Genomic DNA, 72,089 nt, shown 5'->3' with positions numbered 1-72,089 from the left:
AGGATGAATTGGACATATGGTTGTGATCTATCCATCCATGCCCCTGTTTGCATTTATGGAGTGCCCTAGCATGACTTAATCTTGCTCTACTTTTGCTATAAAATGTTCCTGGCAGATTGTTTACGTGTTAATCAATTTTGACAAGGTTGTTGTAGTTGATCCATGCATGCTATGAGCTTGTTCTTGCTTTGGTTAGCTTCATGATCATGTCTTGTTGCTATTTCTATGCTTATCTTGTCATGCAATGCCTTGTGGTGAGTGAATCGAGCTCACAAAGAGGCCTTCATAATTCTTTTTTTGCCATGTCCGGTTTTCTGCTAAGTCTGAATCTGCTAATGAAACTTGCTATGTTTACATGGGTGCCATCATATCTTCTGATCCTTTTTGGCTTATGTTTAGTAGGGGACTCTTGTTCTATGCTTTTAGTAGATTCATGCCATGCCTTTGTTTTCTATTATCTGATCCTGTAGCATGTTGTTTGCTTGCTCTAAACATTGCTTCCTGATGTTAATTCCTGACATGTTAGTATTTTCACAAAGTCTGTGAAGCTGATATCTTTCGCACTTTTGCCATGCTTGTTTGAACCTGCTCTTGTGTGTTTTAGCCGTAGCTCAGTGTTCATATTTTGTCAAGCATCTTGAGTAGATCTCTACCATGTGCTTTGTTGTTATGTTGGAGTGCAGTAACTTAGTTTCTTGTTGCATTCTAAATGACATCATGCTGTTAATCGCAGAATTGTGCCATTCTTATTTTGCTTGCCATTTGCAAACCATGCATCCGATTCCGATGATCTTTATATCGATTTCGACCGAAATCAACTCATCTTTCCAGCGGCGCACTTGGTTTGCCAAGTTGATGCCTAGTTCATTCTTTCCCATTCGAAGCACGCATATGCATTGCATATCACATCCTGAATATCATGCCATGTTTTGCATCATGTTGCTTGTGCATTGCACCGTGATTGATTGTTGGTCTTTTGCTTGTGTGATTGTCTTGGGAAGAGCCGAGAGACGGGTACGTGATCGAGGAACCCGTTGAGTACACTTACGAGGATCAAGCTTTCGTCAACTCGGAGAACTTTGCATGCAAGATGACCATACCCTCGAAATCACTTCTATCTTTGCTTGCTAGTTTCTCGCTCTTTTGCTATGCCGCGATACCTATCACTTGCTATATCATGCCTCCCATATTGCCATGTCAAGCCTCTAACCCACCTTTTCTAGCAAACCGTTGTTTGGCTATGTTACCGCTTTGCTCAGCCCCTCTTATAGCATTGTTAGTTGTAGGTGAAGATGAAGTTTGTTCCTTGTTGGAACATGATTATTGTTGGGATATCATTATTATATCTTGTTTACTTTAATGCATCTATATACTTGGTAAAGGGTGGAATGCTCGGCCTTATGCCTGGTGTTTTGTTCCACTCTTGCCGCCCTAGTTTCCGTCATACTGGTGTTATGTTCCTTGTTTTTGCGTTCCTTACGCAGTTGGGTTATAATGGGAACCCCTTGATAGTTCGCCTTGAATAAAACTCCTCCAGCAAGGCCCAACCTTGATTTTACCATTTGCCACCTAAGCCTTTTTCCCTTGGGTTCCGCGGACTCAAGGGTCATCTTTATTTTAAACCCCCGGGCCAGTGCTCCTCTGAGTGTTGGTCCAACCTGTCAGCAGCCGGTGGCCACCAGGGGCAACTCTGGGTTGGCCTACCGGAATCTTGGACAATCCGGTGTGCCCTGAGAACGAGATATGTGCAGCTCCTATCGGGATTTGTCGGCACATTCGGGTGGCTTTGCTGGTCTTGTTTTACCATTGTCGAGATGTCTTGTAACCGGGATTTCGAGTCTGGTCGGGTCTTCCTGGGAGAAGGAATATCCTTCGTTGACCGTGAGAGCTTGTGATGGGCTAAGTTGGGACACCCCTGCAGGGATTTGAACTTTCGAAAGCCGTGCCCGCGGTTATGGGCAGATGGGAATTTGTTAATATCCGGTTGTAGAAAACTTGACACTTAACTTAATTAAAATGAATCAACCGCGTGTGTAGCCATGACGGTCTCTTTTCGGTGGAGTCTGGGAAGTGAACACGGTTTCGTGTTATGCTTGAACGTAAGTATTTTCAGGATCACTTCTTGATCTTTTTAGCTTCTCGACCGTGATTTGCTTCTCTTCTCGCTCTCATTTGCGTAACTTAGCCACATATATGCTAGTGCTTGCTGCAGCTCCACCTCACTACCCCCCTTTTCCTATCTTAAGCTTAAATAGTCTTGATCGCGAGGGTGTGAGATTGATGAGTCCCGTGACTCATAGATTACTTTCCAAACCAGATGCAGGTGCCGATGATGCCAGTGCAGGGGACGCTACCGAACTCAAGTGGGAGTTCGATGAGGATTCGGGATGTTACTATGTGTCTTTTCTGGACGATCAGTAGAGGATCCCAGTTGGGGCGATCGGGGATCTAGCATTTGGGGTTGTCTTTATTTATGTTGGTTCCGTAGTCGGACCTTGATTGTATTCTGGATGATGTAATGCTATATTTATGTATTGTGTGAAGTGGCGATTGTAAGCCAACTCTTTATCCCATTCTTATTCAGTACATGGGACGTGTAAAGATTACCCCTCTTGCGACATACCTACTATGCGGTTATGCCTCTAAGTCGTGCTCCGACACGTGGGAGATATAGCCCATCGTGGGTGTTACAAGAACTCCCACTTAGATAGACATCCCTCTAATCCTCTAAGTGATCACGTGATCCAAATCAACTAAACCATGTCCGATCATCACGTGAGATGGAGTAGTTTCAATGGTGAACATCACTATGTTGATCATATCTACTATATGATTCACGCTCGACCTTTCGGTCTCAGTGTTCCGAGGCCATATCTGTTCTATGCTAGGCTCGTCAAGTTTAACCTGAGTATTCCGCGTGTGCAACTGTTTTGCACCCGTTGTATTTGAACGTAGAACCTATCACACCCGATCATCACGTGGTGTCTCAGCACGAAGAACTTTCGCAATGGTGCATACTCAGGGAGAACACTTATACCTTAAAATTTAGTGAGATATCATCTTATAAAGCTACTGCCGAACTAAGCAAGATAAGATGTATAAAAGATAAACATCACATGCAATCATAATATGTGACATGATATGGCCATCATCATCTTGTGCCTTTGATCTCCATCTCCAAAGCATCGTCATGATCTCCATCGTCACCGGCCTGACACCATGATCTCCATCATCTTGATCTATATCAATGTGTCGTCACATGGTCGTCTCACCAACTATTGCTCTTGCAACTATTGCTATCGCATAGCGATAAAGTAAAGCAATTATTTGGCGCTTGCATCTTATGCAATAGAGAGACAACCATAAGGCTTTTGCCAGTTGCCGATAACTTCAACAAAACATGATCATCTCATACAACAACTTATATCTCATCACGTCTTGACCATATCACATCACAACATGCCCTGCAAAAACAAGTTAGACGTCCTCTACTTTGTTGTTGCAAGTTTTACGTGGCTGCTATGGGCTGAGCAAGAATCGTTCTTACCTACGCATCAAAACCACAATGATAGTTCATCAAGTTAGTGATGTTTTAACCTTCTTAAGGACCGGGTGTAGCCACACTCGGTTCAACTAAAGTTGGAGAAACTGACACCCGCCAGCCACCTGTGTGCAAAGCACGTCGGTAGAACCAGTCTCGCGTAAGCGTACGTGTAATGTCGGTCCGAGCCACTTCATCCAACAATACCGCCGAACCAAAGTATGACATGCTGGTAAGTAGTATGACTTGTATCGCTCACAACTCACTTGTGTTCTACTCGTGCATATAACATCTACGCATAAAACCTGGCTCGGATGCCACTGTTGGGGAACATAGTAATTTCAAAAAAAATCTTGCGCACACACAGGAACATGATGATGCATAGCAACGAGAGGGGAGAGTGTTATCCACGTACCCTCGTATACCGAAAGTGGAAGCGTTAGCACAACGCGGTTGATGTAGTCGTACGTCTTCACGATCCGACCAATCAAGTACCGAACGTACGGGACCTTCGAGTTCAGCACACATTCAGCTTGATGACGTCCCACGAACTCCGATCCAGCAGAGCTTCGAGGGAAAATTCCGTCAGCACGACTGCGTGATGACGGTGATGATGATACTACCGATGCAGGGCTTCTCCTAAGCACCGCTACGATATGATCGAGGTAGATTATGGTGGAGGGTGGCACCGCACACAGCTGGGAGAGATCAACAGATCAACTTGTGTGTCTAGAGGTGCCCCTTGCCCCCGTATATGAAGGAGGGAGGGAGAGGCCGACCCTAGAGGGGGCGCGCCAAGTGTGGGGAGTCCTACTAGGACTCCCAAGTCCTAGTAGGATTTCCCTTTCCTTTCCGGAGTAGGAGAGAAGGAAAGAGGGGGAGAGGGAAAAGGAAAAGGGGGCTGCACCCCTTGTCCAATTCGGACCAGAGGGGGGGTGCGCGCCTCCTTCCTTTTGGCCTCTCTCCTCTATTCCCATATGGCTCAATAAGGCCCAATACTTCTCCCGGTGAATTCCCGTAACTCCCCGGTACTATGAAAATACCCGACTCACTCGGAACCTTTCCGATGTCCGAATATAGTCGTCCAATATATCGATCTTTATGTCTCGACCATTTCGAGACTCCTTGTCATGTCCCCGATCTCATCCGGGACTCCGAACTACCTTCGGTACATCAAATCACATAAACTCATAATACAATCGTCATCGAAACTTTAAGCGTGCGGACCCTACGGGTTCGAGAACTATGTAGACATGACCGAGACACGTCTCCGGTTAATAACTAATAGCGGAACCTGGATGCTCATATTGGCTCCTACATATTCTACGAAGATCTTTATTGGTCAAACCGCATAACAACATACGTTGTTCCCTTTGTCATCGGTATGTTACTTGCCCGAGATTCGATCGTCGGTATCTCAATACCTAGTTCAATCTCGTTACCGGCAAGTCTCTTTACTCATTCCGTAATACATCATCCCGCAACTAACTCATTAATTGCAATGCTTGCAAGGCTTATAGTGATGTGCATTACCGAGTGGGCCCAGAGATACCTCTTCGACAATCGGAGTGACAAATCCTAATCTCGAAATACGCCAACCCAAAAAGTACCTTCGGAGACACCTGTAGAGCACCTTTATAATCACCCAGTTACGTTGTGACGTTTGGTGGCACACAAAGTGTTCCTCTGGTAAACGGGAGTTGGATAATCTCATAGTCATAGGAACATCTATAAGTCATGAAGAAAGCAATAGCAACAAACTAAACGATCAAGTGCTAACAGAATGGGTCAAGTCAATCACATCATTCTCCTAATGATCTGATCCCATTAATCAAATGACAACTCATGTCTATGGTTAGGAAACTTAACCATCTTTGATCAACGAGCTAGTTAAGTAAAGGCATACTAGTGACACTCTGTTTGTCTATGTATTCACACATGTATTATGTTTCCAGTTAATACAATTCTAGCATGAATAATAAACATTTATCATGAAATAAGGAAATAAATAATAACTTTAATTATTGCCCCTAGGGCATATTTCCTTCAGATTGACCCCCTCCCGATGAGAGGATCGTTGGTGATGATGATGGTGATGATTTCCCCCTCCCGAAGTGAAGTTTCCCCGGCAGAACAGCTCCGCCAGAGCCCTAGATTGGTTCTGCCAAGGTTCCGCCTCGTGGCGGCGGAGTCTCATCCCAAAAGCTTGCTTATGATTTCTTCCTCAACGAAAGACTCCATATAGCAGAAGATGGGCATCGGAGGGCCACTAGGGGGCCCATGAGGCAGGGGGCACGCCCAGGGGGTAGGGCGCGCCCCCACCCTCGTGGCCAGGGTGTGGCCCCCTCTGGAACTTCTTGCGCTTAGTATTTTTATATATTCTGGAAATAGCTTCCGTGAAGTTTCAGGACTTTTGGAGTTGTGCAGAATAGGTCTCTAATATTTGCTCCTTTTCCAACCCAGAATCCCAGCTGTCGGCATTCTCCCTCTTTATGTAAACCTTGTAAAATAAGAGAGAATAGGCATAAGTATTGTGACATAATGTGTAATAACAGCCCATAATGCAATAAATATCGATATAAAAGCATGATGCAAAATGGACGTATCAACTCCCCCAAGCTTAGACCTCGCTTGTCCTCAAGCGAAAGCCGGAATTGAAAAATATGTCCACATGTTTAGAGATAGAGGTGTCGATAAAAATAAAATACGGACATGAGGGCATCATGATCATTCTTAGAACATCAACATATATATATTGCCATATGATCTCTTATGCTAAAGTAACAATTCAATCACAATTTTAAGTATGAATCATAAACTTCATTGAGAACCAGCAAACTCCAATCTCAGTCATTGAGGCAATTGCAATTTATCATAACATAGGAAATAGCCAATATAAGAGCTTTTCAGCAAGTCCACATACTCAACCATCTTTTAGTCTTTCACAATTGCTGACACTCACGCAATATTTATGGGTATGAAGTTTAATCGGACATAGAGAAAGATAGGGGCTTATAGTTTTGCCTCCCAATGTTTTACCTCAAGGGTAATGTCAACAATAATAGTTCATGAAGACTCACATCCAATTAGCTATATATATCAGGATCTTTCCAACACATTGTGCTTGCCGAAGGATAAAATGTAAAAAGGAAAGGTGAACATCACCATGACTCTTATGTAAGGTAGAAAATAAAAGTAAAAGATAGGCCCTTCGCAGAGGGAAGCAGAGGTTGTCAATTTGGTTTTATGGGTGGAGGCACAAAATCTTAATGCAAAAGAACATCACTTTATATTGCCACTTGTGATATGGACCTTTATTATGCAGTCTGTCGCTTTTATTTCTTCCACATCACAAGATCGTATAAAGCTTATTTTCTCCGCACTAATAAGTCATACATATTTAGAGAGCAATTTTTATTGCTTGCACCGATGACAACTTACTTGAAGGATCTTACTCAATCCATAGGTAGATATGGTGGACTCTCAAGGCAAAATTGGGTTTAGGGATATTTGGAAGCACAAGTAGTATCTCTACTTGGTGCAAAGAAATTGGCTAGCAAGAGAGGGAAAGGCAAGCTCAACATGTTGGATGATCCATGGCAATATAATTTATCTCAGATGAAAGAAAACATAACCCATTATGTTGTCTTCCTTGTCCAACGTCAACTCTTTAGCATATCATACTTTAATGAGTGCTCACAATCATAAAAGATGTCCAAGACAGTATATTTATATGTGAGCCTCTCTTTCTTTATTACTTCTTATTAATTGCAACGATGACCAAAACTATGTTTGTCAACTCTCAACAACTTTTATTCATCACACTCTTATATGTGAAGTCATTACTCTCCATAAGATCCATATGATCTCTTTGTTTCTTTTTATTTCTTCTCTTTTATTTTATTTAATTCCCTCAAGATCGTAGCAAAACAATCAAGCCCTTGACTCAACACTAATTTTTATTATATAGCTCACGGACTCGATTACATAGAGGGATCATAAAGCAAAACTCACAACTAGATCATACTAAAACTTTATTCTACTAGATCAAGATATTACTAAAAGGATCGAACTAAGAAAAACGGTAAAGATAAAAGTGATGGTGATACGATACTGGGGCACTCCCCCAAGCTTGGCAGTTGCCAAGGGGAGTGCCCATACCCGTGTGATTATATTTCTTTCTTTGTTGGTGAAGGTGGATTTGTTGATGATGGGTAGTCGCACATCGAGCATAGGAGGTCCTCCAACTTGCGGATAATGCCCTTGAGTGCGATGGTATGCTCCTTCAACAAAATATTTTCACGTGTGAGATACTTGTTTTGTATACGAGCTAACTCAATCATCTTGAAAGCTTCGATCTCAGTTGGGGTAAGAAGATTGTGATCAAGTTGACGGATGTCTTCTGCTGCCGGAACTCGGTCCTCCGTGGCCTTCTTGATCCCTTCATCCTTGTTGATCTCCATGGGTTCTTCCCTCTTCAGTTCAATCTTCATTACCCAAGCATCATTGTCACCTTTGTTGGAGGAGGGGGTCGACATGATGCCTAGCCTTGACAACCCTGACAGAAGACAGCTCAAAACAAAGACAAGAGATATTTGCATGGTACGGTGGTCAAAACCTTTGGGAGATTATATAATGAATTTTTACCGACCAAAAGAAGTATCGTGCAAGAAAACGGAGTCCGGAAGGTGCACGAGGTGCCCATGGGGCAGGGGGCGCGCCTCCCACCCTCGTGGAATCCTCGTGTCCTTTCCGGCCTGCTTCTTATTTTCCTATTTTCTTAAATATTCCAAAACGAAGAAATATTGCCATTAGAACTGTTTTGGAGTCAGTTTACTTATCGTACCACGTACCTATTCCTTTTCGGAGTCTGAAACATTCCGGAAAGTGTCCCTTATGTATTCCTCCGGGGTTACGGTTTCAATAACATTAGTTTCAACATTTATGGGATTACCTGAAATGTAATGTTTAATTCTTTGACCATTCACCACCTTCGGATTTGTGCCTTCGAAGTTGTTGATTTTTATGGCACTTGAACGATAGACCTCCTCGATAATGTAAGGACCTTCCCAATTAGAGAGAAGTTTGCCTGCAAAAAATCTTAAACGGGAGTTGTATATCAATACATAATCACCTACATTGAACTCACGCTTTTGTATCCTTTTATCATGCCATCTTTTAACTTTTTCTTTAAACAGCTTGGCATTTTCATAAGCCTGGATTCTCCATTCATCAAGTGAGCTAATGTCAAATAACCTCTTCTCACCGGCAAGTTTGAAATCATAGTTGAGCTCTTTAATATCCCAATATGCCTTATGTTCTAATTCAAGAGGTAAGTGACATGCTTTGCCATAAACCATTTTATACGGAGACATACCCATAGGATTTTTATATGCAGTTCTATAAGCCCATAATGCATCATCAAGTTTCTTGGACCAATTCTTTCTAGATCTGTTAATAGTCTTTTGCAAAATTAATTTGAGCTCTATGTTACTCAATTCTACTTGACCACTAGATTGTGGGTGATAAGGAGATGCAATTCTATTATTAACGTCATACTTAGCAAGCATTTTACGAAAGGCACCATGAATAAAATGTGAACCACCATCGGTCATTAAATATCTAGGGAGTCCAAACCTCGGGAAAATAACTTCTTTAAGCATCTTAATAGAGGTTTTATGATCAGCACTACTAGTTGGAATAGCTTCTACCCACTTAGTAATGTAATCAACAGCGACTAAAATATGTGTATGCCCATTAGAGGAAGGAAAAGGTCCCATATAATCAAAGCCCCAAACATCAAATGGTTCAATGACAAGTGAATAATTCATAGGCATTTCTTGACGTCTACTAATATTACCAATTCTTTGACATTCATCACAAGACAAGACAAACTTACGGGCATCCCTAAAGAGAGTAGGCCAATAAAAACCGGATTGCAATACCGTATGTGCAGTTCTATCTCCAGCATGGTGTCCTCCATAAGCCTCGGAATGACACTTGCGTAGGATTTGTTCCTGTTCATGCTCAGGTACACAACATCTAATAATACCATCTACTCCTTCTTTATAAAGATGTGGGTCATCCCAAAAGTAATGTCTCAAATCATAGAAGAACTTTTCTTTTGCTGGTATGTGAAACTAGGTGGTATAAATTTAGCAACAATATAATTAGCATAATCAGCATACCATGGAGCAGTACGAGAAGCATTTATGACATTTAATTGTTCATCAGGAAAGCTATCATCAATAGGTAGTGGGTCATCAAGAACATTTTCTAACCTAGACAGGTTGTCTGCAATGGGGTTCTCAGCTCCCTTTCTATTAATAATATGCAAATCAAATTCTTGTAGCAAGAGAACCCATCTAATAAGTCTAGGTTTAGCATCTTTATTTTCCATAAGGTATTTAATAGCAGCATGATCAGTGTGAAAAGTTACTTTAGAATCAACAATATAAGGTCTGAACTTATCACAAGCAAATACAACTGCTAAGAATTCTTTTTCAGTAGTAGCATAATTTCTCTGGGCATTGTCTAGAGTTTTACTAGCATATTGAATAACATTTAATTTCTTATCAACTCTTTGCCCTAGAATAGCACCTACAACATAATCACTAGCATCACACATAATTTCAAAGGGTAAATTCTAATAGCTGGCTGAACAATAGGTGTAGAAATCAATGATTTCTTAAGTATTTCAAATGCTTCTACACAATCATCATCAAAGACAAAAGGAATATCTTTTTGTAATAGATTAGTCAGAGGCCGACAAATTTTTGAGAAGTCCTTAATGAACCTCCTATAAGAACTGGCATGACCGAGGAAACTTCTTATACCTTTAATGTCCTTGGGACATGGCATCTTTTCAATAGCATCAACTTTAGCTTTGTCAACTTCAATACCTCTTTTAGAAATTTTATGCCCCAAGACAATACCTTCATTAACCATAAAGTGGCACTTCTCCCAATTCAAGACAAGATTAGTTTCTTCACATCTCTGCAAAACTCGATCAAGGTTGCTTAAGCAATCATCAAAAGAGGATCCATAAATGGAGAAATCGTCCATGAAAACCTCACATATCTTTTCACAAAAGTCAAAGAATATAGCCATCATGCATCTTTGAAAGGTAGCAGGTGCATTATATAAACCAAAAGTCATACGTTTATAAGCAAAAGTATAGAAAGGGCAAGTAAAAGTGGTATTTGATTGATCATCAACTAACACAGGTATTTGAGAGAAGCCAGAGTAACCATCTAGAAAGCAAAAATGTGTGTGTTTGGATAATCTTTCTAGCATTTGATCAATAAAAGGCAAGGGTAATGATCTTTTTAGTAGCCTTATTTAATTTGCGGAAATCAATTACCATCCTATAACTTGTAATAATTCTTTGCGGAATCAATTCATCTTTATCATTAGGAACAACAGTAATACCTCCCTTCTTAGGGACACAATGAACATGACTTACCCACTGACTATCAGCAACGGGATAAATTATACCTGCCTCAAGGAGCTTTAATATTTCTTTTCTTACCACTTCTTTCATCTTAGATTCAGTCGTCGTTGATGATCAATAACTGGTTTGGCGTCTTCCTCCAAATTTATTTTGTGTTGACATAGAGTGGGACTAATGTCCTTAAGATCATCAAGAGTATATCCAATAGCAGCATGGTGCTTCTTCAGAGTTTTCAATAATTTCTCTTCCTCCTTCTCTGAAAGGTTAGCACTAATAATAATAGGATATATTTTCTTTTCATCAAGATAAGCATATTTAAGAGTATTAGGTAATGGTTTAAGCTCAAACACGGGATCACCCTTGGGTGGAGGAGGATCCCCTAGGATTTCAACAGGCAAATTGTGTTTCAGAATATGTCCCTGTTTAAAGAATACTTCATCTCTTTCCCTTCTTTCATTCATGAACATATCATTTTCATGGTCTAGCAAATATTGTTCTAATGGATCAGTAGGAGGCACAACAATAGAAGCAAGACCAATAATTTCATGTTTATTAGGCAATTCTTTATCGTGGGGTTGTCTACGAAATGTAGAAAAATTAAACTCATGAGACATATCCCCTAAACCAATAGAAACAATATCCTTACTGCAGTCTATTTAACAGTATTCAAGAAGGGTCTACCAAATATAATGGGACAAAAGCTATCGTGAAGGGAACCAAGAACAAGAAAATCAGCAGGATATTTAGCCTTCCCACACAAGACTTCAACGTCTCTAACAATCCCAATTGGTGAAATAGTATCTCTATTAGCAAGCTTAATGGTAACATCAATACCTTCTATCTCAGCTGGTGCAATATCATGCATAATTTCTTTGTATAAGGAAATAGGTATTGCACTGGCACTATCACCCATATCACACAAGCCATAATCACAATGATATCCTATTTTAACAGAAATAACAGGCATGCCTACCACATGTCTATGTTTATCTTTAGCACCAGGTTTAGTAATTCTAGCAGTCTCATCATAGAAATAAATAACATGCCCATCGATATTATCAGCCAGGAGATCTTTAACAATAGCAATATTAGGTTCAACTTTAACTTGCTCAAGAGGTGTATAAGTTCTAATATTACTTTTACGAACCATATTTGAAGCTTTAGCATGATCCTTTATTCTAACAGGGAAAGGTGGTTTCTCAACATAAGCAGTGGGAACAATAGGATCATTATAAGTGATAGTCTTTTCTTCAATTTAATAGGTGCAACTACTTTTACTTCAATGGGAGGATTATATTTAAACCACTTCTCCTTGGGGAGATCAACATGAGTAGAAAAGGATTCACAGAAAGAAGCTACTATCTCAGTGTCAAGTCCATATTTAGTGCTAAATTTACGGAAAACATCGGTATCCATAAAAGATTTAACACAATCAAACTTAGGTGTTATACCTGACTCCTTACCTTCGTCGAGATCCCAATCTTCAGAGTTGCGTTTAATTATCTCCAATAAATTCCATTTGTATTCAATAGTCTTCATCATAAAGGAGCCAGTACAAGAAGTATCGAGCATGGAGCGATTGTTGTCAGAAAGTCGAGCATAATTTTTTTGCATAATCATTTCTCTTGAGAGCTCATGATTGGGGCATGAATATAACATTGACTTAAGCCTCCCCAAGCTTGAGCGATGCTTTCTCCTTCGCGAGGCCAAAAATTATATATATAATTACGATCAGGATGAACAAGATGCATAGGATAAAACTTCTGATGTAATTCCAATTTCAACCGTTTGTAGTCCCATGATCCCATATCATCACATAGCCTATACCATGTCAATGCATCTCCCTTCAAAGATAAAGGGAAGACCTTCTTCTTGATAACATCATCGGGCATACCTGCAAGCTTAAATAATCCACAAACTTCATCCACATAGATTAAGTGTAAGTCGGGATGCAATGTTCCATCTCCTGCAAAAGGATTAGCTAGTAGTTTCTCTATCATACCCGAAGGAATTTCGAAGTAAACATTTTCATTTTCAGTAGGTCCAGTAGGTTGAGGAGCAACTATTTGCTCTACCGGTCGGGGTGAAGATATCCCGAACAAGCCCCTCAAAGGATTACGTTCCATAGTAACAAGTGACACTAAATTTCAGCACACTATATAAATTTTTCCTTGCCAAATTCCACCTACCAAAGGCGCTTCATTCCCCGGCAACGGCGCCAGAAAAGAGTCTTGATGACCCACAAGTATAGGGGATCTATCATATTCCTTTCGATAAGTAAGAGTGTCGAACCCAACAAGGAGCAGAAGGAAATGATAAGCGGTTTTCAGCAAGGTATTCTCTGCAAGCACTGAAATTATCAGTAACAAATAGTTTTGTGATAAGGTAATTGGTAACGAGTAGCAAGTAATAAAAGTAAATAAGGTGCAGAAAGATGGCCCAATCCTTTTTGTATCAAAGGACAAGCCTGGACAAACTCTTATATGAAGGAAAGCGCTCTCAAGGACACATGGGAATTATTGTCAAGCTAGTTTCATCACGATCATATGATTCGCGTTCGGTACTTTGATAATCTGATATGTGGGTGGACCAGTGCTTGGGTACTGTCCTTACTTGGACAAGCATCCCACTTATGATTAACCCCTATTGCAAGCATCCGCAACTACAACAGAAGTATTAAGGTAAACCTAACCATAGCATGAAAGATATGGATCCAAATCAGCCCCTTATGAAGCAATGCATAAACTAGGGTTTAAGCTTATGTCACTCTAGCAACCCATCATCTACTTATTACTTCCCAATGCCTCCCTCTAGGCCCAAACAATGGTGAAGTGTCATGTAGTCGACGTTCACATGACACCACTAGAGGGATGACAACATACATCTCATCAAAATATCAAACGAATACCAAATTCACATGACTACTAATAGCAAGACTTCTCCCATGTCCTCAGGAACAAACGTAACTACTCACAAAGCATATTCATGTTCATAATCAGAGGGGTATTAATATGCATAATGGATCTGAACATATGATCTTCCACCAAGTAAACCAACTAGCATCAACTACAAGGAGTAATCAACACTACTAGCAACCCACAGGTACCAATCTGAGGTTTGGATACAAAGATTGGATACAAGAGATGAACTAGGATTTGAGATGAGATGGTGCTGGTGAAGATGTTGATGGAGATTGACCCCCTCCCGATGAGAGGATCGTTGGTGATGACGACGGTGATGATTTCCCCCTCCCGGAGGGAAGTTTCCCCGGCAGAACAGCTCCGCCAGAGCCCTAGATTGGTTCCGCCAAGGTTCCACCTTGTGGCAGCGGTGTCTCGTCCTGAAAGCTTGCTTATGATTTTTTTTCCTCAATGAAAGACTCCATATAGCAGAAGATGGCCACCGGAGGGCCCACGAGGTAGGGGGCGTCCAGGGGGTAGGGCGCGCCCCCACCCTCGTGGCCAGGGTGTGGCTCCCCTCTGGAACTTCTTGCGCTCAGTATTTTTTATATATTCTGAAAATAGCTTCCGTAAAGTTTCAGGACTTTTGGAGCTGTGCAGAATAGGTCTCTAATATTTGCTCCTTTTCCAGCCCTGAATCCCAGCTGCCGGCATTCTCCCTCTTTATGTAAACCTTGTAAAATAAGAGAGAATAGGCATAAGTATTGTGACATAATGTGTAACAACAACCCATAATGCAATAAATATCGATATAAAAGCATGATGCAAAATGGACGTATCAAGGCCGGGGTTAATCTTCCTTTTCAGACGACCAAATCAGTTAAGACAAAAGCAACAAATGACACAATGTACGTGTGGACAACACCACCACTCCACTGGATCAAATCGAAACCACAAACATGCATGTAGGGCTAAAGAACATCATTAACTCTCTTTTAAACTTAGTAATGTGCATGATATGAATAGACAACTGTTTAGAACATTAAAAAATAAAATGACATTTGTTGCAAAATATGCAGCAAAACTATACTAAAATCACTGCAGTGCATCGTCATAAGGTTTGAAGGCATGAAAGGGATGTACTTACATTGATAAGCATTGACTTTATTCATCATTTTTGAACGAGTAGATGTAGATATGATAATTTGAAGCACATGGAGGATAAGGAAGCTAAGATATACAATAATGCTACATAATCAATTAACCATCAATGTAATCATAAGGATCCATGACCACGTGTACTAAAAGGAGCAATGCAGTGTGTAACATAGCTGCGAGATTCATTGAGTCCCTTGAGAATGATTATTTTTCTTCAACTAGTTTTTCCGCAAAACAGATCAATAAGGCACATGCAGAAATATGGGGAGGTTTAAATTATGATGTGATCTTATAAACAATACACAGTGTACGCACTTGAGTATAATGCCCATTGGGTCATCGTGGTGGAAGGAAGGTAGTCAAAATAGAAGATTGATCCTAGATGTAAATTGAGGAAGGCTTTTTACTCTACATTCCAGTGGCATAATCTTCGGATTACTCCAGCATCATCTTAGAGCATATACAGGCCCGACCCATAGCTCGGGCAAACGGGGCGCTCGCCCTGGGCCCTGATACGTCTCCAACGTATCTATAATTTTTTATTGTTCCATGCTATTATATTATCTGTTTTGGATGTTTAATGGACTTTAATATGCACTTTTATATTATTTTTGGGACTAACCTATTAACCGGAGGCCCAGTGCCAGTTGCTGTTTTTTTGCCTATTTCAGTGTTTCGCAGAAAAGGAATATCAAATGGAATGAAACCTTCGCGAGGATCTCTTTTCTAACAAACGCAATCTAGGAGACTTGGAGTGGAGGTCAAGGAAGCAACGAGGTGGCCACGAGGTAGGGCGGCGCGCCCAGGAGGGCCAGGCGCGCCCCCCACCCTCGTGGGCCCCTCGTAGCTCCACCGACCTACTTCCTTCGCCTATATGTACTCTTATACCCTGAAAACATCCAAGGGAGCCATGAAACCACTTTTTCACCGCCGCAACCTTCTGTACCCGTGAGATCCCATCTGGGGACCTTTTCTGGCAATCTGCCGGAGGGGGATTCGATCACGGAGGGCTTCTACATCAACACCATAGCCTCTCCGATGATGTGTGAGTAGTTTACCACAGACCTTCGGGTCCATAGTTATTAGCTAGATGGCTTATTCTCTCTCTTTGGATCTCAATACAAAGTTCTCCTCGATGTTCTTGGAGATCTATTCGATGTAGTGCGGTGTGTTTGCCGAGATCCAATGAATTGTGGGTTTATGATTAAGATTATCTATGAACAATATTTGATTCTTCTCTGAATTCTTATATGCATGATTTGATATCTTTGCAAGTCTCTTAGAATTATCAGTTTGGTTTGGCCTACTAGATTGATCTTTCTAGCAATGGGAGAAGTGCTTAGCTTTGGGTTCAATCTTGCGGTGTCCTTTCCCAGTGACAGTAGGGGCAGCAAGGCATGTATTGTATTGTTGCCATCGAGGATAAAAAGATGGGGTTTATATCATATTGCTTGAGTTTATCCCTCTACATCATGTCATCTTGCCTAATGCGTTACTCTGTTCTTATGAACTCAATACTCTAGATGCATGCTGGATAGCGGTCGATGTGTGGAGTAATAGTAGTAGATGCAGAATCATTTCGGTCTACTTGACGCGGACGTGATGCCTATGTTCATGATCATGCCTAGATATCATCATAACTATGCACTTTTCTATCAATTGCTCAGCAGTAATTTGTTCACCCATCGTAATATATGCTATCTTGAGAGAAGCCACTAGTGAAACCTATGGCCCCCGGGTCTACTTTACATCATATAAGTTTCCGATCTACAATTCTAGTTTACTATTTATTTTGCAATCTTTACTTTTCAATCTATACAACTAAAATACCAAAAATATTTATCTTAGTATCTCTATCAGATCTCACTTTCGTAAGTGACCGTGAAGGGATTGACAACCCCTTTATCGCGTTGGTTGCGAGTTTCTTGTTTGTTTGTGCAGGTACTAGGCGACTTGCGTGTAGTCTCCTACTGGATTGATACCTTGGTTCTCAAAAACTGAGGGAAATACTTACGCTACTTTGCTGCATCACCCTTTCCTCTTCAAGGAAAAACCAACATATGCTCAAGAGGTAGCAGGCCCCCCGAAGATAGGGGCCCCAACCCAGGTACGTAACAAGCCCAAGAAACATAGTGAGAAAACAGAGGGCCCATTCAGCCATGAGGCAAAAACCATCGTTAATCTTTCTCCTTTTTCTTCTCATCGACTCCTCCACTTCCCAAAATCCAGAATCCCAGTGCCGTCGTTCCCGTGCATTTCCAATTCCAAGGTTGCCGCCGGCCATTAATGGAGACTAAAGGATAAAATTCATTCCCCAATCGGCGCTCCTTCCTTTATCAATGTTCTGCTCGTTTCCATAATCCCGTTCCTCCTCTATTACTCCGGCTCCGACAAGTCCACATCTACCTGCATAGGTCTTCTTCTGCTTTCATTGGATCTAAGTGTGAGAGAGAAAGGATATTAGGAGAATAGGAGAATTGGGGGAAATTATTCAGTTCATGATGTTGTCCTCTTGTTAGCGCTGACTACTGCAACCTATGGATCTGGCCACCTACATCCATATTCAGGTGCTTTTTCCCCCTGTGTTAGTCATTGTATACTGCTTATTCTTGTTTAGTTACATATCATCTAGAAAGTATTCATCTGGTAGTAATAGAAGGAAAAGAAAAGGGCGGGAAGATGAACTGGTAGAATCCCCAAAAGGATCAAGTGACAAAATTTTCAGAACTAGCAGTTGTTCTATAGATCCCCTAGAACTGGCCATAGTAAGTGTTGAAGAGCTGCACACTGTGAATACAGATGCTGCTAATGATGGTATGATGAACGAGGGTGATAGCCCAACCAGCATGAAAACCTAATTTATTCACCAAATTCAGAAGGATCCACGAAACTGGGACACTCTGAATGATATGCTAGGGATATTTTAGTTGAGAAGGGTCCTGTAAGAAGTAATGATATTGCATTCCCTCTAGATAGTAATCCTAGACATTTCTCACAAACTTATTATTCCAGAAAATTGAGCAATAGAGAGGTACATGAGAGGAAATGGTTGGCTTAATATAAACATGTTAGTAAAGTGTACTGCTTTTGTTACAAGCTTTTCAAATCCCACACCAAAAAGTTGGGCAGAACTAAGTTATTATCCGGGGGAAGAATTTCGGAGTGAAGAACATAGCGGATTGGGAAGAATCCAGAAACAAATGTACGTACAAGTGCTAACTTCTTATCTAATGGTAACACAAAATTTTCAAGTAGCAACCAGTTCAATGGGGTTATTTGTTTTGCAGAACAAAATGAAGTCCCCATTGTTCAAACATAGGACAGCGAGTTTATGTGGAATTACATTTTTTGATTACTAACATTGTGCAGTTAGCTTGATTGATAAATAAGTTGTACTGTCAGTTTCAAAATCTATGCTATGTGCAAGATATTTACTTCGCTTTTGAAACAGAAAATATTTTGAGCTTTCAAGTCAACAAGGGCCCCTTGTTGTTGTCTTGCTCCAGGGCCCCGTATATGTGTGAGTCGGCCCTGAGCATATACAACTGGACTGAGCAAATCTGATCCGCTAAACATACACATGTGTGTCTGAACACATACGCAAACAGAGTCGGCCCTCCCACCATTTGTCCGCCACTCTAACCACATCTGATGTTTTCATCATACACAGAACATATTACATGAAACAAACAAGCAAACTGTCGCACTTCTACTCATCGTCATCAAAGATGTAGATGCCCTCTTGCGGGATGGACTGGTCTTGTGGTCATTGGCAGCAGGGCGAAGTTCTGGCTTCTCTTCCTTGTTGTCAATGTCTATGAAGAGCCGCTCCCACCTTATGTCAGTGAGCTGGGCGATGACAATTTGACGCCATGATAACCCACAAGTATAGGGGATCAATTGTAGCCTCTTTCGATAAGTAAGAGTGTCGAACCCAACGAGGAGCTAAAGGCAGAACAAATATTCCCTCAAGTTCTATCGACCACCGATACAACTCTATGCACGCTTGATGTTCGCTTTACCTAGAACAAGTATGAAACTAGAAGTACTTTGTAGGTGTTGTTGGATAGGTATGCAAGATAATAAAGGGCAAGTAAATAAAAAGTAGGGGCTGTTTAGATAAATACACAACTAAGTTAGGTTTAGTAGAGAGTTTGTTGTTACGAGAAAGTTATTTGTCCCTAGGCAATCGATAACTAGACCGGTAATCATTATTACAATTTTATATGAGGGAGAGGCATAAGCTAACATACTTTCTCTACTTGGATCATATGCACTTGTGATTGGAACTCTAGAAAGCATCTGCAACTACTAAAGATTCATTAAGGTAAAACCCAACCATAGCATTAAAGCATCAAGTCCCCTTTATCCCATACGCAAACAACCTACTTACTCGGGTATGTGCTTCTGTCACTCACACCACCCACCATAAGCAAATCATGAACATATTGCAAACCCTACAGCGGGGATCCCTCACGCTTGCGCCACACAGAGAGCACCATAGGACAGCACCAATAATAAAACATGCAACTCAAACCAATCTTGATCATCAAATAGCCATTAGGACAAAACGGATCTACTCAAACATCATAGGATAGCCATACATCATAGGGAAATAATATATAGCGTCAAGCACCATGTTTAAGTAGAGATTACAGTAGGTAAGAGAGAGGTTACACCACTGCATAGAGGGGGGAAGAGTTGGTGGTGAAGGCGGTGAAGTTGTTGGTGAAGATGACGGTGATGATGATGGCCCCCGGTGGCACTCCGGCGCCACCGGAAGCAAGGGGGAGAGGGCCCCCCTTCTTCTTCTTCTTCCTTGACCTCCTCCATAGATGGGAGAAGGGTTTCCCCTCTGGTCCTTGGCCTCCATGGTGTGGGAGGGCCGAGAGCCCCTCCGAGATTGGATATCTCTCTCTGTCTCTCTCTGTTTCTGCGTTCTGTTCTGCTGCCCTTTCACCGTTTCTTTTATATCCGGAGATCCGTAACTCTGATTGGAACGAAACCTTCGCCATGATTTTTTTCCAAAAATTAGCTTTCTTGCGGCCGAAGAAGGGTGAGGGAGTCCTGGATTAGGGGGTGTCCGGATAGCCGGACTATACCTTCGGCCGGACTCCTGGACTATGAAGATACAAGATTGAAGACTTCGTCCCGTGTCCGGAAGGGACTTTCCTTGGCGTGGAAGGCAGGCTTGGTGATACGGATATGTAGATCTCCTACCATTGTAACCGACTCTGTGTAACCCTAGCCCTCTCCGGTGTCTATATAAACCGGAGGGTTTTAGTCCGTAGGACGAACAACAATCATACCATAGGCTAGCTTCTAGGGTTTAGCCTCTCTGATCTCGTGGTAGATCTACTCTTGTACTACCCATATCATCAATATTAATCAAGCAGGATGTAGGGTTTTACCTCCATCAAGAGGGCCCGAACCTGGGTAAAACATTGTGTCCCCTGCCTCCTGTTACCATCTGCCAAGACGCACAGTTCGGGACCCCCTACCCGAGATCCACCGGTTTTGACACCAACATTGGTGCTTTCATTGAGAGTTCCTCTGTGTCGTCACTTTTAGGCCTGATGGCTTCTCCGATCATCAACAGCGATGTGATCCAGGGTGAGACTTTTCTCCCCGGACAGATCTTCGTATTCGGCGGCTTTGCACTGCGGGCCAATTCGCTTGGTCATCTGGAGCAGATCGAAAGCTACGCCCCTGGCCATCAGGTCAGATTTGGAAGTTTGAACTACACGGCCGACATCCGCAGAGACTTGATCTTCGACGGATTCGAGCCACAGCCGAGCGCGCCGCACTGTCACGATGGGCATGATTTAGCTCTGCCGCCGAACAGTGCCCTAGAGGCCGCACCTGTGTCCGCTCCGACCCCTAGCTCAGAGCCGATCACACCAATCGAGGATGGGTGGTTAGACACCGCCTCGGGGGCTGCAATCTCTACGGCGATCGAGCCGAACACCAGCCCTATTCTCTGCGAAGCCCGTGACTCCAAGGAGCCAGACTCCTCTCCAGACTCCGAGCTCTCCGCGCCCCGACTGATCGAATCCGATTGGGCGCCGATCATGGAGTTCACCGCCGCGGACATCTTTCAGCACTCGCCCTTCGGCGATATTCTGAATTCACTAAAGTCTCTCTCTTTGACGGGAGAGCCCTGGCCGGACTATGGCCAGCAAGGTTGGGATGCAGATGATGAAAAAATTCAAAGCCCACCCACCACCCACTTCGTAGCCACTGTCAATGATTTAACCGACATGCTCGACTTCGACTCCGAAGACATCGACGGTATGGATGCCGATGCAGGAGACGATCAAGAACCAGCACCTATAGGGCACTGGAAAGCCACCTCATCATATGATATATACATGGTGGAAACCCCAAAAGAAGGCAATTGCGATGGAACAGCGGAGGATGACCCCTCCAAGAAGCAGCCTAAGCGCCGGCGTCAGCGGCGCCGCTCTAAATCCCGCCAAAACAAAAACGGTGATTCCGGCACGGGAGATAATAACACCCCGGACAGTGCGAAGACAACCACCTCCAGCAAGATTCAGCACAGGAGGATAGAGAAGCTAGCCCTCATGAGAGAGCGGCAGACAGAGAGGTCGAGGACGATAATCATATGCCTCCCTCCGAAGACGAGGCAAGCCTCCACGACGACGAATTTGTTGTGCCAGAGGATCCTGTCGAACAAGAGCGTTTCAAACGCAGGCTTATGGCCACGGCGAGCAGCCTCAAGAAAAAATAGATCGATCTATGGATCACGTGGGCGCCCCACGGCACGAGACGGTACTCGTCACGCCGGATACAGTAAATTCGGCTGGGCCGAACACAGTAGACAAAGATCGTTTGAGTTGCGTCATGATATGGCCCAATACAGAGGCGCCGCACACCCACTATGCTTCACAGATGAAGTAATGGATCATCAAATCCCCGAGAGTTTCAAACCCGTCAACATCGAATTATACGATGGCACAACAGATCCTGCGGTATGGATCGAGGACTATCTCCTTCATATCCACATGGCCTGCGGTGATGACCTACACGCCATCAAATACCTCCCACTCAAGCTTAAAGGACCAGCTCGGCATTGGCTCAACAGCTTGCCAGCAGAATCAATTGGTTGTTGGGAGGACCTGGAAGCCGCATTCCTCGACAATTTCCAGGGCACTTATGTGCGACCACTAGACGCTGATGACCTAAGCCACATAATTCAGCAGCCAGAGGAATCGGCCAGACAATTCTAGACACGGTTCCTAACCAAGAAAAATCAAATCGTCGACTGTCCGGACGCAGAGGCCCTAGCAGCCTTCAAGCATAACATCCGCGACGAGTGGCTTGCACGGCACCTAGGACAGGAAAAGCCGAAATCCATGGCAGCCCTCATGACACTTATGACCCGCTTTTGTGCAGGAGAAGACAGCTGGCTAGCTCGCAACAATAACATGACCAAGAGCCCTGGTAATTCGGATACCAAGGACAGCAGTGGCAGGTCGCGTCGCAACAAGCAAAAGCGCCGCATTAACAGCGACAATGCTGAAGATACGGCAGTTAACGCCGGATTCAGAGGCTCTAAACCCGGTCAGCGGAAAAGGCCATTCAAAAGAAATACTCCAGGCCTGTCCAGTTTGGACCGAATACTCGACCGCTCATGCCAGATACATGGCACCCCCGAAAAACTAGCCAATCACACCAACAGGGATTGTTGGGTGTTCAAGCAGGCAGGCAAGTTAAATGTCGAAAGCAGAGACAAGGGGCTGCATAGCGATGACGAGGAGGAGCCCCGGCCGCCGAACAACAGTGGACAGAAAGGTTTTCCCCCACAAGTGTGGACGGTGAACATGATATATGCAATCCACGTCCCCAAGAGGGAGCGGAAGCGTGCGCTAAGGGACGTATACGCGATGGAGCCTGTCGCCCCAAAGTTCAACCCATGGTCTTCCTGCCCGATCACTTTTGATCGAAGGGACCACCCCACTAGCATCCATCATGGCGGATTCGCCGCATTGTTTCTAGACCCAATTATTGACGGATTTCACCTCACTAGAGTCCTTATGGACGGCGGCAGCAGCCTGAACCTGCTTTACCAGGATACAGTGCGAAAAATAGGCATCGGTCCCTCGAGGATTAAACCCACCAGAACGACCTTTAAAGGTGTCATACCAGGTGTAGAAGCCAACTGTACAGGCTCAGTTACACTTGAAGTGGTCTTCGGATCTCCGGATAATTTCCGAAGCGAGGAGTTAATCTTCGACATAGTCCCGTTCCGTAGTGGCTATCACGCACTGCTCGGGCGAACCGCATTTGCCAAGTTCAATGCGGCGCCGCACTACGCATACCTCAAGCTCAAGATGCCAGGCCCTTGAGTCGTCATCACGGTCAATGGAAACACCGAACGCTCTCTCCGAACGGAGGAGCATACGGCGGCTATCGCAGCGGAAGTACAAAGCGGCCTCTCAAGGCAATTCTCTAGTCCGGCCATTAAACGTCTGGACACCGTCAAGCGCGCCCGGAGTAACCTACACCAAGACCACCCGGCACGTTCAGAGCAAGCGTAACAATGCGGCCCCAACCCCAGCCCTCGCGAACTTGCGAAACCAGTGTTGCGCGTACATAACTACGCTCTGGAAATATCATGGGCACAGGGGGAGGGGCACCATCACGGCATGCCCGAAACGCGGCTTAAACCGCACTAGGGGCTGCCGATTTCTTAATTTTATCTTATTTTCAGGACTCCATTCTTCGGAAGGCTTGTCCGGCAGTACAATTGCCGCACAAACGATACAACCAGGGAAGCAGAAAGCTACGCCGCACTACGGAACTCTAAGGTGGTCTCTATAACGAGCAGTATACCTGTTTTGCATAACATTCCGCAGCTCGCCCCTGGAAGGGACATATTTGATAGTCCCATCTTTTGCTTATCGCACTATTTGTATCGTCCTGCTTTGATCGCAGCCTTTTTTAAATAAACAATGCATAGCTTCCATCTATTATTGCATTACTCCTTTCTTTACGAATATATGTTCATTAATGACATGTTGCACCCGTACACTTTGGTACGGCCAATACGCCAGGGGCTTAAGTACCCCACAACATGGTGAGAGAAGTTCGAACACTTTCACAAGTGCGGCACCCCGAACTTATAGCATTATATGCATCGGCTCCGAATCATGTCTTGGGTAAATAGTTGGGTTTTCCCGGCTCCTATGTTTTGGTACCTTACGTTCCATTATATCGGCTAAGGTAGCACTAGGAGAACTACTACGATTGTGGCCCAGTTGAGCTGGGCTAAGCACCTCAGTAGAGAAAGCTAAAACTGGCCGTCATGATGAGGCGAGAGCTGGTCGCTGCTCGAGAGGTTTTCGAGTCCCTAAAGACTTATGACGCTTAGAGCGAGGAGTCGCTTTGTCCGGCCTAGGCGTGGATAGCGCCCCGAACTCAGTCTTCCGAACACTAGGGGCTTCGCCGGAATTTAAAATTATAGAATTCTATGGCTAAGTGAGAGTGTTCAAGCATTATAGTCCGATTGCCTTGTTCGTTGTGTTGAGCGCCTCCCTCGAAGGACCCAAGAATGGGAAAAAGAGCGCTCATGTTTATCCCGAACACCCCAGCACTCGTGCCATGGGGGCAGAAGCCGACGACTCGCCATCTCTCAAATTTGATAAACGGCCGCACAGAAGGTAATATTTTAAATTCAAAAAGCATTGCTTAGCGCACATGAACAAGTTTTCAGCGCACAGGACAAAACGAGCGAGTTTACTGAAAAATTACATTCATGGGACATTCATCCGCCACAAGGCAGGCACCCTTCAGAACGCCCTCATAATACATCTCGGGCTTGCGATGCTCCTTGCCCGGCGGTGGCCCGTCCTTCACAAGTTTCTCAGCATCCAGCTTGCCCCAGTGCACCTTCGCACGGGCAAGCGCCCTACGGGCACCCTCGATGCATACGGAGTGCTTGATGACTTCGAGCCTTGGACAGGCCTCCACCAGCCGCCTCACCAGCCCGAAGTAGCTCCCAGGCATGGCCTCTCCAGGACACAGCCGGACTATGAGGCCCTTCATGGCCTGTTCGGCCACCTTATGGAGCTCGACCAGCTGTTTCAACTGGTTGCTTAAGGGCACCGGGTCTTCGGCCTCAGCATACTGAGACCAGAACACCTTCTCTGTCGAGCTTCCCTCCTTGGCTCGGTAGAAGGCGGAGGCATCCGATACGCTACGGGGCAAGTCTGCGAATGATCCTGGAGAGCTCCGGATTCGGGTAAGTAACAAGTAATTCACTTTTACGTGCTTGCTTTGCATAAAGAATGCCTTACCCGCCGCTATCTTTTTTATTGCCTGAACCTCCTGGAGGGCCTTCTGGGCTTCGGCCTTGGCAGAATTGGCATCTTCAATGGCCACCGCGAGCTCAGACTCCCGCGTCTTTGAGTCAAGCTCCAAACTTTCATGTTTTTTCATGAGAGCCTGGAGCTCTTGCCGCACCTCGCCAACCTGCTTCTCCCGCTCGGTGCGCTCCATGGCCGCCCTCTTCTCGGCCTCGGACAGCGCTTGCTTAAGGTTCGCCACCTCAGTTGTGGCCCCTACAATAGCCGCGTTAATCCTGTCACTTTTTGCAATTGCACCTTTCACATATTTCAATAAGGTATTTCTTACCTTCCTTCTCCTCGAGCTGCTGCTTGGCCAGGCTGAGCTCTTGCTCGGACCGCTCGAGGTTCTGCTTCAACGTGCCCACCTCCGCTGTCAGTGTGGCGGATGCTAGCAGCGAAGCCTGCATACGCATATCGACTTACTTTTGTTAAACTCCTGCGAATTAGATCCTCTATTCGGCTTTTCTTTCCGAACGCCAAACAGAGTATCAGGGGCTACTGTCTATGCGGTAATATTTTTACATATTCTTTACTTACCTCAAAGCCTATTAGAAGGCTGGCACAGGCTTCAGTCAGTCCGCTCTTGGCGGACTGAACCTTCTGGATCACCGCACTCATAATAGTGCGGTGCCCCTCGTCGATGGAGGCGCCGTTAAGCGTCTCCAGCAAATTGTCCGGTGCCTCCGGTTGGACGGAGGTCACCGGCTCGGTAGGCTTGCTCCTCTTGGAAGGAGGCTTCCTACCGGAGTCCGGAACCGTTGAAGGTTCCGCCGCGGTGTCCGGCTCAAGGCCAGACTTGGAGCCCTTGGGGGTTCTATCCCCTTTACGCCTGGAGTCCGGGAGGTTGCCTTGCGGCGTCTCCAGGACCACCTCCTCCTGGCTTGGAACCTGTTGGGACGCCACCTCGGCGCCGACCATAGGGTGGGGGGAGGAAGCCGTCGGAAGCGAATTCACATCCGACGAATCCAGGGAGCCGCTCGACGAATCGTCGAGCCCGGCCTTGGGCGGACTGCACAATCATGTTCGACGTAAGGAAAAGCTATGCAATGGGGGAATACAATGAATCACTCTGGTATCCGGATACTTACGATCTCGCCAGGGGCTTGGCCCTGTGCGGCCACTCCTCTTCGCCGTCGTCGGTGGAGTAGTGCGGAGGAGGGGTCTTCCCCCTCTTGGACCCTTCGGCCTCCCCAGTTGGGGCGGCCTTCCTTTTCTTCCCTCCTCCCGCTGGAGGGGAGGAGGTCTCTTCTTCCTCCTCCTCGTCTTCATGGGAGGAGTGCGCCTTGGAGTCGTCGGATGATGAATCCGACATCTCCTGGCGTCGGGCACTCTTTCGAGCCCCCATGGCCTTCTTCTTGGCCTTCTTCTCTGGCACCACATAGGGTGCCGGAACCAGCAGCTTCGCCAAGCGAGCGTCCGCTGGGCCTTCGGGCAAAGGAGCCGGACAGTTGATCTGTCCGGACGTCTCCTGCCAATCCTGTCAAAGGTAAGGGAGCTTAGATCCCGCATGGAGTCAAACTATGAAAAACTAATACCCTGTAAAAGGTAAAAACAGCTTACCGCATGAGCGCGACGCTGCATGCTGAATCCGCGATCCTCGGTAGCGGATGCGGGGGCCTCGGCGCCCTTGAAAAGCACCTTCCACGCATCTTCGTACGTCATGTCGAAGAGCCTGCTCAGAGTTCAGTGCTGCACCAAGTCGAACTCCCACAGGTTGAAAGCCCGTTGTTGACACGGGAGGATTTGGCAGATGAGCATAACCTGGACTACGTTGACAAGTTTGAGCTTCTTGTCCACCAGGGTTTGGACGCATGTTTGGAGTCCGGTCAGCTCTCCTTCTTTACCCCATGATAGGCCCGTCTCTTTCCGGGAGGTGAGCCGCGTAGGGGGTCCGAATCGGAACTCGGGGGCTGCGACCCATTCAGGGTCGCGCGGCTCGGTGATGTAAAACCACCCCGATTGCCACCCCTTTAGGGACTCCACGAAGGAGCCCTCGGGCCATAGGACGTTGGGCATCTTGCCCACCATGGCGCCTCCGCACTCCGCCTGGGTGCCGCGCACCACCTTCGGCTTGACATTGAAAGTCTTGAGCCATAGGCCGAAATGGGGGCGGATGCAGAAGAAAGCCTCGCACACGACGATAAACGCCGAGATATTGAGGACAAAGTTCGGGGCCAGATCGTGGAAATCCAGGCCATAGTAGAACATGAGCCCCCGGACGAATGGGTGGAGAGGGAAGCCCAGTCCGCAGAGGAAATGGGGGAGGAACACCACCCTCTCATGGGGCCTAGGGGTGGGGATGAGCTGCCCCTCTTCGGGAAGCCGGTGCGCAATGTCGTTAGACAAGTATCCGGCCTTCCTCAATTTTTTGATGTGTCCCTCCGTGACGGAGGAGACCATCCACTTGCCTCCCGCTCCGGACATGGCTGGAGAAGGTTGAGGTGGGGTGTGCGGACTTTGGCGCTGGAGCTCGAGTACGCGGGAATGGATAGGCAAAGGAGGAAGAAGGCGTGGATGAAAAGGTGGATCCTTATCCCCTTATATGGGCGGACGCGACTATGCCCCCCCACCAGCCTGGTAAAACTCGCTTATCTCCCAAGTGCCATAGTCAATGGCGCGGTTGGGTTGCCCACGCCCGTATTAATGAGAATCCCGGAATAAGGGGACACGATCTCTGCTTTAACAAGACGTGCCAAGGAAACCGCCTCGCTAAACGCGCTGAGGTAGAATAATAAAACGATTTGAATAAAGACTTGGCCATGGTGTGATGTCACGCTATGGAATACGTCAACAGATTAGATTTGTGTAAATATTATTCTCTATATGGCAATATGTGGAAACTTATTTTGCAGAGCCGGACACTACCTTTGTGTTCAAAATCTTCTATGAAGTACTTGGAGGAGGAACCCGCCTTGCAATGCCGAAGACAATCTATGCGCCGGACTCGTCGTCATTGAAGCCTGGTTCAGGGCCTACCGAGGGAGTCCTGGATTATGGGGTGTCCGGATAGCCGGACTATACCTTCGGTCGGACTCCTGGACTATGAAGATACAAGATTGAAGACTTTGTCCCGTGTCCGGAAGGGACTTTCCTTGGCATGGAAGGCAGGCTTGGCAATACGGATATGTAGATCTCCTACCATTGTAACCGACTCTGTGTAACCCTAGCCCTCTCTGGTGTCTATATAAACCAGAGGGTTTTAGTCCGTAGGACGAACAACAATCATACCATAGGCTAGCTTCTAGGGTTTAGCCTCTCTGATCTCGTGGTAGATCTACTCCCATATCATCAATATTAATCAAGCAGGGCGTAGGGTTTTACCTCCATCAAGAGGGCCCGAACCTGGGTAAAACATTGTGTCCCCTGCCTCCTGTTACCATCCGCCTAGACGCACAGTTCGGGACCCCCTACCCGAGATCCGCCGGTTTTGACACCGACAAAGGGCGTCAACTGCCTTACAAGTGGGTCACGAGGGTCAGGGGCGTGCCCTAGGGGGGGGGCCTACCTCGTGCCCACCTCGGACACTGGTTCGCGTTGATTTTTCCTCCAGATTTTCCAAATATTCTGAAAAGTATCTCCGTCCGTTTTATCCCGTTTGGACTCCGTTTGATATGGATATTCTGCGAAACCAAAAACATGCAACAGACAGGAACTGGCACTGGGCACTGGATCAATATGTTAATCCCAAAAATAGTATAAAAAGTTGCCAAAAGTATATGAAAGTTGTAGAATATTGGCATGGAACAATCAAAAATTATAGATACGACGGAGACGTATCAGCATCCCCAAGCTTAATTCCTGCTCGTCCTCAAGTAGGTAAATGATAAAAAAGATAATATTTGATGTGGAATGCTACCTAGCATAATCTTGATCACATATCTAATCATGGCATGAATATTAAGATACGAGTGATTCAAAGCAATAGTCTATCATTTGACATAAAAACAATAATACTTCAATCCTACTAATAAAGCAATCATGTCTTTTCAAAATAACAAGGCCAAAGAAGGTTATCCCTACAAAATCATATAGTCTGGCTATGCTCCATCTTCTTCACACAAAATACTCACATCATGCACAACCCCGATGACAATCCAAGCAATTGTTTCATACTTTTGATGTTCTCAAACCTTTTCAACTTTCACGCAATACATGAGCGTGAGCCATGAACATAGCACTATAGGTGGAATAGAATGGTGGTTGTGGAGAAGACAAAAAGGAGAAGATAGTCTCACATCAACTAGGCGTATCAACGGGCTATGTAGATGCCCATCAATAGATATCAATGTGAGTGAGTGGGGATTGTCATGCAACGGATGCACTAGAGCTATAAGTATATGAAAGCTCAAACTGAAACTAAGTGGGTGTGCATCCAACTTGCTTGCTCATGAAGACCTAGGGCATTTGAGGAAGCCCATCGTTGGAATATACAAGCCAAGTTCTATAATGAAAATTCCCACTAGTATATGAAAGTGATAACTCAAGAGACTCTCTATATGAAGAACATGGTGCTACTCTGAAGCACAAGTGTGGTAAAAAGGATAGTAACATTGCCCCTTCTCTCTTTTTCTCTCTTTTTTTTTGTTTTTTTGTAGGCTTCTTTGGCCTCTCTCTTTTGGGGGGGGGGGGCTTCTTTGGCCACTTTTATTTTGATAACCTCACATGGGACAATGTTCTAATAATGATGATTATCACACTTTTATTTACTTACAACTCAATATTACAACTTGATATCTAGAATAAAGATATGACTCTATATGAATGCCTCCGGCGGTGTACCGGGATGTGCAATGATCTAGCATAGCAATGACATCAAAAAACGGACAAGCCATGAAAACATCATGCTAGCTATCTTACGATCATGCAAAGCAATATGACAATGAATGCTCAAGTCATGTATATGATGATGATGGAAGTTGCATGGCAATATATCTCGGAATGGCTATGGAAATGCCATAATAGGTAGGTATGGTGGCTGTTTTGAGGAAGGTATATGGTGGGTTTATGGTACCGGCGAAAGTTGCGCGGTACTAGAGAGGCTAGCAATGATGGAAGGGTGAGAGTGTGTATAATCCATGCACTCAACATTAGTCATAAAGAACTCACATACTTATTGCAAAAATCTATTAGTCATCGAAACAAAGTACTACGCGCATGCTCCTAGGGGGATAGATTGGTAGGAAAAGACCATCGCTCGTCCCCGACCGCCACTCATAAGGAAGACAATCAATAAATACCTCATGCTCCAACTTCGTTACATAACGGTTCACCATACGTGCATGCTATGGGAATCACAAACCTCAACACAAGTATTTCTACAATTCACAACCACCCACTAGCATGACTCTAATATCACCATCTTTATATCGCAAAACTATTGCAAGGAATCAAACATATCATATTCAGTGATCTACAAGTTTTATGTAGGATTTTATGACTAACCATGTGAATGACCAGTTCCTGTCATCTCTCTAAATAAATATAAGAGAAGCAAGAGAGTTTAATTCTTTCTACAAAAGATATGCCCACGCTCTAACAAATATAAGTGAAGTGAAATAGCATTCTACAAATGGCAGTCGCATATGTAAAGAGAAACATGCAATCCAAACTTCAAATGATATAAAGTGAAGCACATGAAGCATTCTATAAAGCCATACTCAAAAGATATAAGTGAACTGCAATGAGCATTCTATAAATAAACCAAGGACTATCTCATACCAGCATGGTGCATAAAAGAAAAATGAAGACTAAATGCAAAAGACGCTCCAAGATTGCACATATCGCATGAACGAAACGAATCCGAAAACATACCGATACTTGTTGAAGAAAGATGGGATGCCTTCCGGGGCATCCCCAAGCTTAGACGCTTGAGTCTCCTTGAATATTTACTTGGGGTGCCTCGGGAATCCCCAAGCTTGAGCTCTTGCCTCTCTTCCTTCTTCTCACATCGAGACCTTCTTGATCATCGAGCACTTCATCCACACAAAACTTCAACAGAAAACTCGGTAAGATCCGTTAGTATAATAAAGCAAATCACTACTCTAAGTACTGTTGCAAACCAATTCATATTTTATTTTTGCATTGTGTCTACTGTAATATAACTTTTTCATGGCTTAATTCACTGATATAAATCGATAGTTTCATCAAAACAAGCAAACTATGCATCAAAAACAGAATCTGTCTAAAACAGAACGGTCTGTAATAATCTGAACATTCACCATACTTATGATACTTGAAAAATTCTGCAAAAATTAGGAAAAATAAACAATTTGTATGGGGAGACAGTGCAAAAAGAATCAGAACCATTTGACGTTCCAGCAAAAAATGTAAAATCACGCACTACAGCCAAAGTTTCTGTCCTACACCATACAAACCATCAAGCAAATGTAAACATCCTAAAGGCAACCTTGGCACATTATTTTTATTTCTAAACTTTATAAAAGCACACAACATAAATAAATGACTCTCTAAAACTTTTGGGTTGTCTCCCTGGCAGCGCTTTCTTTAAAGTCGTTAAGCTAGGCATATAGTGCTCAAGTAATGAATCCACCCGGATCCCAAGGTATATCAAAGCCAATTTTAATTAAAAATGATTTAGCATTTAGTAGTGAGCACAAAGTAACATATATCATGTAACAACGAAGTCTAACTCTCTTCCTATGCATCGGCATGTCATAAAAGAACAATTCATGCACGCATAGTAAAGGCCAATGCATAGTATAAATAGTTTCTTGCAATTTTATCATATTGGAAACATAGAGAGGTGGAGATATAGTTCCTATTTCATAATAATTGCAATTAGGAGCATCAAGCACATGCATATTATATCTATCAAAATCATCATGTGTAGTAGTAAAAGGCAACCCATCAATATAATCCTTAATAAGGGCAAACTTCTCCGATATAGTGTACTTGGGAGAATTTAAAAAGATAATAGGACTATCATGTGTGGGTGCAATAGCAACAATTTCATGTTTAACATAAGGAACTATAGCAAGTTCATATCCATAAGCATAATTCATATTGGCATCTTGGCCACAAGCATCATCAAAAAGGGATATTTCAAAAGAATCCAAGGGATCATAACACTCATCATAGCAATCATCCTTCGGTAAGCACGAAGGGGAATTAAACAATGTATGAGTTGAAGAGTTACTCTCATTAGAAGGTGGGCACGGGTGATCAATCCGCTCTTCCTCCTTTTGTTCTTCGCTCTCTTCCTCATCTTTTTCATCCAATGAGCTCACAGTTTCATCAATTTCTTCTTCCATGGACTCCTGTAAAATATTAGTCTCTTCTTGGACAGCGGAGACTTTCTTAATAAGCGCATTAATTTCGTAATTGTATTCATAATTCTCATAACAATATTTCAGGATAGCTAAATTTTCAGATCTATAAACAGCATCATCAAAATCTTCAAACTCTTTACACATAGATTCAATTTCATAAGCACCCATAAAAGCAACAAATTCTTCTATTTGTTCCACATCATAGTAATCATATATACCATTAGCATAAGAAGCTAAGGTTTTATTATCATTGAATTTGCATGAAAAGGGAAGGTGTGGAGCCTTCATCCTAGAGCAACAAGTATAATCATAACTCACGCATAATTGCCAAGTATATCACTTCAATATATGAATTTGACCCATAATAGTTTTCCTTTTTGTGTCAAGCGATAATCCCTAAAGTATTCACGTTGATCCAACGTTACTCCCATTACATAATTAAATGGGGTTTTCTCAGGATTATTAAAGTAGTACATAATATCTTTCACATAACCAGCATCGAGGGTTTTAGGAGGTTCCCCATCTCCATGAGCAGAAAGTACACCTAATTTTTTTGGTATTTCGTGTTCCATATCCATAACTAAAGATAGAGAACAACTAAGAAGAGCAAATAAAAATTACTTAGTGATAAAGCAAACAAGCACACATGAGAATATTCACCCCACGCTATTGCTCCCCGGCAACCGCGCCAGAAAAAGGTCTTGATAACCCACAAGTATAGGGGATCAATTGTAGCCTCTTTCGATAAGTAAGAGTGTCGAACCCAACGAGGAGCTAAAGGCAGAACAAATATTCCCTCAAGTTCTATCGACCACCGATACAACTCTACGCACGCTTGATGTTCGCTTTACCTAGAACAAGTGTGAAACTAGAAGTACTTTGTAGGTGTTGTTGGATAGGTATGCAAGATAATAAAGAGCAAGTAAATAAAAAGTAGGGGCTGTTTAGATAAAGACACAACTAAGTTAGGTTTAGTAGAGAGTTTGTTGTTACGAGAAAGTTATTTGTCCCTAGGCAATCGATAACTAGACCGGTAATCATTATTACAATTTTATATGAGGGAGAGGCATAAGCTAACATACTTTCTCTACTTGGATCATATGCACTTATGATTGGAACTCTAGCAATCATCCGCAACTACTAGAGATTCATTAAGGTAAAACCCAACCATAGCATTAAAGCATCAAGTCCCCTTTATCCCATACGCAAACAACCTACTTACTCGGGTCTGTGCTTCTGTCACTCACGCCATCCACCATAAGCAAATCATGAACATATTGCAAACCCTATAGCGGGGATCCCTCACGCTTGCGCGACAGGGAGAGCACCATAGGAAAGCACCAATAATAAAACATGCAACTCAAACCAATCTTAATCATCAAATAGCCATTAGGACAAAACGGATCTACTCAAACATCATAGGATAGCCATACATCATAGGGAAATAATATATAGCGTCAAGCACCATGTTTAAGTAGAGATTACAGCGGGTAAGAGAGAGGTTACACCGCTTCATAGAGGGGGGAAGAGTTGGTGGTGAAGGCAGTGAAATTGTTGGTGAAGATGACGGTGATGATGATGACCCCCGATGGCACTCCGGCGCCACCAGAAGCAAGGGGGAGAGTGCCCCCCTTCTTCTTCTTCTTCTTCCTTGACCTCATACCTAGATGGGAGAAGGGTTTCCCCTTTGGTCCTTGGCCTCCATGGCGTGGGAGGGGCGAGAGCCCCTCCGAGATTGGATCTGTCTCTCTGTCTCTCTCTATTTCTGCGTTCTGTTCTGCTGCCCTTTCACCGTTTCTTTTATATCCGGGGATCCATAACTCCGATTGGAACGAAACCTTCGCCATGATTTTTTTTCCGAAAATTAGCTTTCTTGCGGCCGAAGAAGGGCGTCAACCGCCTTACAGGTGGGTCACGAGGGTCAGGGGCGTGCCCTAGGGGGGCGCCCCCTACCTCATGCCCACCTCGGACACTGGTTCGCGTTGATTTTTCCTCCAGATTTTCCAAATATTCCGAAAAGTATCTCCGTCCGTTTTTATCCCGTTTGGACTCCGTTTGATATGGATATTCTGCGAAACCAAAAACATGCAACAGACAGGAACTGGCACTAGGCACTGGATCAATATGTTAGTCCCAAAAATAGTATAAAAAGTTGCCAAAAGTATATGAAAGTTGTAGAATATTGGCATGGAACAATCAAAAATTATAGATACGACGGAGACGTATCACGCCACCTGCTGCTTAGATTGGATTGAGTCGAGGATGACCACTTGCTCCGCCTCAAATTGTGCCGCCGCCTCCGCGGCTTGGGTGTGTTAACCCCACCTCCGTGTCCTCCATGCAAATCTGTTGGGCTCAACCTCCATGCCTAATGCCTCATATGCCTCCTCCTCCTCCACAATGTAAGCGACACGATGTGGTGGACATGTCTAGGCTTCCTCATATCCGCCACACATATGGGCTAAATATGACGGTTGTCGAACAACTCGGACGTTCCGACTGGCTTTGAGGGGTCGTGTTGGATGGCCATTTTGTGAGCACCCCTATTCGGAAATGGGATTTTCGATTGTAGATGCTCTTAGCCATAGACTTAGGTAGTCTCTTCGGTCTTTTATTACTTTGTAGGATTACCATATCAGAGCATCTACAGTCGGCCTCCTCAAATCCTCCTCGAACTCGGACGCGTCTGGCCAGTGACCGGACATGAGAGATAAAGAAAAAAGTGATCCAACCGGACCCCTCACCCTATATGTCCACGATATTGGCAAACCCTGATATTGATACCAAATGTAGGGGGGATACGAGAGCTCGCGGACGCGCCCGGTTAGTTGCAACATACGATGCGGCCCATCCCAAACCATCTTTTTTCTTTCTTTATTATTTCTCTTCTTTCTTTCTCTTCATCTTCACTTAATAACATCAATCACATGCAAGTTCCCGAACATATAAGGGGGATAACAAGGAGCATGACGGCATGCATGAATGGCCCTGTTTGGTTTCACGAGTTAGAGTTAGTTTGGGTTTAGTTTAGACTCAACTAACCCAAAAATATTCAAACAGGAGGGTTAGTTTGGGTTAGATGCATCTAACTCATCCAAAAAATCTAACCCACCCAAGAGGTGCTTATTTGGGTTAGTTCTCCTTGGGACCATTAAAAAAACTTTTTCTCTCGCTCTTCCTGCAGCAGATCCCTCCCCACTTCCTCGGAGCTTCTCATCCTCTCCCTTCCTCCCTCTCGCACCATCCGTGAAGGCGTCTCGCCGTATCCGCCGGTAAGCAGCACCGCCCTATCCTCCCGTTCCAACCCCCTCGTCTCCCCGCGGCCCGTCCGCCGGCCGGTAAGCAGTGGCGGCTCCTTGCGCGGACCGTCCCCGTCGGCCTAGGCCAGCGCGACTCCTTGCGCAGGGACGACGGATTCGGTCAGCAGGCTGTGCGAGAGGTCAGCGCGGCTCCTTGCCGGGCGCGTCCCCGTTTGCCTCAACTAAGGCTCGCTCCGCCAAATCCGGCAGAAAATAGAGTTCAAAGTAGCCAAATGATTGAGAAAGAGTATTTATTGTTAATCTAACCCTGCCATCCAAACACCTATTTGATTAGAATTAGTTCAGGGTTGGTTCAGAATTAGAATCTAACTCTAACTTATAATTGAGTTAGAGTATCCAAACAGAACCAGTAAATAGGGGTTCTGAGTGTGTCCTTGGACTTGGAGTGCCCAAGAAAATAAAAAGACTGTCCCTTGAAAGTGTATAATTTAAGACGATGGACCACCGCCAAAAAAAAGGATGTTGCTGCTGTGCAAGCCCGGCCTTCTCCGGAGCCGACGAGAACAAACAACGTCGCTATAGTCATGTGACAGTGTGGCATGGACGTACATATGGGCGCACGAGCGGCAGCGCGATGAGCTACGTCGTCGCCCCTTGTTGACGACGGCGACCGGTATGGCACATTCCGGCACCAAGGGGGCACACGATTTCCCCGTGAAAACGAAGGACGCTACATTGCAATCGCTCGTAGGTTCGTCCTTCTCTTTTACCACCCAGATGCACTGCATCATAAAATTCAGTCGTCAGGAAACCAACAGTTGACATCAATCAATCACCAGCGCTGCCGCTGAGAGCTACGTAGGCGAATACTCCCTCCGTTCCAAAAAAATTGTTCCTCAAATAAATATATTTTGCATCAAATAAATGTTAGATACATCCATTTAAGGGACTGCTTTTGTTTAAACTGTGAGAGCAAGTACAATAATATGACATAAGCAGGCCATAAGAAATAGAATATTATATCTTTACTTTTTTTAAGGAAAATATTTTTGCTCAGTTGAAGAAAAAAGAAAAGGAGAAAGAAAAGAAGCGGGCTCTTAGTTAATAGCCAGCTGCAACACGAGATCCAAAACGCTTTATGAAATTTGTAAGAGAGACCAACTACTAATAAAGTAGTAGTACATATTTATAATATACTATTGTACATACCGACTATGCGGTGACTCTACTAAATGACATGACAACTCCTTATAGCCAACTGTTAGCTACTCCCTCCACTCCACAATGTAGTGTTTCCTCTATCCACGTGCTTCAACTTTGACCGTAAATTTAACTATTAAGACCGATTGCGGCGGGAGCAAAAATTATATCAGTGAATTCGTATTCGAAAGAAGCTTTTAATTATATAAAATTTTTTCCCGCCGCAGTTGGTCTCGTTGGTTAAATTTATAGTCAAAGTTGAACATCGAGAAGCGCGAGCGCACTATATTTTGAAATGGAGGGAGTATATTATTAACAATGCTATGAGAAAGCAGATGATTGGCGCTACTGCCGACAGCTAAAGGGACGCTTGTGGAGCGTGGCCCATGCTCGAACAGGGCCAAATTAAGACACACTCCTGCACATGAAGAGAGAGATGGTACACCCCATTAATTACTACTCCTGTTACTGTTATACTGTTATAGTTGCTCTTAACTTTATTTCATTCGAATGTATGTAGACTCATTTTAACGTATTTGTTTATCTATATTTTAATACGTATGTGCTCCCTCCGTCTCATATCAAGTGTTCTCAAACAGACGTACACGGGATGGAGAAAGTGAGTTATACTCCCTTCGATTCAAAATAAGTGTCGCGGTTTTGAAATAAGTTTAGTTCATCCTTAATTCGAAACATCCTGTATTTGTGAACCAAGGGCGTACAATTTTTTAGGGTGCCTCCATTGAAAAGGTTACACGAAGAGACTACTATGCACAAGGTTTCTTTGATGGAGCGCTGCTTCATCCATACATTAATGGCGACGGATCTTGACGGCGTGGCACAGTGCAGATTTGGAGTTTGATGTGGGAGGATGGACTCGCGCAGGAGGACGACGTTGTCTGGCGTCGTGGTGGCGTCGATGGCAGAGAGACCTAGCACGGTAGATGCAACAGTACAGCTCTGAAGATGGACTCGTGGTAGGTGGCTGCGGCGGCCTCATACCCGGCAGGTGTCCTGGTCGAGGAGTGCGCCGGACTGGTAGGTGCCCCATACCAGGCAGGCGTCCTGGTTGGGACATTAGGTCTTAGATGTTTAGGTTTGGCTTCGCTGTCTGTTTGGTATTAGGCCCACGCTATCAGCGCCCCTTCATCAATTGGATAAGTGTAGCGACAGTTGTTGCTTAGATGGTGGCTTAGTCTTGCTGTTGTATGACTTTGTAAGGTCTTGTGAGAATAGGTCGTATGCATCGCCCAGATGCAGAGGCCGGGGGTCATCCTCCTTTTCTAAAAAAATTTACAGTGAGCTTGAAAAGCTTTTTCGGCGGGATGATGGTGGAGGGAGAACGGGAGAGGCCGACTGGGCACATCCACAGCTTGGGGGTAATTTGGTGTTTTGACTCTTTTGCAAAAGTTTAGTCAAATCTGATCCTAGTTCAAAAACAATTCAAGATCTGATCCTTTTTCTACTACCAGGGTGGATGGTGATAGGTTATATTAGCCTACCGTCGAGGCCTTTGGTAGTAAGGGTGCATGCCCTACCATAAATAATTTCAAGTATCACACACAGTGCACCCACCTACCATCGGACACCTCGGTGGTAGGGGTGCACAGGCTACTGCCAGCTTGTTTGGCGGTAGGGCTGCATTGCGCTGGTGTGGATAAGTTGCCTACCGCCGTGGGCCTCGGCAGTGCGGGTGCACAGGCTACCGCCAACCTATTTGACGATAGGACTGCATTGGGTTGACGTGGATAAGTTTCCTACCGCCAGAGGCCTTGACGGTAGGGGTGCACAGGCTACTGGCAGCCTGTTTGGCGGTAGGGCTGTATTGCGCTAATATGAATACGTTGCCTATCGCCAGGGGCCTCGGCGGTAGGTGTGCACAGGCTACCGCTAATCTGTTTGGTAGTAGGGCTGTATTGCGCTGGCGTGGATAAGTTGCCTACCGTCAGGGGTCTCGGCGGTATGCTGGTATACCCTACTATCATTGACCCCGGCGGTAGGAAAATGATCAGATCTCAAAAAAAAATTCTGAACCAAGGTCAGGTCTGGCTAAACTTTTGCAAAAGGGTGAAAACACCAAACTTGGCCGCAGATTGGAAGTACAAGTACAAGGCTAGCTAAGATAGCCAGGTCCCTGGGCATGCGCTAGGTGCAAGCAAACAAACACTCCATGTGGTCTCTCGATCTCACCCCATAAACCCAATCCATCGGGGCCAATCTTCGATACTCTTCTTCTCCTATCACGACCTTGCTGCCAACCTTCAGTCCACAAGACCACAACTTCACGCATCGTTCCACTCCCACACTCTAGCCTCCCTCCTCCTCCTCCTTCTTCTTCTTCTTCTTCTTCTTCTTCTTCTTCTTCTTCTTCTTCTTCTGGTGGAATCCAGCTGCAGCGGCAAGGCCAGATCGGACAGGAGAATTTCTAACTAGTCGTACGTATGTCCAGTAACTTTCACTACATATTTATTACAGATACATGCATGTATGCACATTTACACGTTCATTGTTGTTGCATGCTCCGCAGAAGCGAAGCCCCGCGCAAGTAGAGGAGAGGAGGCCGGGGAAGCATGTGGGAGTCGGAGAGCGACGCCGGCGAGCGCGGGCTCGTCCCCGTCCTCGGAGCCGGCGGCTCCGACCGGCACGACGGGCTCAAGACCGACGGCTTCGTTCGCAGAGATCACTCCTGGTATGCGGTTGTGGAACCAGGCATGCATGGAGATTTCCTTGTGTGCACTTCAGCTGATGGTCGTATGTTCTTTCTCCCCTGCAATTTGAGCAGGTATGTCAACAGCGATATCCCCAGCGATTTGCTCGTCGGAGTCGGGGACGTGAGCTTCCATCTTCACAAGGTACTCTCCAGGTTTTTCTTCCCCTTCTTCCAACAGAGAGAACCATCCACAGCTCCGTAGTAGTGGTACGTACTTGCTAGACTACAAGTGTACCCGGCCCGCAGCTCAATCATTAGACATTCTTCTACTTGTGCTCACGCAGTGCCACAAGTAGAAGCTGCATAGTTTCTCAAATCTGCTCTTGCGCTGCAGCTAGCAAGACAACATTTTTTGGCGCGCGTACTTGTAATTTACACACAAGTTGATTCAGCTCAACAGTAGCACAATCGACGTATAATTTGTTGATTAATCACACGGCGTTGCGCTTGCGGAGCAGTACCCCATGATCTCCCGGAGCGGCAAGATGGGCCGCGTCATCTACGAGTCGGCCACGGCGGCGGCGCTGGACCCGGACACGGCCGTGGCCGAGCTGGACGACCTCCCGGGCGGCGCGGACTCGTTCGAGCTGGCCGCCAGGTTCTGCTACGGCATGGCGGTGGACCTGACGGCGTCCAACATCTCCGGGCTGCGCTGCGCCGCCGAGTACCTGGAGATGACGGAGGACCTGGAGGAGGGCAACCTCATCTTCAAGACGGAGGCCTTCCTCAGCTACGTGGTGCTCTCCTCCTGGCGCGATTCCATCGTCGTCCTCAAGAGCTGCGAGGGCCTCTCGCCCTGGGCCGAGAACCTGCAGATCGTGCGCCGCTGCAGCGAGTCCATCGCCTGGAAGGCCTGCACCAACCCCAGGGGCGTCCGCTGGGCCTACACCGGCGCCGCCAGCGGCAGGCCGCCCCGGAGCGGCGCCGCGAGCCCCCGCTGGAACAACGCCGGTGGTGCCGCCGGCGGCGGCTCCAAGGAGTCCAGCCCCGGCCGCGGGCAGCCCGTGCCGCCCGCCGACTGGTGGTTCGAGGACGTGTCCGTTCTCCGGATCGACCACTTCGTGCGCGTCGTCACCGCCATCAAGGTCAAAGGTAACAAATTTATTACTTAGATTTGATTCAAGATTTTTACTACTACTTGGGAACAGATTTATCTTTGAGTTCTGAACTATATTGTGCCGGCGGGCAGGTATGCGGTTCGACCTCATCGGCGCGGCGATCACCCACTACGCGTCGAAATGGCTGCCGGGGCTCACCAAGGACGTCGTCCCCCACGCCGGCGGCGGCGTCGACGAGCAGTGGGCGCAGGTCTCCGCGGCCGGCGGGCTCCACATGATCATCGCCGGCCCGGGCGGCAAGGACGACGTGGCCACCAGCGCGCCGGCGCGCGAGCAGCGCATGGTGGTGGAGAGCCTCATCAGCATCACCCCGCCGCAGCGGGACAGCGTCTCCTGCGGCTTCCTCCTCCGCCTGCTCCGCCTCGCCATCATGCTCAAGGCCGCCCCGGCCCTCGTCACGGAGCTGGAGAAGCGGGTGGGCATGCAGCTCGAGCAGGCGGCGCTGCCCGACCTCCTCATCCCCTCCGTCGGCCGCGCCGACACCGCCTACGACGTCGACCTCGTGCAGCGGCTCGTCGAGCACTTCCTGGTGCAGGAGCAGACGGAGCAGGTGTCGTCGTACAGCCCGGGCCGCGGGGAGGCGCACGCGCAGCCGGAGAGGGAGTACTACGGCTCCGCCGCGGGCGCGAGGATGCCCCCGGCCAACGCGGCGGCGGCGTCGTCATCGTCGGGGCTGGGGCTGAACGCCAAGGCGCGCGTGGCCCGGCTGCTGGACAGCTACCTCTCGGAGGTGTCCCGCGACCGCAACCTCTCCCTGACCAAGTTCCAGGTGCTGGCGGAGTCGCTCCCGGAGTCGGCGCGCGCCTGCGACGACGGGCTGTACCGCGCCGTGGACTCGTACCTGAAGGCGCACCCGGCGCTGACGGAGCACGAGCGGAAGCGGCTGTGCCGGGTGATGGACTGCCAGAAGCTGTCGTTCGACGCGTGCATGCACGCGGCGCAGAACGAGCGGCTGCCGCTGCGGGTGGTGGTGCAGGTGCTCTTCTCGGAGCAGGTGAAGATCAGCAACGCGCTGGCGGGGTCGTCGGCGCTCAAGGCGGCGCCGGACGGGGCGGCGCCGACGCGGCGGCAGCTGCTGGACGCCACGCCGCAGTCGTTCCAGGAGGGCTGGGCGGCGGCCAAGAAGGACATCAACACGCTCAAGTTCGAGCTGGAGAGCATGAAGGCCAAGTACCTGGAGCTGCAGCACGACATGGACGCGCTGCAGAAGCAGGTGACGCAGTCGCCGGCGGGCGAGCACGGCGGCAAAGTCGGCGGAGGCGGCGGCAAGGCGCAGCAGCAGCAGGGGCCATCGGCGTGGAGCAACGGGTGGAAGAAGCTGGGGAGGCTGGCCAAGATGACGGGCGCCGAGGCGGCGGGGCCCGGCGGCGGGCACGGGCACGCGGCGGCGCAGGGGGGGGCGGCCAGGAAGGAGCAGAGGAGGTGGAGGAACTCCATCTCGTGATGGATCAATCATGCTTGATTAATTACTTTAGGAGAAGCGAGATGTTGTCGATGGAGTTTTGCTTGTGATTTCCATTTGTGCAGACTGCGTGTTGGCTTGGCGCTTTCATTTGCTTGTGTGCGGTTGCAGTTGCAGTTTGTTTGAATGTTTTGAATCTGGCGGGAATCTGTTGTAGCTTTACCCTAGACATGGCTGCTAGTCTTCTCCTCGTAGCTTCAAAGTGGAAGGGCCTGACCCTCATACCATCTACAACCATTTGGACCGCGTGGTTCCAACGTATTTTGTCATCCAACATGGGTCTGGCTGACCGGTCCGGACGCATTTTTTCTGCAAACCCGAGACAAACTGCAGGGGGCTTTGCGAGGGTCTGGACGTACTACTGCCACGACCGCGTCTAACAATCGTGGCTCGTTGAAAAATACCTCCCGCCTCTACCCCGCTTTCTATCTAACGCATGTGTCGCTTCCCGCGCCGCATTCGTGCCAGCCCAGAGCATGCACCGGCCGGCATTGATGCCGAGCGATGTGACCGGACGGGACTTGAATGTATTTCGGTCGTTTATGTAACTTATGACCGGACTTGAATGAATTTCATCCAGTGTGATTAAATTTCATCCATCCTGTTGCAACCCGGCTTGAATTGTATGCTCCCGTATCCGTGTCCACAGAATGGTCCCACCCCCTGTCCGCGGACAGTTGCGGAAGCCGATTTGCGAATCAATGTTGGAGATGCCCTAATAAGATCGACCGCTAACAAACGGTGGGGATGAATTTCGAAGAAGAAAAAAAAAGGTATTATGAGTTGTGTACCTTTGTTGGACATGGGGTTTTTGAACCCGAGCGCACATTCTCTCTAATAAGTAAAATAAATCAAACAATTCTGAACTTTTTTTAGTGATAAACATTGATGAATGTTTCAACTTCATGTTAAACTTTGTGATGAAATAACATTTGTGTAGGCCTAGGCCCCCCCAAAAAAATCAATGCTCCAAAAAAAGCTATTGTTGAAAGCACTTTGTTTTGTTTTTGGCCGAGACCTCCCCGAATGTCATTTCATCACGAAAAATTGTAAGCAGTCAAAACATCTGGCAATGTCTGTAAAAAAAATCAGAATTCCTAATTTTATTTACTATTTATTCAAATTGGGATAAAAAAAAGAGCTCTTTCAGCCTTTGTTCCTCTCTCCACGGAGGGATGGAGATCCATCCATGCGTGCTCGCATCCATGGATGGCATGGGCACGTCCAAGAAATCATGGGGCCGTAGGAGAGGTCGCTGCAGTGTCGCTGAGCTGGATTACATGGCCCCGTCCTTCATCTCCCTTATCTGGCCACGATGTGACAAGCACTGTGCCTGCCTTGCCTAGTACGTACACTGTACACATCTCTCCGTCTAACCCTACAGGGCGAGTGATGGCGATTTCAAACTCATTGCTCCTGCCCTGCGACTACTAAGTCCCATCTCCAGATCTCCTGCTTGTTGGTACCACTTGCCTGTTTTGTAAACACAACTGTTCACTGGACATGTTTGTAGTCATTTCTTTTCTATGCAGTGATAGACAAAATAGTTTGTAAAAACGTCTTATATTGTGGGACGAAGATGATGTTACATTGTTCAAAATAAAGGGTGTATCTAGTGATGAAAGCTATCACATGAATGAAATTTGTAGTCATCTACCCATGTGTCACTTGTCTAGTGACGCGGATTCTCCCTGCCATTCATCTTCTATATTTAAATAGTTAGACCCCATTAACTATTTCTTTCAACATGCAAGCATGCCACATCGTTGTATGACATGCATGAGAAAAGGCCCACCCTCACTACCATAGTCTCTCAACATGCAAGCATGCTACTTCATCATGACATGCATGAAAAAAGATCCATCTCAATATAGAATTTTCATTCTATTATGGTACATATATTTAAAAAATATTTAACAACTATATAGTAATCAAACACAATAAATTATATGTATTTTTAGTTTTAGCCTTTTATATTATTACTTCAAATATTCATGTTTCATACAATGAATCACATCGAAATATGTTGTAAAATATTCCCGCAATAACGTACGGCGTATCATCTAGTTCTACTAGGGCGTGTTTGGTTACATTGCCGATTCAGCCTGGCCCGGCGAGCCTGGCTCTATTGAGCCGGTTTGAGGGGATGCAGGCCAAAAAAAACCAGATGCACATAGTTTGGTTGCCTGCATGCCCCTAGTTGCATGAAACAACCATTTTGACCCAGCGTTTGGTTGCCCGCATTGCATTAGGTGCACATATGACATGATGTTTGGTTGCAACCTACATAAGGTGTTGTCACCACTTCTAACTAGTGGTGACCTTACCACACACCATCTGAACATAGTGCCAGCTAGTTAAACAAATTACAGTTCATCCTAACTACAATCAAATGACAGATCAAATTATTAAGAGCCATTGGCTAAATAGGGGATAGTTCATCGGTGTTGCTGGTTCATCTTCCTCTTCTGCTTCTGCTGTTGCTGCTTCTTCTTCCTCTTCTTCTGTGCTTCTGTTGTTGTTGTTTCTTCTTCCTCTTCTTCAAATCCTGCACTGACCTTTGTTAAGCCACATTGCCTCTGCCCACTCCAACCTTTTGTTCTTCCAAGCGTCATTGTCAAATGCCTCCACACCATGTCCAGAGCTAACAACATCATCAGGGTCGACCTCTTCCTCCTCAGGCACGTGTTCATCAAAGCGCCACTGGAGAATCCAGTTATGCAGAATGCAACAAGTAAGAACTAGCTTAACCTGAGTGGAGTATGGGTGGAATGGCTTCTGATCCAGAATCTTAAACCTATTCTTCAAAGCTCCAAATGCCCTCTCAACAGTTACTCTAAGGCTGGAGTGTCTGAGATTAAACAGCTCCTGTGCAGTCCTAGGAAAGTTCCTACCAGAGAACTCGTTGAGATGGTACCTTGTTTTCCTGAAGGGTGGAAGAATACCCGGCCGACATGCATAGCCAGCATCTCCAAGGTAGAACTTGCCGTCGGGGATGTTGATCCCATCAGGTCGACTCATGCTGTCAGTGAGAATGTTTGCATCATGCGCTGACCCCTCCCAGCCAGCCAGCACATATGTGAACTTCAGATCAAAGTCAACAGCAGCAAGCACATTCTGGCTTGTGTAGTGCTTCCTCCCCCTGTATGCTGCAGACTGTGACCTAGGAACTCTAGCAGTGACATGAGTACCATCTATTGCCCCAATGCAGTCTTGAAAATGGCATCACTAGCCTGTGTTAGTGCTGAACTTGAACAATACAAGCATATCAAGCCATGAAAAGTGTATATTGTCAATGCTCACCTTGAAGTATGGATACCATCTTGGGCTTCCGCGAATCTTGGGTGGAGTCTGGCCAGATGGTCTCCTGATCATCTCTCCTCTAAGCTCCCCAACAGCAAAAAGCACCTGCTTGAAGTACCTAGAGATGGTCTCTATTGATCTCCTGAACATGTTGTGAATGACCCTGAACCTTTGGTTATGGCCAACAACATGGAGGAACATGGCCACTTGCTCTTCGACACCGGTGTTGATGCTATCTTGTAACAGGCCCCTGCTCCTGAAGGTCTCGACAAGCCTGGCAAATGGTGCTCTTTTCATTCTAAGCATCCACAGAGCCTCGACGTCATTGCAGTTGTAGATGTAGTTCAGATTTTGGATCCTCTCCTGTTCCCGGGGAAACAATGGACCATAGCGGATCAACGGTCTCCCAGCACGACGAACAGCTCTCTGGTGCATGAACATGACCCATGCCTGAATCACACTAATCAGTGCTGCTGCCTGGATTATCAGCCTCATCCGTGCGTCCATAACCTAGTCGACATCGACGGTTCGTTCAGTGGGAAATCGATCCTACACCTAGCTTAAAGGCCTACCCACTGAGCTAACAAAGGGGGAGGGGGTGCTGCTTACCGGCATCGGAGACGAGGACGGCGTAGGGGGAGCCATGGCACAGAGTAGGTCGACCAGACGGTGGCCAACAGGGGGAGCACCAGATCCGCCGCAAACGTCGCCGCCTCTTCCGTCGTCGCCACCACCGCCGCCTATAGCGCAGATCTGAAATCGTAGCCGCCACCGGTGGTGAGGCAGTAGTGAAGAAAGGGGGCAGTGGCTATGGGTGAGCGAGTGAAAGGGGGGTGAGGCTAATTTGGCGCCGGGACGACGCGCCAGATTTCCATCTCCCGCCATCCCCCCTCGCCCGCGCCTCGCTCCCGCCCATGCGACCTCGCGCCGCACTCAGCCTGGCTTGCGAGAAACTGCCGATCCGAGGGTTTTCAGCGAGCCAGGCTCTGAGCTGCTTTGAGAAGCGTGCGATGCAGGCCCAACAGGAAAACCAGGTAACCAAACAGGCCTCTCCCTTCCCGCGTGGGCCTGGTTGAGCTCGGTGCGGGCAACCAAACACGCCCCTAGGAGTTCGGACGCACCTCTGGGCACTTTATGTGCGAGGCGTGCTCTACATGTGTTGTGGCTAAGGTTTGGTTCAGTTGACAACGCAGGTTCCAGCAATTGTTGCTGCTACTATGACATTTTACAATTATGTTCGCTTCCATCATTTTTTTTTTGAATCTCCCCTTTGTTCGTTGGTACCAGCATCAGATTATGTGCCAATAATTCTAGAACGATATAAGAAGTATGCTGTTCTTGTAGGTGCGTGCATCAACATTAGAGGCAAGTGGTCCTCACATGGATGTGATTATATGAATTGACTTGATACTGCCAATGCTCTAGGCTGGTGAGGCTTGGTTGATGTGTGCCTGTTTTATTTGCAAACTTATACAAACGTGATGCTTTTATTACATGGAAGGTGAAGCTTTTTTTTATTCTTTATGATCCAATTGATAATTTCGGTGTACAAATTCATCATTTTTATATTGCAAAAAAATGCAAAAGTTGCTATCTGTTAGTCCAAGATGAAGAGGAAAAATAATCCTCTCCTCCCTCCGAAGTGGGCTAAATACCCGGGCTTCCTTTCCGTGTAGATTATCATTAGCTTGATTCGTATTTAGCGTTTCCGGTGACAAAACTTTGTTACCGGCAATTGGCGTACACCCTGGAGGGGGTGTTTGTTTATGAGACTTTTTGGTGCAGGGACTAAAAAAAGTCCCTCTTAAAGACTTTTTAACTAAACGGCGGGGACTACTAGGGACTAAAAATTGCGTTTTGGGACTAAATGAAGAAAACTCTCAAGGAGAGTCTTTTTTGGGATTTTTTCAACAATGCTCCTTCATACACACATTGGCCCGCCACCTCATGATGTTGTTTGGTTGTTATTTTTCTATATACTAGGGGTAATATGGTCATTTAATAACCTCTAGAGAGGGACTAGGGACTTTTTAGTCCCTACAAACAAACAGGGAGGGACTTTTTAGAGACTAGAGACTTTTTAATTGGGACTAGAAAAAGTCCTAGGACTTATGAACCAAACAGAGCCTGATTCCTTCTGGCTAGCGAACTGAGCCGGCCCAAAACAAATTCTTCCAACATCGGTTTTAGATTCCCTTCTAGTTTTTTGGGTTGGGATCTTGTGGTTTTTGTGTTTCACCAGTTTTTGTTCTGTTTCTGATGTTTTTCTTTTTTTTTCCTTTTTTGAAAATAAATCAGGAATTCAGAAAAAAGTCCATGAATTTTAAAGAAGTTTGTGAATTCAAAAAGTCCATGAATTCAAAAAAATCTCTAAAATTTAGGAAAAGTCCATGAATTTGAAAAAAGTTCACGCGCTTTGAAGAAAAATCATAAAATTAGAAAAGAGTCAGGAATTCAAAATTGTTCATGAATTTGAAAAAATTCACAAATTGGAAAAAAAAGTTTGCCAATCTTACAAAACTATGAATTAATAAGGAAAGGAAAAAGGAAAACAGAAAAGATAATAGATAAACCAAAAAACATCAGAAGGAATCGAGGGTGTGTGCTAGCTACTGGTAATGAAGTAACTGGCGCCTGAAGTGCTAAATAGGAATCAGGTTGGTTACGAGGTCCCTCCATCTCCAAATGCTATGCCTCGCTTATAGCGCGACTAGCATCCATCTCGCTTGAACCTTTCCTACAGCGCGCCCGCGTATGGGCTGGCCCGAAAGCGTGTTACTCGTTTGTCTCAAAAACAAAAACTCGCTGATGTGTGTTTTTTTTTTAAATCGCTGATGTGTTTGTTTGCTTTTTTGTTTTCTTATGTTTTTTCTTTGGTATTCTTATTTCTTCTCTGATTTTCTTAGGAAAGCACTAACCTTCAGCCGGCGGATGCAAGCACAACATTCGCCGCCTGTGTAGCCGTTGGATTGATTTTGATTGAGCACTCGCACTCGCGACAAGTCCTATGCGTTTAGTTTTTTTTTTGCAACAAGCGTCTTGTTTCAGAATCTTTCCGCAACAGAGGTCCTGTTTCGGAAAGAAAAAAAGTGTTTGACAGTGAAGTCTTTTTTGGTAACGGGGTTTAGTTTCAGAAAGTTTCTGCAACAAAGGTCTTGTTTCAGAAAGAAGAAAAATGGTTCGACGATGAATATATTTCTCTTCTGCATCAAGGGTATTGTTTTAGAAACATAGTCCCGGTTGCAGAAAGCGCAGAATGAGCGCCACGTGTTAGAGCGTACGAGGTCAATCATTGCAACACGACGCATATTTCAGAAACATAGCTTCGGTTGCAAAAATTGTCAGAGGAGTGCCCGGCGTGAGACTTCGTCGTTGTCGTGCTAGAGTAGAGGCAGATGTCCGGGGTGCTGGTTCGTAGGAGGCGTGACGAGTCTGGCGGCCGGTGACGCTCCATGGCCAAGGCAGTGGTGCTGTCTCGGTGGACCTTTGCAGCAAGGTCCTTGTTGCAAAGCCATGAGCACAACAAGCAAGCTGTTGCGAAGGCGCCCGGTTGGCTGGGACGGTAGATTGGATGGCTGCTTCGGGTGGCATCCAACGGTTACCGAGGTGGCTGATCTTATCGTTTTATCACCCGGCGGACGCGTAGCATTGCCCATTTTCTTAGGTTTTCTTTTTTTGTCATTATACTTTGCTTTTTTTTGTTTTTTCTTTCATTTCTATTTGTTTCTTTCATGGTTTTCATTTGTCTATCTTTTCTTTCTCATTTCCTTAAGTTTTTCTATGTTTTCAACAGTTTTCTTTTGTTTTTTTATGTTTATTTATCGTGTTTTATGGTTTCTTTTTACACTTGTTTACTTGGTTTTTTTTATTTTCTTTCTTATTAGGTTTCCATTGTTTCTTTTTTGGTTCTTATTGATTTTTTTCACTTTTCTTTGTTTCTTTTTATTTCTGTTACATCAACAACATTTTTAATACATGTTTATTATTTTTTAATACATGGTCAACCTTTTTCTATGCACATTTTAGACTTTTTCAAATTACTGAATAACTTTTTTAACTGCTCGATTATCATTTTTCAAATACAAGATCAATATTTTTAATACATAGTCAACATCATTTCTATACACATTGTAAATATTTTTCAAATGTTTGATGAACATTTATTGAAATACATGGTCAACATTATTTTCTATACACAAAATTAAAATTTTTCAATTGCCTGATTAACATTTATTGAATACATTTCTCTTTTTAGTAGATCTGTTTGTTCAAAATGTTTTATCAATTAAACATGCCTCCAAATCTCAAACTATTTTCACCGTTGGATTCCTCCCGTCGAGATCTTCAAAACAAAATCTCATATTGATAGGTTTTGACAATTTTTTCATGAAAAAAAGATAAAAAACCGTGCCTCTCGCGGAAGGAAAAAATAAAAAACATGTTTTTTTCCAGTTTCTGAGAGGCACGGCCATGCATCTCACTGAAGCAAAACTGTACCTCTCACAAAATGGAAAAAAAGGAAACATGTTTTTTCGTTTCTGAGAGGCACAGTCGTGACTTTCGTGGAAGCAAAACCGTACTTCTCATGGAAAAAAGAAAAGAATACGTGTTTTTTTTGTTTACAAGTTGCACGGCCGTGCATCTCACGAAAGCAAAAACATGCCTCTCACGAAAAAAAAAAAGAGAAAACACATTTTTTTCGTTAAGAGAGGTATGGTCGTGCCTCTCGCGAAGCAGAACCGTTCTTCTCTTGAAAGGAAAAAAAAGGGAAAACGTATTTTTTCTCATTTCAAGAGGCAAGCCCGTGCCTCTCACGGAAGAAAAAAATATTTGTTTTTGTTTTCGAGAGGCACAGTCGTGCCTCTCACGGAAGCAAAACCGCGCCTCTCGCGGAAAAAAATTATAAAACATGTTTTTTTTCAGTTTCTAAGAGGCATGGCCATGCATCTCACTGAAGCAAAACTGTACCTCTCACAGAAAGGAAAAAAGGAAACATGTTTTTTCGTTTCTGAGAGGCACGGTCGTGACTCTCGCGGAGGCAAAACTGTTCTTTCCATGGAAAAAAGAAAAGAATACGTGTTTTTTTGTTTACAAGTTGCACGGCCGTGCATGTCACGGAAGCAAAAACATGACTCTCATGAAAAAAAAGGAGAAAACACGTTTTTTCGTTAAGAGAGGTACGGCCGTGCCTCTCGCGAAGCAGAACCGTTCTTCTCTTGGAAGGAAAAAAAAGAGAAAACGTACTTTTTCCATTTTCAAAAAGCAAGCCCATGACTCTCATGGAAGAAAAAAATATTTTTTTTCGTTTTTGAGAGGCACAGTCATGCCTCTCACGGAAGCAAAACCGTGTTTCTCATTGAAGGGAAAAAGAAAATATTTGTTTCGTTTCTAAGAGGCACGGCCGTGCGCTCTGTGCCTCTACCGAAAGCAAATAAAAAAAATTGGTCTAAAAGCAAAGAAAAACCGATAAAAACCAAAAGGCCGGAAAAATGTCTAAAAAACCGAAAACGCGTATGAAAAAATAGAAAATTAATAACCAAAGAGAACGCGACGTGGCAAGTGACCATTGAGAGGCTCCCGAAAGAGGGTGCTCATCAATCAATTGCTCCCTGGAATATGGTTTTCATGATCGATAAATGGACTTGCATGAGAAGCCGAGAGGGAAATTAGATCTTAACCCACTTTTCTTTTAGATATTTTGCCCCTAAGACTGAGGGATGGGGCCAGGACCACCCGCCATAGAAACAATTGGGGCAAATCATCCCGGGAGCACAGAACCGGAGCGAGGAGCGGAAGTTTGGCGAGCTGCATAGTTTTTTTTTTTTTTTTTGCGAGTGGCGAGCTGCATAGTTAACGACACCCAAACACCTAACATGCAGGTTGATTTCTCACTTGTAGCAGAAATAAATAAAAATGATACATATAAAACTAAACAGTTTTACTAAAATACATCTAAATGTGTCGTAAGTATTGCACATCTAAGTTCTATGCCATTGAATCTTATGCCGAGATTCGTGTGAAAAATTTCTTTTGGGTTCTTTTTTTCTTTACATACTTGATTGTGTCACTTAAATGTGCAATAACTAAATTACATTTAGATACATCTATTTCTTCGACAAATATTTCTGGAGGAAGGAAGATATACTTCCGCCCTGCTATTCAATTGTAGTCGTACAAGTTAGAAACACTGCCATCTTTTTACTCGGACATCTTGCTAGGAATCTATACTCGGACAAGAAAATACTAATTAACCTCGTTTTACATTTGTCTAGAAATCTATACTGCCGCCGCACCGCGTGTGTCGAGAGCGCGACACGTCTCTTCGTCGATCGTCAAAGAATCACCGACGAGCTCGGCCTCGGCGCTCCGCTATCTGCTGCGTGCGGCGGCGAGCTCCCGCGCGAGCTCCTGGACGTGGCCCTGGTAGGCGCGCGCGAGCTCGAGGGCCTCGCACTCGGCCTCGCCCAGCTGCGCGCACAGCCGCTCCTCGGCCTCCTCCGCGGCCTCGGCGCGCAGCCGCGCGGCCTCCAGCTCCGCCCGCAGCAGCGCCACCTCCCGCTCCAGCTCGGCGTTGCGGCGCCGCAGCAGCAGCGCCTCCTTATCCGCCTCGCCCTCCGCCGGCGCCGCCCCGGCCTTCCTGCCGCTCTTCCAGCCCGAGGCCGGCGAGGCGGCGGCAATGGAGATGGACGGCGCCATGGATGGAATGAGATCGAGGAATGGGGAGCTCGAGACGCCGAGAAAGATCGAATCGAATCGAGTCGAGTGGCTGCTATGATTAGCTGGAGGTCCTGGGATTGCTTTGATGGGGTGACGAATGGGGTCTCATGGTTCATTTATGGGCGGGGCTGAGGGCCGGGAAGGCGTCCGGGTTCGGTGTATCTGGACGTGCGGACGGGAAGCGGCGACGGGTACGTCAGCGGTGGCCGGTGGTGATTCTGGCTCGTCCAAGATATCGACGAAATGGGTTGAGCCGTTGAGGTGACGGCTGTGGTCGACGCGGGCCAGACTCGGCGACTCGTTGGGTTCCCTTGGTCGAAAGAAGAGGCGAATAGAGCGAAAGTGCTACGGTGAGCTCGAGCTCCCAAGTTAACAGTAAATTCCAGAAAAAGAATACTACAGTATTCGCTCCGTTTTCAAAAAAAAATCTCGAATACGCACGAGTATGTGTATCTTATATTATAGAAGAAAAAACGGGGAAGAACAACTCCGTGGTTTCGTAGGAGAAATGGATGTATATATCACTAAAAATACGTCTATGTACATCCATTTCCGCAGCAAGTGATTCGGGAAAGAGGGAATAGTACTTTTCCCGTCCTGAATTATTTGTTTTATAATTTGTCTAGATACAGAACATTGACAACTAATTTAGGACGAAGGTAATAGAAGATATCTTTTTTTTTTTGAGATCAGAGGTAATAGAAGATTTCAAAAATACATCTGACTTTTTTTTAGGAAGCATTGAAGTTTTTGTACATGCATGCAATTTTTTGCGTTGAAATCAATTTGTGGAGGTGTAGCCGGATTTCGAACTTTCGCATGAGATAGGGAACGGGGGAGGGACCTCGCCTGCATCGAGAGAGAGAGAGAGAGAGAGAGAGAGAGAGAGAGAGAGAGAGAGAGAGAGAGAGAGAGAGAGAGAGAGAGAGAGAGAGAGAGAGAGAGAGAGAGAGAGAGAGAGAGAGAGAGAGAGAGAGAGAGAGAGAGAGAGAGAGAGAGAGAGAGAGAGAGAGAGAGAGAGAGAGAGAGAGAGAGAGAGAGAGAGAGAGAGAGAGACGAAGGGAAGAGAACAGGGGCGGAGCTTGGTTAGGGCCAAACTGAGCCATGGTCGTCCCAGTATTTTGCACTTCTTCTTTTACCTACGGTTTGGAGCCAAGCGCATCACCTGCAGTTCTCTCCTTTGGGCTGGCTCGCCCAGGTTTTCCTTTGAAGCTCCGCCACTGGGAGAAACTGAACCTCAGGTCCGACGGTAAGGAAGAACCTCCACGCCGCAGTCGTAGCCCGCCGCCATTTCACCACCCATGTAGTCAAGGACGCCGACCAAAACCTCCCACGAACGCTGCTTTTCGAAGGCTCTGTCGCCTCACCATCCAGGGTCGTCTCCCCCAGATTCTGATGTCCTCCACGAAATCGAGCAACAAAGACCACACCACCATCGTACTTGGTAGGTGGGCTATCAAACCGTTCATTCTTCATGGAACTATCATAGAAGATAAAAAGGCGAGCCATGAGGACTAGTTGCTTGATAGAGTCGGAGGATGAACCTGGTAGACCTTTTATTTTTCACGATATTATTATGATTATTTTTTGCATTTACTTAATTTTCTATTTTTTGTTCTATTAATATATAGATTGATTTTAGTATTTACATTATATTTTATTTTTGGGTAAATACATGAGTACCCCTGCGTTAGAAAATGAGTGTCGCTCAAACAGGTGTATCTAGCACCGAAATACATCTAGATACATCCGTTTGAGCGACACTTACTTCCGGACTAGGAAGCATTTGTTTATCAGATGCACAAACAGGTTTTGAAAAAGATAATTTAATTCAAAACATAAACATCTCTTTAAGGGCTTCATTGGTTCAAAGTAATTGCATGGGATTTTAAGATGCATCCTAAGGAAATTTTTCTACATTCACAGTTTTAGGATCCTTAGGAAAAAAAAAACTAAGTGTTACTTTGCACTCTTCTGAAGGAAAATTTCCATCTGCTCAAAACTCTTGGTGCAACTTTTTTTCCTGTGACATCACATACTAGTTGATCCAAATGTCCGTGATTTAGAAATCTTATAGAATTCAAGAGGACATGCTACTTGAATTTTATTTTATTTCGTATTCTTGTGTTTTGAGAATTTTATGAACTACTCCCTCCCTTCACAAATATATGATATTTTTAATATTTTAATATGAACTACGTATTGACTGAAATGAGTGAACAAACACACTAAAACGTGTCTATATACATTTCGTCCAGGGAAAAATCTAGAACATCTTACATTTGTGAATGGAGGGAGTATACACTGATTACTATATTTACTACTCCCTTCGTAAATAAATATAAAATCATTTAGATTACTATATATCTCTTTACAGAGGGAGTAATAATCAAAGAGGCCTTTACAGATTTATATTTTTTGAGGATTTTTAAAAAATTATACTCCCTCCGTCCCAAAATTCTTGTCTTATATTTGTCTAAATACGGATATATTTAGTTACTTTTTAGTGTTAGATACATCCATATCTGAGTTTGTACTACCTTTACAAATCTTTAGTACTCCCTTCATCCCAAAATAAGTGACTCGAGTTTGTAAAAATATAAATGGAGTACAAAGTTAGTGTAAACTCGAGAAATAAGTGACTCGAGTTTGTAAAAATATAAATGGAGTACAAAGTTAGTATAAACTCGAGTCACTTATTTTGGGACGAAGGGAGTATTTGTTTCAGGGAACTTTACAATTTTTTTTTTGAGAATTTTTTTTTAATTTTTTTAAGAAATCTCGCCACTTTATTGAATGATAGCAATGTTCATAGGTACACGACTTTGGTCATGGGGAACTCCCAACCAAACATGCCGACCTACTCCTAAATTACAAGCGAACTTGGCGAGATTATAAGATTCGAAATTATGATTTATACGCTCAACACAAAAGCAACCGAATTGAAAAAGCCTCTCCGAAGTGTTATTTCATGTACTATAGCCGCATGTGGACCGTTTGTTCCTTCGTTTATATCTTGAATCACTCCTTTGCAATCTGAAGCAATCATCATTCTTGTTGACTGAAGATCCTCTGCAAGAGCTAGAGCTTCCCTGCACGCGAATGTTTCCAAGATCATGGGGTCAGTAATTCCGCGATAAACAACCGCTGATGAGCCCAAATAAACTCCCGTGTGATCTCGGCACACTGCTGCCACTGCCCCGCCACGTCTATGACGTCCCACGGCTCCGTCCACATTAATCTTCACAACACCTAGCGGTGACGCACGCCAACTCCTGTTACCTCCTTTCTGTACTGTCTGCACTCGTCACTCGATCGGCTTCTCCAGTTGCTGCAGCTCATTAAGGTACGAGGTGACAAATGAGGAAGTTTGCATTGGAGATTGAAAAATGCCTTCATGTATCGCGTTCCTCCTGGCATACCAAACCGCCCACAGCGTCACAATCATATTGGTAAAAGGACTGCTGGTCAAGGTCTTCGTGCATCCTAAAGAGCCAGTTCTTGGCGTTGGGGTCTTCAATCTCCGCCATGCACTAGTAGAAAAAAGGGCTTTTGTCCCGGTTGGTAAGGCCCTTTAGTCCCGGTTTTCGAACCGGGACTAAAGGGTCGGTACTAATGCCTCTCTTCTTTAGTCCCGATTTAATCCAGAACCGGGACTAAAGGGCGCGGCCACGTGGAGCTTCACCTTTATTGATTTTTAAATTTCTGAATTATTTTAACATCTAGTGTGTAATCACCATCCCTCATCACTGCTCAATTTATCCTCTAATCACCCCTCATCATTCCAAATCATCTAACTACCCGAACGGTCACCCATCCTCCCACTCCCCCAGCCTGAGCACGCTTAACTTCCGGGTTCTATTCTCTCTCGTTTCCAAGTCTAATCTTGTTGTTTTCCTGACAATAGTAAAATGTCAATCCTATTAACCTTCATGAATTTTGCTTGAGCATGAAGTGACACATTTCACTGTTTGAGTTTGAAACTATTGTTTTAAAAAACAATAATTATTTAGTAGCACTAATATTTCTTGAATAATTAGTTTGACCATTGTTTGACCACAGTTTGACCAGATTTGACCAAAATTCAAAATAACTGAAATAATTATTTAGTAACACTAATATTCTAGAATAATTAGTTTGACCATTGTTTGACGACAGTTTGACCACTGTTTGACCAGATTTGACTAGTAATTTTTTCGATTTTTTCCACTCTAGATCTTAAAAGCCCCATAACTTTTTTTCTGTTACGTTTTTGAGGATTTTGAAAATGTTTAACGGGGTTTCCCCCGTTAAATTCGGATGTAACTTTTCGAGTAGATGATTTTTCATATAAAAAACTTTTTAATCCGAGTTCGTATGCAAAAGTTATGCCCATTTTACAAATTCCAGAGAGATTTTGCAAATAAAGTCGAAATTCATATTTGTAAATTTTCCCAACAAGTAGACCACATATCACATGGGAAACTTATTTTATTTTATTTTTTTTGACATTTCCATCATTTTCTTTTGTTTTTTCTAAAACTGAAAAGGCGGTCCACAGGGGGGGGGGTGTTTGAAAATGGGACCTTTAGTACCGGTTCGTACCATGAACCGGTACTAATGCCTCAAAACCCATTAGTACCGGTTGGTGGCACCAACCGGTACTAAAGGTCTAACCTTTAGTCCCGATTGGTGCGACCAACCGGGACTAATGGGCATCGCACCCTTTAGTCCCGGTTCGTGGCACGAACCGGGACTAAAGGGTCCAGGTGAACCGGGACTAATGCCTTAGCCGCACGAACCGGGATAAATGCTCACATTAGTCCCGGTTCTTGACTGAACCGGGACTAATGGGCTGACCCGGCCTGGACCAAAGCCCTGTTTTCTACTAGTGATGTGAGCTACCAGGGCCGGATCCGATAGCGCCCAAGTACAGCGTGCTAAAGTGCATGACACCAGGGCGTGCCGCCATGAGTCTGGAGCTCCACACAACGGGCAGGAGTCGCGTGTGGCCATATTCCTCCTGTTTAGAACGTCCGTTGTTGGGAGTGAGTGACGGGCAAGTCGCCATATGAAGATTCTGACCTTCGATGGCGCCTTCAGTGACCAAAGCGAGGTCCAGTCCCGTTCTTCTCGGTCAGTGCTTAAGGATCCACTCCTCCCTTCAAGCCAGCTTTCCCGTGTAATCTTAGTTTTGATCATAAATTTATAAGCCGAGCTTACTGTAAAACGCCCCTTCTTCTCCGGATGCCATGCCCAAAAATTATCAACATTACTCGTGCACACAGGAATCCGCATGATAGCCTCGGCATCTGTAGGCAGGAATACTTCACGAACACGGTTCTCATTCCATGATCCAGTTGCTGGATGTAATAGCTCTGATACTAACTGCGGTGGGTTTATGACCCGAGATACAATTGGCTGCAGTGATCCCTCCTTAGGAATCCAATTATGATCCCATATGTTCGTCGTGTGACCATTGCAAATTCTTCGAATTATGCCCTGTTTTAAGATGTCTCACCCTTCTAGGATAGCTCTCCAAATCTGCGAGGGACGCGAACCCAATTCTGCCATAAGAAACTCATCATTTGGGAAATAAGACGCCTTGAGGATCCTAGCACTCAGTGATGAAGGATCATGCAGCACCCTCCACGCCTGTCTAGCTAACAATGCTAGATTAAAAAGCTCGAGATCTCTGAAACCCATTCCTCCCAAGTACTTTGGCCGCATCATTACTTCCCACGATACCCAAGCCGGTTTACGTTTCCCTTCCTTGCAGCCCCACCAGAACTTGCGGATGATAGAATTTATGTGTTCACATAAGCCTCTGGGGAGCTTGAAACATGACATGGAGTAAACCAGAATAGCCTTTGCAACCGACTTGATCAACACCTCCTTACCCCCTGCAGACAGGCACTTGCCCATCCAGCCTTTCACCTTATCCCATACCCTGTCGCTCAAGTGCTTGAAGGTGCCCTTTTTTGCATGTCCAACATCCGTGGGCATATCGAGATATCTGTCACTTAAAGACTCATTAGGAACCTGGAGGCTTCCCTTTACCGCATCTCTGACGATCTGTGGGCATCCTTTGCTGAAAAAGATCGAAGATTTTTCCTTGTTGATCCTCTGGCCCGAGGCCATACAGTAAGTATCCAAAAGGTGTGACACTTCTTCTACTCCATCAACACTAGCCCTGAAAAACAGCAGGCTATCATCCGCGAATAAAAGATGGTTCACCGACGGAGCCGATGGAGCCACCTTGATGCCGCTGAGCTGGGATGATCCATTATGAGATTTTAACAGGTACGAAAGGCCCTCTGCTGCCAACAAGAAAAGGTATGGAGAGATAGGGTCTCCCTGACGAATACCTCTGGAAGGTAAAAACTCCTCTGATTTGCATCCGTTAAACATTACTGAAAAAGAAACTGTTCTCACCATGGTCATGACAGTAGAGACCCATGATGCTGCAAAGCCCAGTTTCCTCATAATAGCTTCCAAGTAGTTCCACTCCACTCGGTCATACGCCTTCATCATGTCGAGCTTGAGAGCACAATAATTATTGTTCTTTGATTTGTTCCTTTTCATGAAGTGCAGACACTCATATCCTGAGATTATGTTATCAGAAATAAGCCGGCCAGGCACAAAGGCTGATTGCTCTTCAAAAATAACACCAGGGAGTATTACCTTTAGTCTATTAGCTAGAACCTTTGAAGCTATCTTGTAGAAAACATTGCATAAACTGATAGGTCGAAATTGAGACAGAAGAATTGGTTTTGATACCTTGGGGATTAATACCAAAACAGTGTCATTCACACACTCCGGACTCTCTTCTCCTCGAACTATGCTCAGAACAGCTCATGTCACCGCCGCACCACATTTATCCCAGTGCCTCTGAAAGAAGTGCGCTGGAAAACCATCCGGCCCCGGAGCCTTTGTCGGGAACATCTGGAAGAATGCATTCTTAACTTCTTCCTCCTTGTACGGCGCCAAAAGAGTCTCATTCATCGCCTCTGTTACCCTCGAGGGGACATGTTGAAGCACATCATCAAGCCCCTCCACCCCTTCTGAAGTGTATAGGGTTTTATAAAAATCCAGTGCCATTTGCTGCATCTCCGTTAACTCTTCCGTAAGCTGTCCGTCTTGCTTCTGCAAAGATTTTATCAGATTCTTGCGCCTTCTGTTTGATGCCCGGAGGTGGAAAAAATGCGTGTTCTTATCCCCCTTCGACAACCACGTCACTCGCGAACGTTGGCGCCACATTATTTCTTCCCAAAGATAAAGCTCAATTAGGCGGTCATTTGTTTTGATCTCAACATGACTAGGTGCAGTCCTAGCTGGATCGCTCTTGAGCCGCTCTAAATCTTTCTTCAGCCTCCTTATCTCTGACTTGACACTCCCAAAAGTTGACCTGCTCTACTCCCCCAAGTTGTTGGACAGGGATTGCAAATTTGCTCGAACTTTCGCCGCAGTTAGATTAGGGCCGTTCGCCTCCCACGCATGCTGAACCGTAGGGATCAACTTAGGATGCGTGTCCCACATACATTCATACCGAAACAGTTTGTCTCCCTGCTTCCTTCTATCCACTGGAGCCAACGTGAGATTTATAGGAGCCTGATCAGATGTCGCGGCTGTTAAATGATCTACCACTGCTAGTGGAAAGCGAGCACACCACTCGGGCGTGCCCAAAGCCCTGTCAAGCCTGACTCTGGTATATGATCCGCCAGTGACCTTTTTTTCAAAAGTCCACTTGCAACCCTGGTAGCCAAGATCAACCAGGCCACACACATCTATCGCATCGCGAAAACCTTGAATCTGAGTTTGACTTCTCTGTCCAATTCCCTCGTGTTCATCATATCGGAGAACCTCGTTGAAATCCCCAATGCACATCCATGGCATGTTTTGTAAGGCAGCCAAATTTTTCATTGTGTCCCACGTTCTGTGGCAGAGATGAGTTTGTGCCTCTCCGTAAAAGCACGACAGCCTCCACGGGTCCCCTCCCATCTCAGAGATCTTCGCGTCAATATGATACTGCGAGTAGCCCAATACCTCAATTTTTATTTCATTATTCCTGTACAAAGCTAAACCACCACTTCTACCGGTGGAACCAACAGCAAAAGATGAATCAAAACCTAAAGTACTTGATAGATTTTCAGCTCTAACTTGACCAATCTGTGTTTCAATGATACAAAGAACTTTAGGGGCAAACTTTAGAACGATTTCTCGTAGCTCTTGAACTGTCGGGGCGTTGCCTAGTCCCCGGCAATTCCAGCTGAGACAACTCATTGTGTCCGGCGGTCCTCCGCCGGGGAGGCCGCCGCTTTTGCATCAAGAATTTTGAGACCCGCTGAGTTCTTCCTTCCGCTTGGATTCGTCACCTTCTCTGGCTGCAGCGAGAGTTTAGAACGCTTTGGGTCTTGCTTTGGAGGTGGGCTGAGCGGTAGAACTCCTGTACTACCATTGTTGTTTACAACCGGCACAATATCCAGGCTCGTACTAGCTGCCCCGGGAGCGATCACAGTCGCTACCTCTTCAGACATCCTCTTGCGGCTTGCCTCATTGTCCTCCATCTCGGTGTCATCCTCCCCATTGCCATCATCCTGTGATCGCTGTCCTGAGCTGCCCCCCCTCTGTTCCCCTAGATCTTCGCCCATTGTTGCGGCGGCGAGTGCCCCACGCCGTAGTTGCGGGTGCTCTAAGATTTTTGAAGGTCAGGGCGGAGGGAGGGTGAACACCATCACCTTGCTCCTTGAATTCATGGCCCATCATGCCGCAGACCTGGCACCAATCTAGGAGTCGCTCGTATTTCACCGCAAAAATTTCTCGCTGACCCCACGAACAATAGAGGTCGCTTTCTTCAGCTGATTACGCACATCCAGGCGGATCCGCACCCTATAGAAATTGCCTTCAAAATCAAAGGACGACGGATCAGACTCCACAAACTCGCCGATCTTTGCTGCCAGTGCTTTCACTTTTCCATGATACGCGATCGGTAAGTCAAGGATTCTCGCCCAGATCTCAAACTTGATCAGCTCGATCGATGAGGGCTTGGAATAACCATCATAAGGCACAATAATCACGGGGTTACCCCGAAAGTGCCACGGCCCCCCTTGTGTCACTCTTTCCCAATCACCTAGGCACTCGAACTGCATGATGAACAGGTTCTCTTCAAGCGTTTTGATCTCAACCTTCCTTGCAAGATCCCAGGCAGAACGCATATTATGGAAGAACCAGTACGTGCTAAACCCTTTATCGATATGGACACGAACCAGGGTCATACACCCGAGATTCTCCGCTGGTGGCGCGTCATCCTCCTCGAAAACTACATCATCTAGGTCATCCTCTTTCAGGGCAAGTTCCTCCATGAGATCTTCAAGCTTCCCCTTCCCCTTGCTACATGATGCGCCCGGGGCGCCTTGCTTCGCCGTCTCCAGAGCAGGCCTTGGATCCGATCGTATGCCGCGCTCCAACCCAGAAACCCTAACACCTCCAAACCCCGTCTAACCCTCCTGCCAAGGCCGGGAAACAGTACTGGACTGCCCCTTGGTCAGCCCGAGCGGAGCGGTCAGATGAGCGGCGGTGAGGGACGAAAAAACTCTCAACGTCGCCGGTGGCGGCGAGAGAAGAGCGAAACCCTAACGAGAGGGAAGACCCATTTTCTCGCGTTCAAGTTCGCTAGGTCACCTTTTACAAATTTATATGAACATACACAGCGTCACAGGGGTCACGGCCCAACAGAATGGGCCGCCGTCTGAAATGGCCTGGCCTTATGCTCTGCCGAGTGAAGCCGCTCGTGTCACACGCACGCACACCGCCGCGGCGGATAGAGTTTTTCTTCCAGAGGCGCACGCCGCGCCACGGCGAGGCACCCACCAGTCCACCACCCACCGTCCACCGCAGCGCGCCATGCTCTCCCTCCTCCCGCCCGCGCGGCTCCGCGCCGCGCCCTCCGACGCCTCCGTCACCTTGCCGCGCCGCCCGGCCGTCATCCTCCCAGTTAATCACCGCCCCTCCCCTCTTCCCTCGTCGCCTCGCGGCTCCTTTTCCTTTCCGGTTGTCCGTGTGTGACGCGCGGCGGTCTGTCGTAGTGGCGCGCAGGGGCTCGGGAACAACACGGGCGACTACGCGCGGCTGGCCGCGGCGCTGCGGGACGGCCACGGCGTGCCGTCCGTCGTCGCCCGGGTCTCGCGCCCCGACTGGCTCCGCAACGCCGCCGGGCTCGCCGACCCCAGCTACTGGCGGGGCACCCTCCGCCCGCGCCCCGTCCTCGACTGGTAAAATGCGGCCACCCTAGCCTCCTGGGCATTCTATCCCTCCCCGAATGCGTACGTGGTTGATTTTGTGACTTGAGGCGGTCGTTTCACCGAACACCTTGCCTGCACTGCAGGTACCTGAACCGGGTGGAGGAAGCGGTGTCCGAGGCCAGGGAGCTATCCTCTCCAGGTCCGTCTCCCAAATCATGGTGTAATTTCTAGCACTGACAAGTGCCCCGCGATTGAAGCTCTAGCAGTTTTACTGCCTTTGTGCCATTGAGCAACTTGTGCTTGGTTTCAGTTGCCATGACAAGGAAATTCTTGCTTCCAGTTCACCATCTAAAGTTCAATTGTTTCTTCCAATTTGAATCCCAATTCTGTTGCTGCTAGTTTCAGCCCTCTGACTGGTTCAATATTGTGGACTGTATTCTCAATTGTCCACGATATTGCAGGCAGAAAAATTGTGCAGAAAACCATGGAATAAAATGATCGATGTTCTAAAAATGGGGGCATTCATCCTGACTCTGGACTGTTTGATGCTTGCAGATGGGAAGCTATCATTGATAGGGCATTCAGCTGGGGGCTGGCTCGCGCGCGTGTACATGGAGGAATTCGGGACTTCTGACATAAGTTTGCTGCTCACGCTTGGCACTCCCCACCTGTACGGTTTTCTATCTGATCACTGTTAAAACACATGGATAAGTAGTCCGGTGGTACCCTTTTTTTGTTCTAACTAGCACTTGGGAGTAACGCAAGCTTAGTGGCTTGTATTCTTTAGTTTGACAAATTATTGCAGAAATTTATGGGCCTCTTACATCACAGACATGATTATGAAATGGAGGAAATTAGATTTGGCACCTATTGTTACATTCCCCTTCTGTTTTTCTCCTAGAACATGCAAGTTTATGTTGTCCCAACTTACAACAATGTAGATATACCTGTTACCTTCACAATATTCTCCATACTTGTGTGTGGATTTCAGTACTTTTATGTTTAGAGGATATGATTAGGCCTTGTTTGGGTAGGTGAGAAATATTACCCTGTTCCCTTTGGATGTGCAAATAATTTACTTCAATTTTCTATCCACCAAAGGGATTGAACTTAATACGTAACCATCCAAACAAGCCCTTACATGTAAAAATCTCCCAACTATTATGTATTTTTACATGTGGATTGATAGTTGATACATAAAAGTCATGTACATGTTTATTCCCGCAAGCTTTAATATTTTTAACCTGATAGCAGGTGGAATTTTGAGAACAATGAAGTGTCAAAATGAAACCCGGAACATACTTTTCTTTTATCTGAATTTCTTTTCTTTTTCCTCTAATTCCCAGGCCTCCTCCCAAAGGTGTTTCTGGCGTAATTGACCAAACTAGAGGGCTACTGAACTACGTCGAGAAGAATTGTGCCCCCGCAGTTTACACACCAGAACTACGATATGTATGCATTGCTGGAAGGTACCTTACGTTATAGTTCAGGTTCTGATTAATTGATTATATGTTAATCATATCATAGAATTGAGGCTTATGCATTACATTTCATCTTCTAACCAAGACTGCTGAGACAGTGGTGGATCTAGAATAGAACGACAGGGGGTGCCAAGCTCAATACTCACGTATATAAAGACTGATAGTGCACACAAATTAGCCTAACTATTACTACCTCCATTTCTAAATACAAGACGTTTTGGCAGTTCGAATTGAACTGCCAAAACGTCTTATATTTAGGAACGGAGGGTGTATATAGTAAATATACTTTGCATTTTCGCAGGGGGGGGGGGGGTCCATGGGCCCATGGAACCCCCATTGATCCGCCCCTGTGCTGGAACCATTCACTGTGGATGTGAAGCAGTCCCTCTCTAAAGAAATATAAGAGCGTTTAGATCACTAAATCAGCGACACTTATTTTGGGAGGGAGGGAGTACAAGTTTTGCAACACAAAGGTCAAAGGGCCACAGCATCAAATAATTAACGACTTATTTTCTGGGCGTTGAAAATATGTAGTAACACCGTTGATGTAGCTCTTGCCAGACTTGAACATAAATGGTGCAGGCTATCGTCCTGGGTTGGCTGAAATTACTATGACATTCTTCCTGAAAATGTAGTCCTGTAGAACACACACTTTCTCTTTTTTTGGATTCTTGATGGAACAATTTCTGCTATATGGACGAATGAACGCCAATTTTATAGCCTCCCTTTTTGACAGGTACATTCAGGGTGCTCCGTTAACTGGAAACTCCCTGGCTACTACCACAGATGAGCTTGTCGCCGTGGACGCCCCATCAGAAGTAGCTGAAGCAGTCATGGCCAGTGCCGACAACAAAACCGCTCCGACAGGCCCCACCTTCCGGGCCCGTTTCGTCGGACAAGGCTACAAACAGGTGAGTGCCACCCCAAGCAATGCCATGCTGTGGAATATTCCACATTTATTTTCCTAACAGAAACTACTGAAACAATACCCTAAATCCCACACTAGGTTTGCGGCAGCGCCGAAGTCTGGGGAGATGGGGTCGTCCCCGAAGTGTCAGCGCATCTAGAGGGCGCAGTGAATATAAGCTTCGACGGCGTGTACCATTCTCCTGTAGGTTCTGATGATGAAGAGAGGCCCTGGTACGGCTCACCGGCGATCCTAGAGCAATGGGTGCACCATCTCCTCAGTTGATGCCACAGAAGCTTGACCAATTCCAAAAAATTGTGAACAAAATGGTGTATTGCCAAGCCCTTTTCACTAGTACAGCACGGGATAGCAATATACAGTAATAATGTACAGAAGATGCAGCCGTATTCTCTTCTCGTACTGTTCCAGAGTGTGTCTGAATGTCTCAGGCGCGGGCGTTCCTTGTACCCTTTATTCAGCAGCTTAAACTATTGTGTTTTCCTTTCCTTTTTGCCAAATTGGAGTACAACTCAAGCCAATTCAATGTGTATGAAATTGCATGCACAATGTGAGCTACAAACATCTTCTCAAAGGGATTTACCATCATGTGACAGGCAGAAGGAAAAACAATGAGAGGTTGTCAGCCTATTGCTCCAGCCAAGACATAATAATATGCAGGCGCAAAGAATGTATAACATGCATGCAAGTAACCATCCATGATGCTTGCAGCAAACCGAGCCGAACTCTTCGGAATGACACGGCATTTGACCACAACCTGCTTATCACAAATTCACCATCCAATGCAAACAAGAGACCAGCATGATATACATGACTAGGGCAAAGTGGAATTAACAGACTAAAAACGAGGGGAATTTGAGGATTTGCCACGCCTTTAATTACACTTTAAGGATTTGCCCCCGTTTACCCTGAAACTGAGGATTTGCCACGCATTTGCTGTAATCTTGAGGATTTGCCCCCGACGAGACGGGCCACAGCAAAATGACCAACAAGCCCTCGTGTTGATCTACGTGAGAGGCAGCCAACCCCGATCGTTCTGTCCCAGATATCACGCTCGTCTGATACGATTTGGGTGGGTGCGGCGAAGGCGACCTCGATCTCCACCACGACGGCGGCGGCGACGACGGCGGCGGCGGCGGCGCCAGCGGCTGCAACCTGATAAGATGTGCCACTATATGCCATTCCTTCGACCGTCACCTGCTCCCCCAAGGTCGTTGTTCCTCTAGTGCAACATGTCAATACGTCCACCTTTTGCCTTAGTATGAGTCTGAACCAACTCCCAGATTTATCCCTAAAACATAGTTGATCAACAAACTCCAAAACAATCATCTCCAGATTTTTTGCAAATTCAGAGTCCTGCCATTAGTTTCCACTTGATTGTTAATGTTAAGAAACCTGAAGATAAAATAAAAGCCATTAGGCACCTGTTGAATAAACATGTAAAGAGAATAACAAGTTTGTTGCAGAGCATGTACGGTTGATCTGTGGAGGATGGATGCTATGGATGATGGCCCTAATATGGGTGCTGAGGATATTGCTCTGAAGATACAAAGGTGAGAATGATACTATATCCGCATTTCCGTCAATGAACAACCTAACCGTAAACTTCGAATATTTCACTGTAGGGTGAAGCAGCCTGTTCATGTTAACATTAAAGTTAGAGTTCTTCCATATCGGGCCATGCTTGCTGATGGCGCCGAGGAACAAATGGAGCGGCAGGATATTGAAATGCAGATTAGATGGATTTTTTTTCAAAACTATCACCTTTTTTATAGCATTTTCGGAAACTATAGTACCCATTGCGAATATACCAGAAATATGACCCTGTCGGTCTCGTGGTGGCCGAAGTGGTAGTTTTCGGCCAGAACTAGGCCGAAAAGGACTTTTCGTCCAGCTGCAGGCCGAAATGAACCTCAGTTGGGCCGAAGAGGTCTCGTCGGTTGGGGCTGGGCCGAAAATAGTAGCTTCGGCCAGGCCTAGACCGAAGTGGATCGTTTTCGGCCAGCCCGCAGCCGAAAAGCTTTTCGGCCAGGCCTCGACCGAAAAGGTCTGGATAAGGCCAATCCCGTCGTTGCCTTCCTCTTCCTGCTCGCCTCTTCTTTCTCTCGTTCCTCTCGTTCTTCTCTGTAGAGCTCCGGTCTCCTCCCTGATCTCCTCCAATTTGCACTCATTTAGACAACCAAGGCACAGAATAGATAGATCATAGCATTCTCCACCGGCCTATGGTGTTTTTTTTCTTATGGGATAGTTTTTTGTGCGCTTGGGGGAGGAGCCATGGTTGGGTGGAGGAGGTCCGGTTGGGAAGGAGGTGGTGGTGAGGAGGAGCAGCAGCTTGGGGGGTGACCGGAGTTGAACCTCCGTCGAGTGGGCGGCGCTGCCGTTGTCCGGTGGCCGGTGCCGGTGACCGGAAGAGACGCACGCTTCGAAGGTATAACCATGGCGTCACAAATTTTCTCTAAATTGTATAGTTTATTAGTTAGTGTTAATATGTTTGTGGTGGCATTTTACCGCGTAGTCAGTGTAGCGGGTAATATTAGTGTTCGTTGTGATTAATGAGAAGATGACAATGTCTGACAGGTGAAAATGTCTGAATCAGTAAATTTGACTGTTTACTACGGCGCTGGTAACGTTCGATATAATGAGTTGGGAGTTGATCTTAGCGAGTTTAAAAATGGTGTCATGACACTAGCAGACCCGGACAGACTGGACATTAGACAATTGAAGTACTGGTTGATAACTAGTTTCGGGCTTGATCCTGAAGTATGTTCCGTCAGTATTCACGCATTGTGGACCAAATCTTGTAAAAATGTCAAGTGGGAGTTGATGCCGGTAGATAGGAGCCAACATTGGTTGTCCCTGTTAAGACGCTGCCGAGACCGAAGAATCCACCCATATGTACTTGTGCAACCTGTGCCGAAGGAGGAGAATGCCGTACAACTCCACAGGGGGTATGAAACCGGTCAGGGCAGTGAAGTGGCGACCGAGATTGTTTTATCCGGGTCACAGCCACAAGATGTGTATGCTAGCCAACCCGATAAAGAGTCGGAGTACGTGCCACACAATGTTTGTGGTCCTGATACTGGGCAGAGTAGCCAGTCGATAATATTAGCTGGTTCTGGTTTTGCTGACGGGGATGAGGAAGGGGATGAAATGCAGAGGGTGATGGAGCAAGAGGACGAGGATGGATTGGTGGAGGAACTGGATTCTGAAAATTCTGAGGATGAAGTGGAGGTACCGATTCCTTCTGCATGGGAGCAGGACATATCCACTGGCCTTACGGTCAACGATGGCCATGAGACTCCATGGCAGTATAATCTGAACCAAGTACAGATAGGGGCTATGTTTGATACAAAGAAAAAATTGAAGTATGCGGTGATAAAGTGGGCTATGTCTACGCAGAGGGTTTTCCTGACACACATATCAAGTCCAACAAACTATACCGTGAAATGTGTTGAAACAAGTTGTCCTGGGAAGGTGCACGGGCATGTGCCGAAGTATGACATCCACTGGGTTGTCACCATTGTCGTCTCACATAATTGTGTGAGGAAGAACCTGTTGGTGAAGCATCCGAACCTGACTTCAAGTCTCATTGCGCAACTCATGTATACTGAGATAGTAGAGAAGAAAGATATGGAATCAAAACACATCCAGACAGCAGTGAAGGTCAGATGGAATTATGTCATTCCTTATGGGAAGGCTTGGAGGGCTAAGCAGAAGGCTATGGAGGAAAGGTTTGGGACGTTCTTTGACTCATATGATAATGTTGTCCGTCTCCTGGGCATACTGAAGGAGAGGAATCCCGGCACTTATGTGAATGTACAACACATGAGGTTGCTGAGTATACCAGATTTCAAGGTGTTGAAACGAGTGTTCTTCTCTGGTATGTGCATCGAAGCTTTCCGGCATTGTCCTCCTGTTATGTTTGTGGATGGTACATTCCTGACCGGTCAGTATAGAGGGCAAATTCTGACTGCTATTGGTGTGGACGGGAACAATCAAATCATCCCACTTGCCATGGCATTTGTGGAGGGTGAGAACTTTCTCAGCTGGGTATGGTTCTTCCGCCAAGTGAAAATTGCCATCGTGAAGGACCGACCAAACGTGTGTGTCATTCATGACAGACATGCTGGTATATTGAAGGCCGTGAAGACACTTCGTAATCCAACAGATGACGAACCAACACCTTGGAGGGACTTGCAGAGCCGGTGGTGCATGCGCCATCTTGGGGCTAATTTTTTTTCACAGTTCAAGAACAAGCGGTTGATGAACTTGTTCAAAAAATTATGCAAGCAGAGCCAACAACGCAAATACGAATTTATTTGGTCAAAACTAGATGAGTTTACTAAGAAGCAGGTCCGTGCGAGGAAGAAAATGGAAGAAGATCAAGTTAAATTAGCAGCACTCATCGCGGAGCTAGAGGAGCCAGTAGGTCTTTGTGACTTGCCAGCAATTGACCCTCCTAATACTAAGAGAAAGAAGGGAAGGGCAATAAAGAATTCTTCTGAGTGGATAGAGAAAGAGCCTCCAGTGAATTGGTCTTTGCTGCATGACACACATGGAGCTAGGTATGGCCACATGACAACCAATCTTGCAGAGGTGTATAACTTTGTGCTGAGAGGGAATAGAGCATTGCCACTCACAGCTATTGTGGAGGCTGTATTCCACGGCACTTTGAGATATTTCATAGAAAGGCACGAGTTAGCAAAGAAGCATATTGAAGATAATCAGAACACACCTTATTGTAGCCGTGTCATGGAATACATGGCAAAGAAGATAGAGAAAGCAAAGAAGCACACTGTCAGACTCATAGGGAATCAAGAAAGGAGGTATGAGGTTCAGCTTCCTATCGATGGTTTTGGTTCTGGAAATGAGGTGAAGACACACGAGGTAAAAATTGGAACGGAATTTTATTCAACGTGTGAGTGTACATGCAACAAACCGAAGTTGTTGCACCTACCTTGCTCTCATGTGTTGGCTGCCTGTGGCCAGATTGAATTGGATGCTATCTCCTTCGTGTCCCCATACTTTTTAAAAGAGGCAGTGCTCAACACCTGGACAGGCGAGATGACAGGGTTTAGAGTCGTCGGCAATTTTAACAAGGTAAACGACGGTGAGAGAGTATACATCCCGCATCCAGACCTTCGGCGAACAAGTAGGGGCAGACGAAAGGCCCGTCGCATCCGGAACGATATGGACCAGTCTGAAGCTGGTGGAGCAACCAGGCAATGTTTGTTATGCGCGGCTTATGGGCATAGGATGAAATATTGTCCCGACCTGAACAAAGATGGTGCTTCCGCATCGACGAGTGCTTCCACATCGACGGGTGCGACAACAAGAGCAAGAGGCGGACGTGGTCGTGGCAGTCGAGGCCGAAGGGGCGGACGAGGAAGAAATAACTCACAAGCTATATAATGTGTCGTAGGGCGAACGAGGAAGAAATAACTCACAGGACTATGTTTTAATTTGTAATATGTCAGGACTATGTTTTAATTTGTAATATGTCAGCACTATGTTTTAATTTGTAATATGTCAGGACTATGTTTGTATTTGCACCTGAGATTTGTTGTTTGAATTGCAGATATGTCTTTGTATCCGTTGCTTAATGGTAACATCGATAGAAAGCACCGGGGCGCCCTATTGGAAGCGGGCAACAACTTAGACGTGTTGGTCACTCATACCCCAAAGACTAACTGGCTGATACACGATTCATGGGTTGATAGGTATGTGTGCATATAATAGAGTCCATATAATGACTTACTATGTTTGACATACTTTTCATAGCCGCTAAGAATCTTGTTATTTTGTAGGTTAAGTTGGGCTGGACTTCTACCCTTGGCACGGCTGGTTGAGGGTACATTAGATGAGTGGATTGATGGTCCGGACTTAGATGAGGCAGGTGAACCAGTGCAGTTACACAAGAGGCAAGTGAAACGTTTCTCTTATGACAAGTCACTCCTTACCTGCTTAGTAGATAGATGGAGGCCAGAGACACATACGTTTCACTTTCCATGGGGAGAGATGGCGCCTACTTTACAGGATGTGTCTTACTTGTTGGGATTACCTCTGGCCGGTGCTGCCATAGGTCCCTTAGAGGCAGAATCTGGGTGGCAAACAGTGATACAGACCCGTTTTTTGGCTGCGGTCCCGACTGCTAGGGCCATAGACAACGATCCTCATGGACCTCTTTTTAGATGGTTGAGCCAGTTTCAGGTAACCATCACAGGCCACTTAAACAAATGTTGTTTTTTAGTTGCCCGATTTTCATACAATTATTACGTTTCTATGTAGATTGTCTCGTTAGGATATCCCGATGTTCAGTTGTCGGAGGCACAGATTGACCGGTCCCTAGAGGCATATATTCTTTGGCTGTTCGGCAAGACGATGTTTACGGAGAACCACGTGACCACTGTCGATGCACGACTCATCGGTATTGCACGAGAGATAGCTGACGCACGTTGCCCTGCGGATATTCTACAGAGGAGTTTTGGTTCTGCTGTGTTAGCGGCTACGTACAGAGGCCTGTGCAAAGCTTGCTTGTTGAAGTCTAGAAAATCTGGTGTTGTTGGATGTCCATTATTGTTGCAGCTCTGGTCATACGAGAGATTCCCTATTGGACGACCCTATGTCTATGTTGATAAACCTTTTGGTTTGGAGGACTTAGCTGGGGCTTATGTGCCTGCTATCGGCGATTTACCTACTATGGGATCTGTTTGGGCACGACGAGAGGTACTTTTATATTAAGTAATATTTAATTCAATTATTTCTTGCCATTCAATAGTATTACTAATGCTTATTTGTTGTCATGCACAGAGACAATTTGCGCATAGTCAGGTTAGGGGATGCTACCCGTCCTTCACGGCGCAGTTTGATAGTTTGCACGAGGATCAAGTTATCTGGGAGCCATACTCGGCTCAGGCTATATCATCGAGGTACCCAGTTGGGATTTCTGGATTATGCACTAGAGATCGGCACTTTTGGATGA

The 72,089-nt window shown here is 45.7% G+C and overlaps 3 protein-coding genes across 4 annotated transcripts; 2 read left to right on the top strand and 1 right to left on the bottom strand.

The window, feature by feature from the left end:
• Positions 1-39,319: 39,319 nt before the first annotated feature.
• LOC123131985 (coleoptile phototropism protein 1) lies at positions 39,320-42,589 on the top strand. Of its 2 annotated transcripts, none has more exons than XM_044551724.1 (5): positions 39,320-39,606; positions 39,699-39,860; positions 39,954-40,023; positions 40,340-40,973; positions 41,071-42,589. In XM_044551724.1, exons 2-5 carry the CDS (start codon positions 39,742-39,744, stop codon positions 42,441-42,443), a joined length of 2,196 nt encoding a protein of 731 aa, XP_044407659.1. In that variant the 5' UTR covers positions 39,320-39,606; positions 39,699-39,741; the 3' UTR covers positions 42,444-42,589. The 2 variants fall into 2 exon arrangements, with proteins under 2 accessions (XP_044407659.1, XP_044407658.1); XM_044551723.1 differs by having other exon boundaries at positions 39,320-39,610; positions 41,071-42,585.
• Positions 42,590-51,779: 9,190 nt separating this feature from the next.
• On the bottom strand, positions 51,780-52,583 carry LOC123130260 (protein RESPONSE TO LOW SULFUR 1). Its single transcript, XM_044550198.1, has one exon. The coding sequence runs from the start codon at positions 52,458-52,460 to the stop codon at positions 52,134-52,136; it is 327 nt and encodes a 108-aa protein (XP_044406133.1). The 5' UTR covers positions 52,461-52,583; the 3' UTR covers positions 51,780-52,133.
• A 9,613-nt stretch (positions 52,584-62,196) lies between these two features.
• LOC123131984 (uncharacterized) lies at positions 62,197-65,595 on the top strand. The gene is made up of 7 exons (XM_044551722.1): positions 62,197-62,453; positions 62,556-62,731; positions 62,845-62,900; positions 63,257-63,371; positions 64,048-64,170; positions 64,919-65,093; positions 65,189-65,595. Exons 1-7 carry the CDS (start codon positions 62,214-62,216, stop codon positions 65,372-65,374), a joined length of 1,071 nt encoding a protein of 356 aa, XP_044407657.1. The 5' UTR covers positions 62,197-62,213; the 3' UTR covers positions 65,375-65,595.
• Positions 65,596-72,089: the final 6,494 nt, after the last annotated feature.

Source organism: Triticum aestivum, chromosome 6A (genome assembly GCF_018294505.1).
Source record: "Triticum aestivum cultivar Chinese Spring chromosome 6A, IWGSC CS RefSeq v2.1, whole genome shotgun sequence".
In the NCBI taxonomy this organism is placed as follows: domain Eukaryota; kingdom Viridiplantae; phylum Streptophyta; class Magnoliopsida; order Poales; family Poaceae; genus Triticum; species Triticum aestivum.
Note: the sequence above shows the minus strand (reverse complement) of the source record. Positions and strands in the feature narration are given on the sequence as shown.

Coding starts and splice junctions, on each gene's coding strand:
- LOC123131984 (XM_044551722.1), top strand. CDS start 62,214: ATGGCCTGGCCTTATGCTCTGCCGAGTGAAGCCGCTCGTGTCACACGC. Junction 62,454..62,555: donor GCCCGGCCGTCATCCTCCCA/GTTAATCACCGC, acceptor AGTGGCGCGCAG/GGGCTCGGGAACAACACGGG. Junction 64,171..64,918: donor TATGTATGCATTGCTGGAAG/GTACCTTACGTT, acceptor CCTTTTTGACAG/GTACATTCAGGGTGCTCCGT.
- LOC123130260 (XM_044550198.1), bottom strand. CDS start 52,460: ATGGCGCCGTCCATCTCCATTGCCGCCGCCTCGCCGGCCTCGGGCTGG.
- LOC123131985 (XM_044551724.1), top strand. CDS start 39,742: ATGTGGGAGTCGGAGAGCGACGCCGGCGAGCGCGGGCTCGTCCCCGTC. Junction 39,861..39,953: donor GTTCGCAGAGATCACTCCTG/GTATGCGGTTGT, acceptor CAATTTGAGCAG/GTATGTCAACAGCGATATCC. Junction 40,024..40,339: donor TGAGCTTCCATCTTCACAAG/GTACTCTCCAGG, acceptor CTTGCGGAGCAG/TACCCCATGATCTCCCGGAG.